We start from the raw sequence: 72089 nt of genomic DNA, 5'->3' as shown, positions 1-72089 counted from the left end.
TTAGTTTAAATTGGAAGTATTATTAAGGAAAGTTGAAATTTTATGAAAGTGATTAAATTGAAGATTCAAAAATGTGTCTACATTTGGGAATATTGATTATGACTTTAATGTTAACTTTTTTGATCTGATACCATTTCCAAAAATTTAACCTACAGAAATACTAAAACATATGTGCAGTTATAGGTTAAAAGAATATGATGAAATTATTTGCAGTAGGACAAAATTTAAAACAATTCAAATGGTTTTAAAAGAGGATTAAATAACTATATTCAATGATGAGTAAGTAGTAGGTTAAAAAATGAATTATTTTGAATAATAAGAAAAATAAAGATTCTAAGATACGTATTCAGTGAAGAAAGTTTCAGGATCACATGTTTGCTATTATTTCATTTTTGCAAAACAAACAAACAAGAATAAAACCAAAAGCTACACACGCACGTGTGCGTGCACACACACACACAGTGCAAGACACTTGTGAATTGAAGGGGGTAATGTTAATATTCACACAGGAACCATCAGCATGATATAGGAGTGTCAAGAAAACCAGGATCTATAATCACCTTAATTTAATGGACTTTATATTCTGTATTATACCTTACTATCTATAAGAATAAAATTAAATTTTCCATACTTAAAGTATCTATAAAAAAATTAAGTAAATTGTAATCTTGGATCTCAAGTCCAGCTCCTCTAGTTCTCTCAGAACTATCTCCCTTCATTTCAAAGTTCATGGATTGATTTTTGGTTTTCCTAAAATGTACCGCTGTATTTTAAATTTACACATCACCAGGGCATTCTTTTTTCTTGTTCTCTTATTATTAGAACATACATTTAACCCCTTCTGACAATCTAGTCATTGTAAACCTCCCAGCTTTATCAACTGTCATCTTCCAAGTACTCACAGTGCAGATTTCTGGTATTATAATGGCCTTAAATTTTTTCCTTTGGATTTTTTTGAAAATAAATTACGGTGTCTATTTACATGGATAAAGAGTGACCACTGTCTTTGGCTGGTTCCTGTTGATAATGAGGTCAAGGCAGGGGCCTTCACTGAATTCCCACATGTGCTTGGTTGCAAGCCACACTCAGGTGACAGACAGTCTTGCAGTTGGTGCTGCTGGTCACATGAAGACTGGGAAAGAAAGTGTATCAGATAAAAATAAACTTATTTCTCTTGCAAAAAATAACAACTCGAGGCACATGCATTATGAATATTGGGTCAGAAGCATTATCTTCATATTCAAAGACTAGCATATAAATATTAAGAACAGAAATGTAAAGAACATAAACAGCTTGATGATAGAATTGGTACACGTTTATTATTAGAAATTCTATTTGAAATCCAGAGAAGAGTAACTGAACAGAGAAAAACACAGATATTAGATGACAAAGAATATGAGAAAATTTCAACTTTTTTTTCCAATTGAATTTAACAATGTTTTACTCCATAGTTGACTGATTGATTTGCCTCTGCCGGGATGTAAATTCTCAGAGATATTCTTTCTGCCATTGTGCCAATCTGTGACACAGCTAGCCTAGGATTTATATGCTGTGCTTGTCAATATCCTTCAGAAATGCCCAGCAGAACACAGGCACATGTATTCTCCTTCAGCAAACACTCATGGAATGTGAAATCAGACTTCTACTGGTACTGACTCATCTGGAGGGCTTGTTATGAGGCCTCATTCAGTATGAGGCAAAGGTTGTGAAGTTTGCATTTAAGTTTTTAAAAAGCTATGTATAAAAAGTGGCCACCATGATGATTAAACACATTATATTGTACCCTTATAAAATTTGAACAAAAACCACAAACTTCAATGACAATAAGTAATTGGTCTTACTCCGTCTGCTCATTCTGAAAAAACTGAGTCTTGTCCTATGCAACAGGGCTGGAACAGTTGCAACATGCATCAGTTGGAACATGTTTATAAGCTAATGGATAGCATTGGTTTACATTTCATATAAGACAGAGTAAATTAAGGACACATTTCTAGTATCTTCAGATATTCAAACAAGTAAATATTTCATATATCTCAGTTTGCTCCATTGTCAAACACATTTTCATTTTGATAAAAATGTCTCAAAAATGCCTTAATAATGTGTGCTTTGGTGAGGGAAATTTGGAAATAATGAACGTGAGCTAATCCTCTCTTTGTGACTGAAGGGTCCTCATGTGAAATCATCACCTTTGGAGCTGTGCTTTTATAATGTGATGCTCACTGGATTTTTGAGATATAATGCCTGTCCCTAAACTGAATTTCCCCAAACTGCTTTATAGTTGTTGATTTCACTACCAGTGTCCTCTCCTTCACTCTTATTTTGCATTTCAGCGTACCAAATTTACAACGTTTTTGTTGGTTTTGTTACCAACAGAAACATCAGGTGAATTAAAAGATACCGAGATAAGTACTCATCAAACTAAAAAGGAAATGCAATTAGATGTTATTTTTGCCAGAGGGTGGGTGGGCAAATTTACCATAATGCATTGCATTAGTTGTCAGTATGGAGCATGCTTCAGAGTCATCTGGAGGGCTTGTTAAAATGCAGGTTGTTGGGTTCCACCCCAGAGCTTCTGATTCAGCAGATCTTGGGTGAGGCCTGAGAATGTGCATTTCTAGCAGTTTTCCAGTGGATGCTGCCCATCTGAGGACTACACATTGAGAGCTACTTGCTGTAGAGAAAACTGGAATGGGGACAGTTTAAAGAATCAGTAAGAGTTTAAGGTTTCAGTAAATGTTTGGAAGTCTGCAAGTAGAAAAAGGGGAATGTTAATTTTCTCTTCACATATTGGGCATTACATGTATGGAACTCTAACACAAAGAGGGAGAGCTGTGGGAAAAAATCAAGGGATTTGTCTGAAATGATAGATTTACATGTTAGTTCACAAAATGATTTTGGGAAGATATTTTAAATAATTCCAGCACTACAAACTGATACCACATCGGGCAACCTCGCTCTCCAAAATCCTCTCATGTTGCTTTTGCACTAGGCTGGCCTGGATGGAGCATTGGTTGGACCCCATGTGGCATTCCTAATGTCTCTATATTCTAACGCATTGGTTGCCAATAAAGTGCTTTGCCAACAGATTTTGTTCTGAGATAGCGCACAGCGCTGAAGAGAAAATAACTTTGCAAATCCAGTGATTTCATGGGCCACTTGGCTTTCTGGATTTTCTATTACCAAGTTTATCTTTTGTTCATTTAATGCATTGCAAACAACATTGAATTAGTTTGTTGGACAATTAGGTAAGATATTAAACTAACGATATACATATAAATATGTCAAGTCATTATTTTAAGAGTACATCTGTAAGTCATAGTTGGAGAAGGCTTTTTCTTGTGAACCCTGTAAAGGCTTTTCCCCACAACTCTAATAGTTCAACAGGTACCAACTTTTATAAATAATGCTTCTTTTTCAGAGGTGTTCACAAGTGAGAAAAAGAATTTTCTATAATGGATGTTTAAAAAAATCAGTTCCAAGGAAATTAATTCTTGTACACCTCCCAAAATAAACATCAGGAAATTAAATTGGTGTTGGTTTGTTAGTAGAATGAACATCCCCAAAGAAATCCAAGATTGCAAATGTTTTAGCTCAGACCTAGTTTCTAGTCTCTGAAAGACCCTTCCTTCCTGAGCTATGACCACCTACAGCCCTCCTGCAGCTTCACCATTGCCTTGACTTTCAGCACGAATCCTGCAATGATGCTAAGGAGATTTACATGACTACGTGTCTGCCAGCTGTGATTTCATCATTTTTCTTTGTCTCTGAGCTTATGCAGAGACAATACCCTGGGTCTGGTAAGTGGATCTCAGTCTGTTCCTTAGTCTCCTCTCCCGGCACCCAAGTCTGATTTCTGAGCTTCAGCTTGATCCTTTTTTGTTACCTGTCATCGTCCTCAGGAAGGGATTCCCCAGTCCTGGATCCTGGACCATTGTCTTGGACCCTCCTCTGAAATGACAAATATTCCCAATTCCAATTTGCTATCTTTCTTGTAAGGATAAATTGTCTTGTACTGCATCCATCTGTTTGGACAGGTCAACACTTCATTTGCAACCCTTCGTGGATATCTACTTACCTGCACTACAACCTGCTATCACTCGATCTTGTTGGACACACTACTGTAGTCTTGCTTTACATCTGTGATGGAATCCAGCCATCCAGATCCTATTCAGTAATAGAGCATTTTCTCAAATCCCAGCCCTTTCTCATCTGAGCTACATGACAATAAGTAATTGCTCTTACTTGGTCTGTTCATTCTGAAAAAACTGAGTCCTTACTGAGTGGAGTTTCATAAGGACTGAGTTCTTATGGAACCATATTATGCATGGGAGTGATGGACATGAACAAGGTACAATTTCTCTCTTGAAGAAACTCATTCTTTTTTTTTTTTTTTTTTTTTTTTTTTTGAGACAGAGTTTCACTCTCTCACCCAGGCTGGAGTGTAGTGACATAATCTTGGCTCACGGCAACCTCTGTCTCCTGGGCTCAAGCGATTCTGCTGCCTCAGCCTCCTGAGTAGCTGGGATTACAAAATTAGCCTGCCACCATGCCAGACTAAGTGTTTTTTTTAACTTTTAGTAGAGAGAGGGTTTTGCCTTATTGGCCAGGCGGGTCTCCAACTCCTCGAGTGATCCGCCCACCTCAGCCTCCCAAAGTGCTGGGAGTACAGGCATGAGCCACCGCACCTGGCTCATTTTTGAAACAGAGCAAACAAGCAAACAATTGAAATGCAGGTTGAGTGTTCCTTATCCAAAATTCTCGGGACAAGATGCGTTTTGGATTTTTAAAAAATTTTTCAACATTTGCATTAAACTTACTGGTTGACACCCCAAATTCAAAAATCTGAAATCTAAAAAGCTTTAATGAGCATTTCCTTTTGAGTATGACCTTTGAACATTGTGTCAGCATTCAAAAAATGTGAATTTCAGATTTTTGGATTAGGAATGCTCAACCTATACAATACTTTAACCATACATTCTGAGAACCTTTCTCAAAAGTGTATAGTAGAAGAGGTCAGACAACCGTCCTTCCATAAACAGTCATTCTATCATTTGCTCAAACCCCACTGTGTTTCAGGCATTTTGTTAATATATCGGGAATGGACCCAGAGGGCCTTTCTGAGAATTGTGAGTTAGACCCAGGTACTCACCCAGGGCCAGATCATCCATGAACTTTTGCCTTCAAATACCAATGATAATTTGTCTTGTGGTCCTAAGATGTTAATCAGAGCTGCTTATAATAGACAGCCTCTGAAACTGTCTTCTCTCCCCAGTAGCCCCAGGTGGTCTACCCTGGATCCTGATGACATTAGGTTGGGGGGTTGTAAGTGCAGTCACTTTGTTGCCAGGTCCACTTTCTTTCCAGAACCTCTGAATCAAATGTCAGCCTGTTTTCATTGTTCCCTACCTGATTAGCTGGAGCTGGATATACCGAAGGAATGAAAGTTTTCTGAGCTGACTGCACTGATAAACCTAGAAGGAGACCATAGTGATAAATGCTTCATAATTTTCAGAAGTCAGCATTAACTGTTGAGTAGCAGAGTGGACTTAAATTTGTGTTTTCAGTGGAAATGATCACCGTGATGTCCTTACTGCCTCCTAACTCATGAAAGGAACAACTGGCTGGCCCCTGGAACTCCTTGCATGACTGGTGATTGCCCATGGACTTCTAAAACACTCTTTACTCTGAGATGTGAATGTTGCCCACGGCCTTCAGCTGGTGGATGATATCTGGGCCTGAGATGACAGTATCAGGTATTTCTGAAGACATCCTGGGGAAATGTGGGAATTGCCATGGTGCCTCTGAGCTTACCTCTAGAATAGACACTTTGATAAGTGCTTTTGCTTCTTTCTCTGAATTCTAAATCAGCCCTAGAATGCTGGCTGATAATTCTGAAACAAGCCCTACCCAGTCGATTTTCCTGAAGTTTCATGAGGATTCTGAAGAGTGGTGACAGGTGTTGGACTAAAATAAGGGAGGAAGGCCGAGGTGAGAAGAGCACTCAGAGACAGTGGGTAGACAGACATCATCCAGAGACTTGCAGAAAATAGGACCAAAGCCATGGCCCCCGACAGGAGTGGCAATCCTAAGTGCAGTTTTAGTTGCCCTTTTGAGATAATGAAAGTACAAAATCAGTCACTTAATCTCTTTTAACATCAGTTTATTAATCTGCAAAACATTGACATGCTACCTCACAGCATTCTTCACATATAATAAGAAACAGCGTGTTAAAATACTAAACAAAGTTTAAGAAGTGATGCAAATATACTGTTAGGGTAGATTGTAGATTATAGTTCTATCACTTATCTCTTATTTTCTGAGAAGCTCTTATGAACTTTGATTTAATTATTTCTTTTTCCTCTTTATTTATGAGCATACATGTCTTATTCAAGATTTAAAATATCACTTGGAAATTAACAAGGGGTTTCACAAATATAGTCGTATTCCTTATTTGTTCACAATATTTTGTCCCAAAATGTTGCTTTTAAAGAAATAAAAGAACTACTTCTAAAATTGTGGTAGATTCAAGGCCGACTATAAACAAATGCTCACTAGCCAACAGAAGAAATCTATCCTGCAATATAAGTGACTTTCCCAGTGTACCATGATAGTTCCTTAAAGCTGTTATGAATTATTCCATAAACCTGTATTTAGAGACTTTTTTTTGAATATCTTTTTAATGACTTAAACACCAGCACGGAGACTCGCGACGTAAACAGCCTCATTTCTCTGCTCTGTGCTTTGGACAGGGACGCCATTTCCCTCCTTGGCTGAGATAAAACCTGTCTTGTAAATTAATAAATAATTTCCTAACACGGCAAAAAAAAAGAAAAAAAAAATCCAAACGAGACCTAGTTTCCATCCAGGGGCGGGATGTTTCTGGACACCCCCGGTTGCTGCTCCTCCTAAGGGCCTGGCTGTGGCTACTGCAGGGAGGATATAGTGAGAATGGCTTCCCTTCTGCTGTTTGCTGCTGTCTACACCGGCCAAGAACCTGCTCCCATCTGCCCAGGCTGATGGAGTCTCACTCTTGAGAAAAATCTTGCTGGGGCAGGTTCTCTGGCAGCCCCAGCACCTTACCCTGAGTCATGGGAACTTGAGACTTTGTCCAAACCTTGGCTGGAAGGCTGGTCTTGGCACTCAACATCTTAGCTAGTGGATTTATCACATTAAGACTGTACCTGGGCCTTTTTCATGATGACTTGGGTCCCAATCCTCGGAGCAGCTGAAAAAAGAGCTAGCGCCACCTGTGGATGCACCCACAATGAAATCAGAGGCCACGTGAGGTTTGCAAGGTGGAGTGGCCTGTAGTTTTAACTCGGGCACTATGGCAATGCAGACCCAAACCAATTGTGCCAGTTCTTGCTGGGTGGCAAAGTGTTGTCAGGCTTTGTGGTCACTCCTGATTTCTGTTTGGAAGCACAGTTCTCTTTCTAATGAGAATGGAAAATTGGAAAGGCCTGTAAAATTGGAAAGCCTGTAAAAGCCCGTAGAGTGGAGATGTATAAAAATGTACAGTCACCCATGTTTTAGGGGTCGAAACCATGGACTTTTATCTCGCTCACCAACTTCCTCACACATACAGCTCACTCCCTGTGGCCTCAGCCATCTCAGGCACTACAAAATCGTCACTGCTTGAAATTCACTTACGGAGTCCAACAAACAACTTTCTTTAAAAAAAAAAAAAAAGGCAGTAAAATCTCAGAATTCCTGTGCAATACTTGCAACCTGCCCACTTATTAAATAAACAGAACACCAAACTAACCAAAAGCTATGCAAGTGGCAGGCTTCCCTGAGCAGAGCCCTGCCAGTCTGCCAGGGACTATGGTGGCACAGGAGCAGGTCGTGATCATGCTGGAAGAAATGAGAGGTGGTTTCATTCCCTGACTTTCAAACTCTCATCTCAGGAGCCCCCAGTCCTAACACTGTATTGAGCAGCTGGAGTTACCTGGCCATGTAAAAGGACAAGGGAAGGCAGACCGTCCTCAACTTCTTCCTGTGTTTCTAGCAGGGAAGGAACACAATGGCTTCAGTCCCTCCGCCTCTAGGTAACAAGGCAAAGGCCTCCGTAACCCAGGCAGACAGGATGTGGGGAAGGTCTTGTGTCTTTTCCTAACTCAGAATTTCTGAGTCAGTGGGCTCCCGGAGAAGGACTGTCCTCTTAGCATGTGACCCTGAAGGCTTCTAGCACCAAAGGCTCGCTAACACCTCAGACCCTGTCGTCAGGTAAAGGTGATGGGAGGCAGAACCCTTCTCCTGATTGTTGCCTGAAGGAGGCAAAACGAGCATCTGCTATACCCCAGCCTGATTTCCCCCGTCTCAGCAGGAGAGGGGAGAGCTGAGGGTGCAGATGTTCTGGGCAGGTCAGTGCAGTTCCATGAATGCCTCCTGATCTTCCGGGATGAAGCCCTTGTAAGGGATCTTGTTCTTATCCAGGGCCTGGGCTGCAAGGCACTGCAGGGTCACATAGTTGAAGGGCTGCATGGTACCCCCGGCCAGCAGCTTCTCTTCCAGCAGCTCCTCTTCCAGCAGCTCGTAGGCCGTCTTCTTGAAGGCGTTGGTGGCGTCCATGTGGGACCCTGCTTCAATCAGGGCATTCACGATGGCCGGGCAGTTGTTCTGGGCTGCTATGTGTAGCGGGTGTTGTTGTCAAAATCCCTGCTGTCCCGGTCGGCCCCGCAGTCGAACAGCACTTTGACCACGTGCAACGAGGGGAATCTGCCCACGGGGTAGCGGCCCACGTTTGTGGTGTCCTTGTCCACAGCCATGTGCAGAGGCGTGAAGCCGTTCTTGCCCCTGGGTGCGCACTTGAGCAGGCGGTAAATGGTCTGGTGCTTCAGGTGCTCCTGGCTGTGGGTGCACTCCACTTTCTCCAGCAGGTAGAGCAGGTGGAGGATGATGGCCAGCGCCTTGTTGAACTGGGCCGAGTCTGTAGGCTCCCTGAGGAGCTGCAGGGCCCCTTCCACTTCCCAGACCCCTTTGGTGAAGACCCCCATGAGGTCTGCAAAGCCGATCTGGGTGCCCAGGCTGCCTTTGGCAGCCCGGTCCTGCAGCACGTAGGAGAAGAGTTCGGCGAAGCAGAGGAAGCTGCTGGCGGTCATGGGGCTCAGAGGCTCCAGGTTGCTCTGTTGCATGTCCAGGGCGTACTTCCACAAGCGGATGTAGCACTCGATATTCCCCGAGTCGGCGTACACGGTGCCCCTGTAACGGATACAATAGGAAGTGTCGGGGTGCGAGGGACTGAGGATGCGCTCCCGGATCAACAAGGCCTGCATACGCATCTCATCGGGGTGGGTGATCAGCGCCTCCAGCTCCTCGGTGGTGTTGACCTCCCTGGAATAGTCATAGGCCAGGACCAGCTGTGGGGGCTCCAGTTTGGGCAGGTACTCACCCCCCTGGTGACGCAGCTCCATGGCCCGCCTCCAGTGTTTAAGGGCCCCAAGCAGATCTCGTTTCTTATCCACATACTTAGATCCCAGCAATTCCAAGGCTTCCACGGCAGCTTCCCGGCTGGTGGGACAGCAGCTTTGGTAAGATTCCCCGTTCAGTACCTCAGGGGAGAAGATGCAGCACGGAGCCCCCTGAGGCTGCGCACACCCCTGGCTGGTGGAGGAGCCTTCTTGGGGCAGCCCAAGCTGAACCTCTACCCCTGTGACCTGCTCCTGGCCGGGCTGCTCCTGGATGAGGTACTCCACGATGTTGGTGTGGCCCGTCACGCTGGCCGGGAGCAACGGGGTCATGCCGTAGCTATCACGTTCCATGCTGGCCTTGCACCCCAGCAGCAGCTGCAGGATCTCCAGGCTGCTGGTCTCGGCACAGTTGTGCAGGGCCGTGTTGCCCTTGGCGCTGCGCCAGTTCACCTGGGCGCCTTGCTCCAGCAGGTAGCGGGCGATCTCACGGTGGCCCTTGCAGCACGAGATCATGAGGCACGTGTGGCCGTGCCGGTTGGCCACCTCCAGGTTGGCCTGGTGCTCGCCGACCAGGTAGCGCACCACCTCCAGGAGGCCCTCGAAGCAGGCGGCGCGGAGGGGCGTGGAGTTGGTGCGCGTGGTGCGGTTCACCGAGGCCCCGCGGCGCAGCAGGCTCCGCACCACGTCCAGGTGGCCGGCGCCCACAGCGGCGGCGCACCCTCCATGGTCTCGCCATCGAAGTGCACCGAGCCACCGGCCTCCACGCTCGCGCCGCACGGGTCCACCAGGTACTCCACCACGTCCAGGTGGCCGTAGCAGGCGGCGATGAGCAGCGGCGTCCCCCCGCCGGCCACCTAGCCAGTCAGCTCGTCCAGTTCCTCCCGGCTCCGGCCGCTGAGCAGCTTCTGGAGCAGCTGCAGCTTGCCGTCACGGGCGGCGTTGTACACGGCGGTGCGGAGGTCTTTGGTTCGGGCCTCCGCCAGGCCATGAGCCGGCCGCAGGGGGACGGGGAGACAGAGGATCAGAGCCCAGACAGGCGGGAGCCAACCTTCACCGTCTCCCTCGCCGCCATCTTAGGGTGTCCTAGAGACTTTTAAATATGCAGATTATTGACCTGAGAAACCATTTCGTCTCCAAAGGAACATTTGCAGGCTGTCATGCAAATCTGCACTTGAGCAACTTTCACATTATGATCTTAGTGAATTCTTGACCAGATGGACTTGAACAGCTGCCACCCATGCTTGGGAAGTCACTTTACTTGAGAAAAGAAAATAGCTCATTTGTTTGCAATTCTTTCCTGAAAGTACATAAGGGCAATTTTCTACATTGTGAACTAGTATCAGAGCAACATTTTCCCTGAAAGACCATAGTTCATTATACTATTTAGGAACAAACAAACAAAAATATATACAAACAGTTTTTGGGGAGTTTTATAATTTGTGCCCAGAAGGGACAAGTTTCTTTTCAGATTAAGTTTTAAAAAATGTTCCTTTATTCGAGCTGACATGGAGGTTGTAACTGAGAAAAACCTCCCTCTGAAATTAGAATGCCTTACATTTGTATAACATTTTATACTTTTCAAAGTGCTTTCAGGCACATTATTTCATCTGATCTTCAAAACAGCTCAGTGAGGCAGGTAAAGTGGGTGTTTTTATTCCTTACTGTTTAGATAAGGAAATAGGTTCAGACTACAGATATTATCTGAGTATCTACTAACTTCATTGTATTGTGCTAGGTGTCATAGAGGATAAAATAACATGTATTCCTAAAAGAAGAATCTTGGTTTCAGATAAGACATAACAACACAAAGCTAAATAATACATAAATGTACAATATGGTCAAAAGATGACAAAAGACAATATATGGTCAAAGTATTAGAAGCACAAGCAAACTGTGTTCTCAGATTAAGGGAGACTTCTTAAAGAAGGTGCTACTCGAATATATATGCCTGGAAGGAGGTTTGGAATTTGTGGAATATTTACTCTTTGGCATCAAAATCACTTTCTCATATAACCTTAGAATATAAGAGATTTTGGCATTCATCTAGTTTGTTCTGATACTCGATGTTGGCACTCCCTATGGCCCCCTAAGCAAAGATGTTGGAATAGCTATGAGTCTTAACAATTCTATCTATATGCAGCTTCAATCTCCATTTCTATAATTCTACCCTTTGTTGACCAGAGTAAAACAAGACTAATCTATTTTCTCTTTCTGTGGAAAGCCTTTACTATGTCTGTAGTCAGCATGATAGCTTGATCTGCCTTTAGTCTTTTCTTCTTTTCATTAATCTTAAAGCTTCTGGAGATACAGTCATTATTTTACTGCTGAGCCCCTATTTTATTTATCCAAATTATCTATAACTTTGGCCATCCTAAATTGATACACTATTGTAGATATGCAGATTTGAATGAGGCTCTAAAAACTATTGTTATCTTTTTAATTCACTGCCAGCATGTCTGTTAATACTGCTAGTTGTGAACATTTCTCATTATAAAGTAACTTTTGTGTAAAAGTTGCATAATTAATATGCCTGGAATGAGTTATGAATGTCTTCCTAAAGAACAAAGGCCACCTTCATTGTGATGGCTTTTTTCTTTTTCTTTTGTATTTTTGTTAAGCATTCATGATCTGTGCATGCCTGCACAGATGATACTTGCTTAAGGAACTAACACCAAAGCTCTAATATAGTAATAATCTTTGGTATTTTGTTTCTCATCTTTATTACTGGGAAAGTAAAAATTAATCACTCATGTAAATTAACAGTCCAATACTGACCTCTGGTATGTAATGATGAAATTGCTTACTGGATGAACTAGTGGATGCTTGGGAAGAGTTTTATGTTTTAATATAAGAACATCTTTCTCCAAGCAAAGAAGCTTCCTAGGCTATAATTACAAATGTGGAAATTGGGAAACATAAAACTAACTAACTGAATGTAAAGAAAGTATCTATGGTAGTTTATAGTAGTGGGTAAGTAAAAAAGGAAAAGAGAGAACAACTGACACTAGAACTGCCCCATTCAAAAACTCTTTTTACAATTCGGCCATCTTTTAAGAAACTAAACACAGTGAGTTGAGAATGAATGATGTACCCTCTCTCACTTGACTATATTTGAATTGGACTTAAAAAAAAGAGGCTGTTTTGAATTTCTGTGAGTCATCTCCTCAGGTGGTAGATGTGTTTTCATTGCCTGCCACTCCCCAAAGTGCCTCTCCATTTACTTCAGACACAAGGTCCCAAAGTCATAATTTTCTAGTCTTATTTGCTCTTCTTTATGATCTTGTAATTTTCTAAAGCCATACCATATGCCTGCTTTATAATTCAAAGGCCTAATACTTGTTAGGCTGGTTCTTGATTCAGGTTTCTCATTCTCCTTCCTATTTTCAGTATGTGTCCTTCCCTCACACTCTATGCTCAAGCCAAATTATCTATCTAGCATTTCCCCCATTGGCACCTTCTGAGCAGAGGTACTGCAGAGTGCACAGATAGGGCTGGAATGAGTCAGTCACTTTGCAGACAGAGGTGTAAGCCATGCAGGTTTAGGCCTCTACTGCCACCAGCGACCCTATTGCTGGCCTAATCCCTCCTGTAGCTGTGCTCATAGAACCTTAGAAATTCATTACCTGTTGAGGGAGTATCGCTGGGCCAGTCGTCAATGAACCCCGATTCCAATTTAATCCTGGCGCTGCCCCTGACTTGTTATGAGACTTTCTGCAATTCAGTTCAACTCCTAGGCTATGAGATTTCTATTTTCTATTCTGTAACAAAGGGTGACTAGATTAGATGATTTCTGACATCCTTTGTAGTACTCCAATTCTACAACTCTATACATGTGGATTCAGGAGGCTAGCTCAAACCCTGGGTTCTTCACTTCTTGCAATGCTCTCTCAATTCCCTTCTTCTCCCATCCTCTAGTTTGTCCAGATGTTACTGTATTTGTGTACTTCCTATGTATACTAAACCATTATATGGACTACACTCTACTGTATCTATTTGTCTATCTTTTTTCCTTCATTCAACTGAGATATGGTCGGCTGTTACTAGGTATCAATGGAGTGAATGAGAAAAGACTGCATATCTTGTCTTTATCCTGCAGGTCTGTCTCTGCCACATATTTCTGAGGAGATCCCGGGCCTGGGAAACTTTGGAGTCAAAATTGACCTTTTATCCTGGTTCTATAAACCAGATCACATGCAAGAATGTTGCCTCTTAAAAATTCTCAAAAGTGATGAATAGCTATAGTCCATGCTAAAGGAAAATGGAGAACACCAGGTTGTTAGTGAGAGCTGAATCACTCTGAGTTATGGAGTAACAAGTTTTATTAGGCTGGTGCAAAAGTAATTTGTGGTTTTTGACATCAATTTTAATGGCTAAAAGTGCAATTACTTTTGCTCCAACCGATAGTTCCCAGAGTCAGGTAGACTAGGAAGTGGCATTCAGAAAGCAGAGACTGGGAAGGTGGAGAAGAGTTAGTGAAATGATTTGAGTTTGGAGACAATGGGGTGAAGGCCCAAGGAAAGTTCCACACTCTTGGGTTGGCCATAGGAAAGCATTAAAACTCAGAATTTAATTTGACTAAATTTGTTTGCCAATTCAACTCTCAATTTCTAATTTTCAGTAAACTTTTATATCCTCACAAATGCTTTACATGGGTAGATTTTTGTGGAAAACAATAAAGGCAATGAACATTCTATCTGGGTCAATGGTTCTTGATCTTCAGGATGCTTTAGAATCACTTGGGGGAACTTTTGAAATCTGGATGCTGATGTCAGACTCCTGAGTGATTACAACAGAATCTCTGCAGGTGGCACCCAGGAATTGGTATATCTTAAAAGATCCCAGGTGAATCCAATATGCAGCTTGCTTTGGAATGAGTTATTGTGAAACAATAGACTACAGTGATCAACGTGAACTAATCTGAGAGACTCCTCGGCAATCATGTCTCCTTTGTTCTTTAATCAGTTCTATTTCATCTTATTGGAAACAACTATTTTAATTTTGTAAGCCTCCACTTTTCTCAAAACTTCCAACTCCAATGCCATGTATACTCTCAACTAATGACTTGCCTTCTACCTTTCGGAGATAATTGGAGCTTAACATGAAAAATTTCTTCATTTCTTGTCACCAAATCTGTAAATGTGTTTTTTCTGAATTATGTTTCACTAGTGCCTTTCTATCAATATTTGACCATCCAAAGTCATCCATCTCTAGAAAGTAACAATACAGAAATATAGGCCGTGTGTTTGTTGGAAATAAAATAACACTAACAAAGACCTCTCTGAACCAACATAGAAAAGAGAACACAGTTTATTACTACATGAACATGGTCAGATTTCTATGCACGTAGGTACTACAAAAGTGACTAAAATGTCTAGGCAGACTTTCACATAATTTATTTAGCAAAGCAGAAGTAAGAATAACTTCTCATCTCCTCAAGAGACAAAGGGCTACATCCTAAGATAGTCCTCTTGTGAAAAACTCCCAAGTAAGTTTTGGAGGCATTTGTTTACAATTCCAAGGGTCAGAAAGTCCCCATTCTTCCACTGCAAAATCAAAAGCATAAACCTGTTATTTGGACCTATTAAGATTTCAAGGAAATACTCTAAGGAAGACAGGATGGAGAAATAGTGACCTCCAACCTCAAAAAAGTCATCATTTTACCCTTATGGTGTGCTTTGCTTGGTATATGCATATGTATTTCGTAGCTTTGTGAAGTGAGAGAATCTAGAAGAAATGACACCCTAGTAGAACACCTAGCCTCTAGACCTTTGTATCCAAACATTATTTCTCCATGAAAGAAACCCGTGCTCTTTGGGGAAATGATTAATTTTTAGAATAGGGAAAAATGGTTAATTCCTCCATCTACAGAGGAAGGCTGCCTCATTTGGATTGAAGCCACAACTGAGTAAGGGCTTCAATGCATGTAGGTGACCCACGTGGGGTGTCAGAATCAAAACAAGGTGAGGGAGCATCCAGACAGAAGTATTATCCATCACCTGGTGTCTAAACCCCTCAGGCTAGTGGGAAGAGAACACCCATGTAAGGCAGTGGCACAGAATGGGATAAAAAGGATTTGCATGTAGAAGAGTCAGGTCACTGTGGGATTTTCTGGTGTAAATAGACTGAAAGGGGCATCTGTATAGGAGGGCTCCAAGGTGCCAGGTACCAAAGCCAAAGAACAGGAGAAGGAGTCCACACAGAAGTGGTGGCAGAACCCAAGCAAGATGAAAAAGGCATCACCGCAGTGATACAGCAAGGTTGGAGTGTCAGAGCCTCACTGAGCAGAGTGGGGTGAGCACCCATGTGGGTTTAACCCAGGAAGGATGAGAAGAGTGTCTATGTGAAATGGATGATAATCTAGGGAGTAGATCAGAGCCCAGGGATGGCATCCAAGAATGATGGTGGCCAAGCACGAGGTGTTGGAGTCAGAGTAGAGTGAAGAAGGTAACTACACACGGGGGTAGCTTAATGTAGAGTGCCAGGGTCTTGAATGGGGTCTGAGGATTAGACAGTAACAGGGTGTTAGTGGGAATACAACCAATGCTGACAGTTGTGTTGTGAACATGTAGGAGAAACCTGTTTGTAAGGAATAAACCCCAAAATATTTGGTGGTAATTGGAAATCAGGTCAGTAACTTATTCTCTAATGGTTCAAGAAATTTCTTTTTGTATTTTACTTGAAAATTTTGTCTAAAGCTCAATATATAAATATATATACTTTTATGAACTGGCAAATAGCAAATTCATTCTTAGGTGTATTCTCAATAGAAATGTATACATACTGAAAAGCTTCCTGTTTGGATGTTTGAAAGAAACCACCACATTCCATAGAACATATTTACATGGGGCTTTTATTTAAAGGCAAAGGATATGGTGCAGCAAGTGAAAGAGAGTGCGGGCATGGACTGGGAGTCTGAAAGACATCCCATGTTGAAAGCTACCCAGGGCTCCAAGTATTCATAGACACAGAGTGTGCATTCTGTCTCCAGTGTCAACCACCAAGATTCTGTGCTAGGAATCATGCTTTCAGGAGGGCTTCGAGGAGAAATTCTCCACAAGCCTTTTATGTCTCCTTGTCCATGTAATCAAGCTAGGTTTGTCAAACCAATTAGGCCAGTTGTAACCCATCAGTGAAAAACTGACCCTGTAGGTTACCAGGAGGCATTTCCTGACTTTAAATCATACATGATAAATGTCATTGCAGTTATCTTCACCAAGAGTAAAAAATCCAGATATCCAGGTTAAAAGACAAAGCTTTTTCTGTTCAGCTATAAATCTGCACATATTTTTACTAAAAAAGAATATTTAAAGCATCGTATTCATAACAATAACAGAAGCCAACCCAAATATATCTATTAAGAGAAGAAATAGCAAATAAATTGTGATCTATTTCTACATGGAATACTATGGAACAATGAATAAATATGCATTATTGTTACATAAAATAACATAGATCAGTATGGCAAATAATGTACTGATAGTCCCTTTATATAAAGTTCAACACCCAGGCAAAACCAATCTCTTGTGTGAGAAATTAGGATATCAGTTGCCTTTGGGGTATTAAAAAAGAGGAATGGGCCAGGCACAGTAACTCATGCCTGTAATCCCAGCACTTTAGGAGGCTGAGGTGGGCAAACTGCTTGAGGCCAGGAGTTCAAGGCCAGCCTGGCCAACATGGCAAAACCCTGTCTCTACTAAAATTACAAAAATTAGCTGGGCATGGTGGTGAGTGCCTGTAATCCTAGCTACTTGGGAGGCTGAGGCATGAGAATTGCTTGAACCCAGGGTGTAGAGGTTGCAGTGAGCTGAGATCATGCAACTGCACTCCAGCCTGAGCAACAGAATGAGACTCTGTCTCAAATTAAAAAAAGAGTAAGGATTGATAGTGAATATAAAACGAGGTGAGAGTTGCTGGTTATGTTTTATTTCCTCTCTTAGCTGATAGTTAAATGGCTGTGTCAACAATGTAAAAATTCATCAAGCTTAAAATTTGTTCTTAGATGTGCATATGCAATATTTCAATAAAAGTGATTTTAAAATATTTTATATAGGGTTGCACACATACACACACACATGTGCACACACATACTCGACATTTGTAACTGCTTTTGGAGTCTTCTCAACAAACCCCTTTAACTTAACACTGAGTGGGTAGTGACATTACAGCATGTGTTTATTCTCTAACTTTTAAAGTTTTCTTCTATTATTTCTGTGAGTATTTGTTTTCATTTTTCATCTTTTATCTCTTGGTGACTCATTTAGATGGATATCACAACTTATGAATTCAAATTCCATTTCACTTAATGTTTCCCTCATATTTTTCATCTTTTTATATATTTTTAAATTTATTTTATGAAAATAGCTGAGGTTGATCCTCAAATTCAATTTGAAGGCAAAGGATGTTCATGCATAAAGTACTAGGCAGTTACTTTTAAAAATGAGACAGATTTCAGTCTTGTACATGTGCTATAATATAAAAAAAATCACATTATCTTTTTTTTATTTTTTATTTTTTGAGACAGAGTCTCGCTCTGTCACCAGGCTGGAGTGCAGCAGCACGATCTCAGCTCACTTCAACCTCTGCCTCCAGGGTTCAAGTGATTCCCCTGCCTCAGCCTCCCAAGTACCTGGGACTAAAGGCACATACCACCATGCCCAGCTAGTTTTTTGTATTTTAGTAGAGATGGGGTTTCACCATGTTGGCCATGGTGGTCTTGATCTCCTGACCTTGTGATCCACCTGCCTTGGCCTCCCAAAGTGCTAGGATTACAGGTGTGAGCCACTGCACCTGGCCCATACTTTTAAATTAAAAAATAGTACAATTTATGTAGTACAAGACCTTTAAAATATCTCTCCGTGTGTATGTGGTCTGTGTGTCTTAAAAATGAGTGCAGGCAAGTGTATTTCTAGAAACATACTTTATTAGTTGGGTGCATTGGGTTGCAGGTAACAGAAAACATTCTTATAGTGACTTAAGCAATAAAGTCATCCAATTTTTCTACATAGCAAGACCTCCGGAAATGGAGACTAACAGATTTCCTGCAGCAGCTCAACAATGTCAATCACCCAACTTCTTTCTGTTCTGCCACCACAGCACATTCCATTTTCATTCTATGTAATTCCTCATAGTTATAAGATCACACACAACTAACACAACTTAAATAATTATGTCTTTAAACAATAAAAACCAAAGAAAGAAAAAATTTCATATATTTGGCCATCATTTTCATTAGAGGTCAAAATCCTACTAATAAGCTCCCTCCTTTGGCATTCTTCCTAAATACATTGTATTACCTGGAAACAGGACAAATATTCATCTCTAAATCAATCACAAGCAAAGGAATTACATTAACATTTGTATTAGTTTGCTTTTGCTCCAATAATGCTTAAGAAACTTGACAAGAAGTTACTCACCGATAACAGCAAGCATTTACTCCTTGCTCATGAATTTTGCGAATTGGTTGCAGCAGTTCTACCTTAGACTACAGATGAGAGTCAGGTGTGCTCCAGGTGTCTCTCATTCCTGGACCCATGTTGAAGGACACAGACTACTTAGGGCATTTGATTTTTTAATGCTTTATATATATTGATTTTTATAATGCTTTATGAACAAGAGTTGAAGAGGAGAAGCTTCTTTAAAGTTCTGCTTAGTTACTTCTATTACTATTAACCTACCCAAATTCTATTGGGTAGAGCAGTCACATAGCCAAGCCCAAAGTCAGTGATACAGGGAAATATTCTCTTTCCTCATTAAAAAAAGGTAAGGATGGGGAGGGAACAAGAATCATCTTTTTTAATTATTTTTTTCTGAGACAGAGTCTCGCTCTGTCAATCCAGGCTGGAGTGCAGTGGCACAATCTTGGCTCACTGCATTCTTCGCCTTCTGGGTTCAAGTGATTCTCACACCTCAGGCTCCCAAGTAGCTGGGATTACAGGTGTGCACCAGCATACCCAGCTAATTTTTTGTATTTTTAGTAGAGAGGGGTTTTGCCATGTTGCCCAGGCCAGTATCGAACTCCTGAGCTCCGGCAATCTGCCCACCTCAGTTTCCTGAAGTGCTAGGATTACAGGCGTGAGACACTGCACCTGGCCAGAGAACAAAGAATTATGAATACACAATACAATCTACCACAATATTCATGGCCTAGACCAACCATGGCTCATCCTCTCAGATTGAGAGAGGAATCCATTGTCTGTGAACTTGTTGCAACAATACAAACATAAACAATCTATGGTCATTGTAAACAAGAAATAAGGAATTGTGGCTATTGAGTAGACAACAGTTCAATGTTGACTTCTCACTATTTAAACAAATTAGACTTTTTTTCTAATTGAGAAAACACACAAACTTGAAGAAACAACTCCAATATTGATGAAAATAGCAGTGATTTATTTATTAACTAAATATTTGAATTCAACAATTTAGAAAGAGAGTTTTTAATCTTCCACAAACAATTCTACCTTATTTTAAAAAGGCTGCAATTTATATATATGGGACATTCATGTCACAGTATATCAGACAACTCTCTGACACCTTGGGTGCCCAGTTTTCTTTCAGGCAGGACATCAATATTTATCCTCTTTTAATTCTGACCCATCCACTGGCACAGACTGGTCCCTTATGTTATTATCATGAGCTAGTGATACAGGAAGAGAAGCATTGCTGATCTGTGAAACTGGACAATACATTTAATCTGTCTTGGTATTTAAACCACAGTAGGCACCATGTTTAATTGGGTTTATGAAATGACATCTTGTTCAGGGCAAGGGTCAATATTGAAGAGGAGCTATATTTAATGCTAAATTAAGTGCCCAAGTTAAAGCTAAATTGTTACACACACAAGTCAGTAATTTCAGAACTATGACTTGCAAATAAATCACAAATTGACCTCTTTGAGCACACTGCAGGAAATACTTTGTGTGACATTATATGGCACTAATTGTAAAAGCCAAATCTGACTTCTTTCCAATTATATGTCCAAAAATCATAACTGAGAATTCTCTCTCTTTGGATTTTCTGACATTCTTTCCTTAGTATTAAGGTAATGAATGGCTTCAAAGCTAAAGTTATGGGAAATGCAAGAGCTTATCCAATAGTTAATATCTGAATCTTAGGGTTTATCAACTGTAGCATATCTAAAGACACAAAACCCACCTTTGCTGATTTCCTGGATGCTCTAGATGTGCAAATACAAACCTCACTGCACATGGAAGTGCCCTGTCAGGCACAATTTTCATAAAGGAAATTTAAATAGCTATTTTAATCTCTAGACCAGACTGTGCATTCCAAGAATCTAAGACTAATGAGCCACTTTCTCAGATAATCACTTCTAAATAAACAAGGTCTTTTGCACTGACCCAGGAATCTGCATTGTAGCTGAAAAATTAATTATACCAATATTATACTAGGCATATCTACAACAATACAAAAGAATGTTCTCTCCATCTCCAAAGTTAGGTGTTCATTCAGATGAAATGCAATTTATTCATCTGGAAAGTTCTAAATGTTTTCCTTTGCACCTCTAAATGAGCAGAAAGATATTTCCTTTTAAGAAGAAAAGAGAAAATCCATTATTTTTACTTTTTCTTTAATATATATATAAATCAATAAATTCCCAAACTAAATTTCTCCCCTACTAATTTAATTTGGAATAAAATTAGAACCAATCGTTATGAGCAAAATGTTTTCAATTAAGACATAATTAATTAAATGTGCAAATGCAGAATACATTTAGATGGGCTATCAGATGACTGATTATACTGGAAATCTAATTTTACACTTAAATTGCCAGCCACACACTTCATCTTGAGCTGTTGATCCATAGCAAGTTACCATAAGTTAAACCTTACCTCTGGAGGAAGCAGCCTCAGTGGACAAATTTTTTCCTGCAGTAATTCTATGACCATGCCATAGTATCTGTCTTTAGAGGGTAGTCAGAGGTATCTTGCATGAAGGAGCTTCATTCTTGCCATCCTTCTTGTTTTTCAAACAGCATTTTTTTTTAAATTTTAAATAAGTAATGCATGTCTTGGCAAGTTGTGAAAGAAAGGCCTCTTTTACTCTTTTCTACTTACTAACCCTTTTCTACTCACTCTTTAAAAGGAAGTTGATAATCAAAGTATTAATGTGTGAAAAGGTACTGAGCTTTGAACAATTTTTGAATTACTTAATATTGCATTTTAAACTGTCTAAATTATAGATACAAATGTCTGAATCTATACTTGCTGTTGGTGTTTATGGGTTAAGTATATCCTCAAACTAACCAGGATAATGAATTTTATTGCCTCAGAGATAGAAAGGATGATTTAGCAAGGTTTGTAATTGATATGCATCCATGTTGCTCTAAAAAATGAAGAGATTCCTATCACATAGTTTAAAAAATGTATAGGTCCAAAAATTGGCTACAGCCAATAATTCTTCTCTAAATCTGATGTTATTTAAGTTTCCTGAATATTTGAAAAATTTGTAAGATTTTTTCAAGGATTCTAAAAAGTGGGTGATTGAGGAGGAAAGCAAAAGTTGTCAGCGAGAAGCATTTGTTGAATGTCTACTATGTGCCAAGCAGTGCAGTTGGTATTCTCATGTGTCATGTCTTTGTGTATCAATTACTAATCCATAGGTTGATGCAAAAGTCATTGCAGTTTTAACCATCATTTTCAAGGGCAAAAATTGCAATTACTTTTGCACCAAATGCATATCATTTCTCAGTCCCAAGCCAATGCTTCTATTTTTTGCAATGTTTAGTTAGACATCTATAACGGCCTTCCATGAGGCAGCCTACTGTCTCCCAGAGCATGATAAGGAAGTTCCTTGGGTTAGATATCTTTCTAGCCTGAAATATAACAATTTGCATTTCAGCCCATTGAATTAGACATTTTTCTCTTCAGATAATTTCTTTGGAAATGCAAATGTTCCTCAAAGTGTAGCTACCTACTGGGTCACTGAAGCTTTAATATTAGCAGGTTTGCTGGTTTGCTGTCTTCAAGAATAGTGGATATTTTGCCACAAAGGGAGAATAGGAAGCCAGAGTGGACAGAGGGGAACAAAAACAGGGATAGATACAAGGGAAGGAGATAGACGATATTAGCATTTACTACCCCATCATTATATGTACCTTGATTTGTTCCTGGAGTTGCTGAAGGATGGCTCAGTTTCCCCTTTCTTGTGTAATTCTTTGATTCAGTTGTAGTCTGACTTTTGAAAGCTGACTGTAGAAAGAGGAATATTTAGAAAAATAGGCAAAGTGATGTTATGGTTTAAAATCATCAAGTGGGAAATCCAAAACCATGGTTCTCAACCTTAGCTACTCATGGAAACCACCTGGGAAATTTTTAAAAATACCGATGGATGGGTTCCATGCCCATAGATTTTAAAAAAATTCTTCCAAAGGATTCTGACATCCTAATCAGGGTTGAAAGCTACTGCTCCAAAGAGCTTGACATAATCAAATGAACATTTATCAGGTGTTCACAAGGTTTAGGAAGGCCCAGCACAAAGCAAAACCATAGAGACGTTGAGTACTCTTTTGCTTCAGCTTTCAGCATCCAATTCCAACTCCATGCTTTTCCTTACTTCCAACTTCCATCTTTGCCCCGAGCAACCTGTGCAGGAAACCATCAGTTTCCCTGCTCCACTGGACATCTAAAGACTATGGTGGTGATAGAAAATGAGAGTCATCAAAAAGGTCCAAGTTTAGTGAAGATGTGCAAAGGGAAGCAGCCCTTCCCGAAGAATTCAGTGAATGAGCCAAGATTCTCCAGAAACTGCTCAGCTTTGCAGTGATAATTTTCTGTGAAGACATAGAGTGAAATGGGAATAAGAGGTAGAAAGTTGAAAAAGAATTTTCTCAGAATCTACATGTAACCTTACAGAAGGCAAACAGAAGGGTTAGTGAGATACTTGGAATCACGCAGCTGAGGTGAGATAATGTAGGAAAATCAAGCATGAGATAGGAAATCAGGATATTGTGTTTCTTTGTGAAGACTCGGTTCCCTCTAATTGCTCATAAACCTAAAATCCCTACTTCATTCTTTGTAACATTTTTCCTCATTTCTTTCTGGAATTTTTGGATTCCATGCTTTTTAAGATGGCTTGAGAGAAAGACTTATCAGAGTCAACCTAACAGGCATTTATTAAAATACTACCAAGGGTGAGACCCCGAGTAAATGATTGTCAAATTTGAATATGTGGTTAGAAACACCTGAAGGACTGCTGGGCCCCACACCCAGAGTTTCTGATTCATTGAGTTTGAGCTGGGACTTGAGAATTTACATTTCTAGCAAATTCCCAGATGATATTGATATTGCTGTCTGGAGGCCACACTTTGAAGACCACTGCCTCTAGGAATGGGAAAAGAAATTAGATATCAGCAATCTGTCCTTAATGAGGCTTAAGGCTTTGTATTAGGGATGTACTTTGTCATGGAACATGTCATAGAAATGACAAACTGAGAACACTGGCAACATATTTTTAAAGTAAAATATAGTACAATACACGCCAGAAGTTCTAAGAAGGATAAATAATTAAGTAGTGGTGAGGCAGAAGAGGCTAATTAGAGATGACAAAGAATAATACAAAAACCATGGGCCACAGAGCCAGGGGTGGCCTGGAGCTGAGCTGAGCTTATTAGGGGACAACTGCATAGGTGGACCTAAGGGCAAAACTGAAGGTTTTAAATGCTATGAAGTGTAGGGCCATGCTGCTGGTGCTAATTAAGCACTGAGAACTACCTTTTATACAAGGCTGAGATCTGTACATGAGAGCTGAAACAGCCTCTTGCTTCTTGATCATGAACATCTTCAGTTAGATCAAGAAAGGGTCTAGTGAGGGTAGGTGGGTTACTCAAAATCCCTACTGTTTAATTAGTTTTAGTTAGTTGAGACTGATTGTGATGAAACACAACATTTAACTTTGCTATCTCCTAGGCAAGTGCTGCCAGAAATAAAAAGTCTCCTTTTTACATAAAAGAGAACATGGAAAGGCTGTCCAGAGTTCAGTCTCAAAGGCAACACTGGGCAGGGACTGACAAAGGGTTGAGGAGTGTCCATTAACCTGGGTATTGGTGATGGAAAGCATATCCTGAAATTGGAGATAGCAAGACTCTTGGTGAACTGTTGAGTAGACTGGGTTGAATTCAGTGAAGGATCTAAAGGAAAAATAAAAATATTAATGCTTCTATGTAGTATTAAAAGTTGCGACCATAAGATAGCAAGTATAATCACACACCAAAAAATGACTTTTCTGACCCAAGTGAGTGGTGGGCTTCAATGTAGTCACCCAGAAAACATTAAATATTTGTCATATGTTCAAGATACATTTTGAAACATCTAAGGAAATAGAAATTATCACTTTGTTACATGTGCATGTAGGTGCACACACAGAGTATTACTCAGTGAATTTTTTCAACTTTATTCTATATAATTATATATTTTTTCCAGCCTTATTCTGCCTGACTATCCAGATTTTACATTGTTTAGATCTGGCTGTTTCCAAATTGCACAAACTGTCTTGAACTGAAATGGACAGAAGGCAGGCAAATACTGGTAGAAGAGGGCAGGATCTTTGGCAAGGGCTCCACCCACAAGCCTGGACCCTCAGCCCAAAGTGAGAACTATCCCTGTTTTCCCACCTGATTGTTGCCTTTTGGCCCACCCCACACCACCCCATATCCTGTGCCCATAAGAACCCCAAGCCCCAGACTCAGTGGACACACACACAGAAGAGAGAAGTGTCTGGATATTGAGATGAGAAGAAGCAGCTGGAGGTCAGGGACTATGGTCAGAGAGGAGTTCAGCTGGAGATACCCGGGCTCCAGGGGAAGATTATCTTCCCACTCCATCCCCTTTGCAGCTCCCTTTCCCACTAAGGCCCACTTTTACCACTCAATAAAGTCCTCCACATTCACCACTTTCAATTTGTTCAGGTGACCTGATTCTTCCTGGACGCTGGATCAGAACTCAGGTACCAAGACAGCAAAGTGTAAAAGGTTGTCACCCTGACCTTCCACTGAGCTGGTTAACACTTAGCCATCCACAGACAGCAAATGTTAAAGGAGCACTGATTGTAACACATGCCCTCTGGGGCTCTGGGGGTCACAGACAGCCCCTCCCAGACTGCAGAGCTAAAAGACCATTGTAACACACTTTGACACTGCTGCAGAACCCACACAAAGCTTGCTCCCGCCGGAGAGGAGCCACAGGCCAGTCCCACATTCATTTGCTCTGGTTCCCACACCCATCCACTCATGTGCTTCCTTCCATAAGGGATTCAGCATGGTAAACAAGTAAACAAGTCACTCATGTCACAAGTCCTGCAAAGGGGTCAAGGGAACACTCCTGTTTCAGAACCATTGAAGAAATTCAAAGAATCTGTGATAAGCTTCTTACCAGTGCCCTGGGATCTTGTGATTTCTCAGGATAGAAATCAAGAGAGATCACCAGAGGCAGCAATGAAGAGAGTTTATTACCTCTCAGGGAGCCAGCCATGAGAGAGCAAAAAGGAGTGGGCTGTTCCCCAAAGATACTGTGTGGTTCGGTTAGGTATAGGGTCTTTCCATAGGGAAGGATTCCCTCAGGGAATGTATAGGGGGAGTTTTGCTAGCACCTGCACAATGGCTCAACATGTTTCTTCATACATTGCATGTAGCATTAGAATTTTAAATCTCCACCCCTGGGCATGAACTTTAGTGTTAAAATGAGGAAAAGATAACTTTAGGTTGGAGTTTAAGTCTGACTCCACATATGGGACTCTGGGAAAGCCCCCTGAAATAGAAATTTGCAATTAATAGCTTCCTTGGTCTTTTATTGCTGATTGGCTGAGAGTTAGACAAGCTAGAGCTTGAGTTGAGGGGCTTTTATCCTTTTCCTTCAGACAATCTTAAGATAGGGAACCAACCAGTCGGCCTGTCTCAGGCTCTAAGGATAATTCTGAGAGGTCAGCAAGAAACCTAATATTATAAACAACAGTGCCATCAGCAGTTATTTAAATATATAAATATAAATTTTAAAGGCCCTATTAAAGTCATTCTGAGCCTGTACATTTAAACCATTCTAAATGTTTATGGGTATTTAGATACGAGAAGAAATTAGACCCAAATTATGCATCAATATCCAATACGTGTGCACTGTGTATTCAAGATCAATATAATCTCCCACAGACTGTTCTGCTGAGTTAGCTAATATACAAAGACTTAGTTTGTTTTCTATATGTTAGAACATGAAAGAAAAGATATGTAGCTCACTGCCATTCCAAAATCCCAACAAATTATGGAACTGCCTCCATTGTGAAGCTGGCTAGTTTTCTTTTTTCTTTTTTTTTTTTTTAACAGAGTTTCACTCTTGTCGCCCAGGCTGGAGTACAGTCGAGCAATCTCGGCTCACTGCAACCTCTGCCTTCTGGGTTCAAGCGAGTCTCCTGCCTCAGCCTCCCAAGTAGCTGGGATTACAGGCATCTACCACCACACCTGGCTAATTTTTTTGTATTTTTAATAGAGATGGGGTTTCACCATGTTGGGCAAGCTGGTCTCGAACTCCTGACCTCAGGTGATCTGCCCACCTTGGTGCTAGTTGTTTTTTAAAAGCCATCTTTCTCATGAAATGTAACACTGATGATTGCCTTACACATAGATAACATTAGGCCTCACAGAGTAATCTCAGTGCTAACTACATGTCTTACCCTTCCTAAAATTTTACATTTTCTCTGTGGTTAAAGTCATCTTACAAAAAGACCCACATTTTACAAAGATTTAATTGTCTTGGATTTCAAATTACAACTAGTTTGATAGCCAAAAGGTTAAAAACAAATTGATTTTATGAAAAATTCTTATAGTATTAAATTCGACATGGATTACCATTAATAATAGAATCCTCTGCTGGCTGTGAGACATGCAAAGTTGCAAAGCCCAGATCCACAGATTAGAAAGGATTTTGACATGTATAATTGTCTTAGTCAGTTTGGGCTGCTATAACAAGATATCATAGACTGAGGGATTTAAACAACAGAGATTGATTTCTGGAGTTCTGGAGCCTAAGATAGTCCAGGGTCAGGGTGTCAGCAGACTGTGACTGGTGAAGACCCCCTTCCTGGTTTGCAGATGCTGTCTTCTTGTATCCTTAGATGGCGGAGAGAGAGATCATCTTTTCTTATAAAGGCAGGAATCACACCTATGAGGGCTCCACACTCATGACCTAATCACCTCCCCAAGGCCCCACCTCCAAATATCATCAACTTGGGGGTTAGGCTTCAATATATGAATTTTGGGGGGACACAGATATTCATTCACAGTAATAGCACTGTTGACAGCACACACAGATACCCCACATTCTTGTGCTCTTTCTGTAAGCCTCTTCCAGCTGCTTTGTGCTTTGCTTCCGAAGGCCTGCAACTGAGACTTTTTTTTTTTTTTGAGACTGAGTCTTCCTCTGTAACCCAGGCTGGAATGCAGTGGCGTGATCTCAGCTTACTGCAACCTCTGCCTCCTGGGTTCAAGCAATCCTCCTGCTTCAGCCTCCTGAGTAGCTGGGATTACAGGCACCTGCCACCAAACCTGGCTAATTTTTGTATTTTTAGTAGAGATGAGGTTTCACTATATTGGCCAGGCTGGTCTCGAACTCCTGACCGCTTGATCCGCCTGCCTCAGCCTTCCAAAGTGCTGGGATAACAGGCATGAGCCACCACACCCGGCCGCAACTGGGACTGTCTTTAAGGATCTCTGCATGGAGCTGGGAGAGGGGAGCTTTAACCCTCTGTGCAGTTCTTAGGCAATGACAGACTGGTCCAAGTGTCTGACAATCTGACTCCCTGGCCTCAAGTTGGATGAGGCTGAAGCTGGACTTTGACAAAATCACACACTTTCTTGGGTTCTCTCTCTTCCATATCCTTCTTTCCCTTCTCCTTCCCTGTCTTTCTTTGAGATCAACTTCTTAATAAATTACTCCCACATGACTCCTCATCTCAGGGGCTGCTTGAGGAGAAAATGACATCAGACAATATATGCACAAAGAGCTTTACAAATTTATAAAATTTTTTTAATTAATTTTTTTTTTTGTAGAAATGGGATCTCACTATATTTCCTAGGCTGGTCTCAAACTCTTGGGCTCAAGCAGTTCTCCTACCTCTGCCTCCCAAAGTGCTGGGATTATAAGTATGAGCCATCGCACCCTGCCAAAATAAGATAACTTTTGTAACCAAAATATAGGCAGAGCCCTTCATGGCACAGACTCTGCACAGATTTCATCTGAAACCAACAGCAATCCAGTATTCTTTAGTTACCCCTCAGAAATATTTAATTAAGGTTGGGGAGAAATGGCTGTTATGAGACAAGGAACATATGTTGATGCAAGTAGATTTATTACAATGATCCCATTTCTACTCACATGTTACTGAGGCTCAAAGAAGTGAGTACTGCACATTGAGTATATGACATGGGACCAGCCCAACAGGTGAAAGAAGTTGGAAATCTGTTTTATGTCTGAATTTGGAATGCAATAGCAGAAATCTGTTTTATGTGTAAATTTGGAATGCACTGACATAAAGTATATCCTTTAAAGGTTTTATGCCTATGGTTACAAATCTTGTGGAGTGAGGACTTTAACATATCCCTCTTTTCTCTCAGACAGAACTGTAAGGTCTAATAAACATATTGGATTTAAGTTCTAATGAAGATATAAGCCATAAAATTAATCTCGTTAGGCTTCTCTGCTTACATTTGTACACCTGCTTCCAATCTTCAAGCAAGAGAGCTCTGCCCTCTAGAAAGAAGATGTGGCCCATTCTGCAGGCCCAGAGGATTCAGGGACAGCTGCAGTTTCACATTTATCGATGACATCTATTCACATTTTCTGATTCCAAGTCTTAAGAAGCCATTTCTTCCTTACCAAGGTCCTGGCTATTGCATGGGATTTCTGAGAATGTAAACTGGGTGTCCCTGAAGGTCCACTGTTTTGTTTTTGTTTTGTTTTGTTTTGTTTTGAGATGGAGTCTTGCTCTTGTTGCCCAGGCTGGAGTGCAATGGCGTGATCTCAGCTCTCTGCAACCTCTGCCTCCCGAGTTCAAGTGATTCTCCTGCCTCAGCCTCCTGAGTAACTGGGATTACAGGCACATGCCACCATGCCTGGCTAATTTTGTATTTTTAGTAGAGATGGGGTTTCTCCATGTTGCTCAGGCTGGTCTTGAACTCCCGACCTCAGGTGATCCATCTGCCTCGGCCTCCCAAAGTGCCGGGATTACAGGCATGAGCCACCAAAGGTCCACTGTTCTTATAGTTGGTCCTGGCCTGGTCTTCAGCATGGTCTCCCTTGGCTATAGAAAAAGGGGGTTTGTTTAAGAGCTGCCAAGGGACTTTCTGACTTTCTCACTTTGCCTTATGCTGACCAACTGGAGTCTATTTATCATGGAACCCATCCACGGCCTTTGTAATGACCATTTACCTTGTACCATCAAAAGCCAAAGAAAATTGCACAATCTAGCATACCTGTTCTGTCAGAATCCCTTCTGTATTAGTTTCCTAGGGCTTCTATAACAAAATACAATAAATTGGGTGGCATAGAACATGAGGAATTTATTGTCTCACAGTTCTGGAGACTAGAAGTCCAAAATCAAGGTGTTGGCAAGGTGGTTCTGAGAACTGTAGGGAAGAATCTGTTTCATGACCTCCCTGTTGGCCTGAAATTGTTCTTGTGGATGCCCTGTGTTTTCACACCATCTTTCCTCTAAGCATGTATGTCTCCATGTTCAAATTTCACTTTTTTTGTGAGATCAACAGTGATATTGAATTAGGGCCCACCCTAATGATCTCATTCTAGTTGGATTATCTGCAAATATCTTATTTCCCACTAATATCACATTCCCAGGTACTGGGGGTGAAATTCAACATCTTTTGAGGTTACATAATTCAACCCATAACATCATCTTAATTCGCTCCAGGTAAAAGTTTTAGCAACTGCAATGCTCTAGTGTGTCAGGGCCCCTCTGGGCTCCACATACCCCCTGTGATGGGGTATTTATTGCCACTTAGCTGGTGACTTAACTCTAGAATCCCATCCTCAGAATCTGCCTCCAAAAATCATCCTTGCACTCCTAACCAAATACCTAAGGCTGGACCTCCAGAAGCCAAGTCTGAGACACAGATCATGAACAAGGTATTTATTAAGGGCCAGGAGAAGAATGCAAGAGAAAAGGAAATGAAGAACAGAGAAAGGCACAATTTTAGCCAACTCCCTGGCCTTAGCCAGATCTTTGGGGAGCTCTAGACCATAAATTATGTCAGAATTTGCCCCATTTTGAGGAAAGTGAGTCAGGCTTTCAGAATCTTGCACAGTCATTGGCTATAGGCTTCCCTAGAACTACACTACCAGGCATTCCAGGATCTCTCTGGGAGGGATGGACTGGCCCATGGTCCGCCTCTGAAGAAGGTCACAGGGGCAGGCCATTTGGAACAAAGCACAGAGAAGCTATAGGATGCATTCACATGGCTGGTAAAGTGGATAAGAAGGGGTCCGGGGAGAGCATGGAGAAAGTTTACCACCCAAAGCAATACACTTTTGCCTACTTGTGCTGACATTTACTGAGCTTCAACACAGGAATGTTCTAGATAAAATAATATTACTCTGCAACATTGAGGGAAGACCAAGAATGCCTTGAGATAGGACTCAGCATGTCCTGGAAGCAGGGTGCCATTGTGTGGGAGGGAGGTGCCCAGCAGAGGTAATTCTTGGATCCATGGCACCTGCAGTGGACAACTGGCCAGGAGGAGCCACAGGAACCAGTCCCATGGGCTCAACAAGGCCACAGAGCAGCACAGGAGGCCCTGAGTAAGACCCTGTTTGTGACAGTCCCCTGAAACTTTAAAAGACAAAGCAAGGGAAGAAAGCGGCGGTGAAGATGGATTAAAGGCCTCACAGTAACAGGTCTGTAGGTAGAGCCAGAGAAATCAACGCTTATTGTTTTTAATGTGTCCCGCTTTTTCTCCTTCCTTTTAATGCTAGATGGGTGCGGCAATCCTTTGTTAAGACAGAAATTATTTTACTTTTTTTCCACAGTGGTACAGAAAAATGTACAGGGCTCATTAGAAATATTTAGTGGATAGAAAGTAGTTTGAAGAAATCGATGAGGTTGAAAATAATAATAAAAGAAGTCAGAAAGGGGCAGAGAAAGATAGAAATTTACAGGTTTCAAAGCAGGGATACATGAGGAAAAAGGTTACACAAGTTCTCTCTTTGAAGCACAGAAGGTGTGCAGGAAGGGAATAACACCCATCCAAATGCTCGTGCTCAAGAGATTCAGGTTTCTCTTAAAGTGAAGTCCTGGGAGTGCAGACTGAATATATTTGAGGAAACCTAGGTTCAGACAGGTTAAGTGATTTTTCTCAGTTACACAGCTGTGGATTGCACAGCTTAAAAAATATTATAAAAATTCTTATGAGGATTATAACTGAGAAGTAGGTGTCTTTTTTGCTCACAGAATATTCTATGGCAAATCCTAGACTCAGATTCTTATAGCCATAGCCCCAGGCTGTGCCAAACATCCACACACACCCACTTTCCCATTCTCTCCAGCAGACCTCATAAGTTATCTTAATATGTAGTCTATGGTCTATTTAGGCAACACCTGCACACAATCATCATTTATCAAATTGCCTAGGAAAACCAACATCGACTTTGCTATATCTTGGCAAATGTCTCTCCTATATTTAGCCTTTTAGCCACAGTGTGATGATTGGAATGTGTCTTACAGAAAAGAAGCTTTCTCTGAGAGCCACGCAGGGGTGAGGCGGCAAGCCTCTGATGGAGATAACTTCCTGACTTGTGTTTGGGATTTCTCCAAGCTGCTGAAATAGTACTTGAAGTGTTTCATGGACACACGGAGATTTAACACCTGCAAAGTTAAGCCTGACGCCCTAAGGTGGAATGCTGAAATGGCAGAGAGCAGAGCAAGTGTAGGTGAGGATTGCGTTTCACCTTCCTAGTGCCCTCATAGGGTGCTGTTGGATTTATGTCTCACTGAGTGAGGCGCCCTCTCCTGGCCGACGATCCCACTGGCTCAGTCACAGCAGGAAAGCGAGAGCTGCAGGTTGCAGAAAGACAGGGCTCCACTCTCAAGGGAAACTGCTGACAATGCCAAAAGTCAGAATCCTTTCACTGTCTCTTTACATCCCAGCTGTCAGACAAGCTAACTTTAAATTTTAACTTAAACAAGATTGTGTTTTTTATAGAATATTTCAACACAGAGGGCAAATTTCATTCTAATGTGACAAAAGCAGCGTTGGAAAAAGAGTTGGAAATGTGTGCTTTTGAATGTGACCTGAGATATAGCTTCCAAAGCTGACCATTGCTCTCCTGGCCCAGAGCCTGACCCCATCTCATGACAGGAGAAGCTGAATCTCATGCTCTGTAAGAACCTGGCTTACTCCCTCATTAAATATGAGTCCCTGTTCTCAGAAGTGGATCACTGTAGTTTGAAGGATCAACATTGATCAAACATATCCATTTCTGCCAGTTTTACCCCTCTCTATGCTGTTACTAAACAAGAGAAGTTATTCTACAATTTATGTAAGTTATAAAATAGTAATTAAATATTTTGGAATATGTGAAAAAGTAAACTACCACAATCTCCCTACCTACCTACAGTATTATCATCTTAATGTATTTCCTTTTTTCTCCTTTTATATGCACATTTACACTAAATGTTTATGTGTACATATATATTTTAGCCTATAATACTATTTTATTTTGATTTAACATGTATTTTATTTACTATGTAATATATGACATATAAATATATATTTTATATTGTCACCTTATATTTATAGCTTTCTTCTGTAATGTTGATTAATTATTATCAGGAGTAAATTATATTTAGAGAATATGCTGCAGCAATAAAAAACTTAATAACAAGGAATCTGGACTAAAGTAGAACAGGGTAAGCCCACATCCAATTAAGAAAGCTCTTTGGACACATATATATTCCACCAACAAAGCTACTAAAATGTAACTTACATTCTTAAGCTTTCCATAGTCTGTGTACCCATGTTGCCAAAGATACAGTACAGTAAGAAAGAAGAGAATTTTATACCTGAAAGATTTTTGTCTGTGCTGGCTTGTAGGGAATATTCTTAAAGACTAGCTTCAACTCTGTCTGTTGTTGTTCCCAATGAATTATCCAAGTATCTAAGAGTTTAGGGTTCATGCTGCCTTCAGCCATTGAGGCCATTCACCTGGTGAGGTATGTTTGCCCCAACAAAACATGGAACCCCTGGAGAATATATACGTGTCTGCAGTCATGTTCCATTATGGTTTTGCTTTCAGTTAGCCAATCATATATATAATTCATAGTAAGGGTATCAAGGTCTGTTTTTGTTCCACCAGCAAGCCCATGGCAGTTTGGGAACCAAAGGCATTCAGAGTATCTGAAATCACTCCAAGTCCCAGGATGGGTTGGACCTACCTGAGAGCTCTACAGGGCAAAGGCAAGCTGTTCTATGTCTATTTTCTCCTTAAGCCATTTCATACACACACCTTTGATGAGAGCACCTAAGTGTCATAAAATGCTGACTTTGGACCCAAAGACAGATTACCTTGAAAGAAATGGGCTGGGATTTCCAATTAGCAGCAGAAATTCCAGGAATTTCCAGATTACTTGGCACCCATATTATCAGCTACATATAGGGAGTCTGGACTTGAAAATTCAGGAGCATGGGGGTGCATGGTAGTGAATTCCTGTAATTTTATATTGCCTTGGCATTCATTTTGAATATAAGTTGGACTTTCTCATACAAGAAACATGGTTTAGTCACCCTTGGCACAATTTCCAGTTCTCTATTTCATCCCAGTTCCTTAATATGGTCAATCCAGATATCTCCCTTATACAATTGTCTGCTGTTGACCACCTTCCCTAAGGGACAGTTAGGTACCACCTATTGGCTTACCCCACTGACTCCTCCATCCCCCATAGACTGTACAGATATGCTGCAGCGACAACCTCTCAGTAACAGCGTGGCCACATAGGACTTGGAACAGCTTGCTTTAAACTCGCAAATTAGAACTCCCATGGAAACCCACCTAATAATACCCTGGACTCCAATAAAAGCTTTAGCACACAGGTCCCTCATTCTCTCTTTTGCTCTGCACTTTGTGGTTCTGGTAGAGCATGTATGTCTGGAATGGCTCCGCTTTCCCATCAGCTCTGCAAGGAGTGCTGCCCTTTTCTCTAATCTGTAAGTAATAAACTCCTCCTATTATTGTGTGGTTTTTGTTGCATCGCCTCCTCTGCATCTCACCTGACTGACACACCTGGACCTAGCTTCTTTCCAAGGGAAAGCTCTCCTAGACAATGGATATCTTGGTAGAAATAAACTGGACATAGGTCAGACAAGAGCCACGAGGGTGCCTGCTGGTATAAGCATGTTTCCTGTGAGTGGGACACCTGGTCATGGGTTGGACGCTTAGGCACTAGGCAACACTTAGGCATTAGGCCATCCACTAGGATAAAGAAGTCACTGTAGACATCCATGACCCAAATACTGGAGCCCTTTCAGTGCAGGGTTAGAATTCATAGCCATTTTCCAGAGAGAAACCTCAAGACCAAATTAGAAAAACAAAATTCCAGTACTCACCAACAGCCTCCTGCTTTTAGAGAAGGGGGTGCTTGAAACTTCTGATTAGCCTCTCACTCTCTGTCATTTCCCGTCTCCCCAGAAGGTAAAATAGCTCACCCCTGCTAGGGAAGGGTAGAAGTGGGGAGAAGCTAGGCAGATGGTTGGCAAGGATTATTTCTCGTATTTCATCCTAATTTGCATTAATGCTCAACTTTGCATCACTCTGTGTATATAATTTTTTAGTAAAAAAAATTCCTCTTCTTTTCAATTTTGAGCCTGAAATTGTGAACAATTTGATTGCTATTTGTTAGTCACATTAAGATTCTCTTAAAATATACTCACACATTGTTATGTATCTAGCAGGCATATACTAATGTATGTTCTTGTAAAAATATGCCTATGGGTATTTAATGCCAGAGACAATTACTGTATTTCGTTTCAAGTTCAGTCCACAGCATGGGACCTCTTCTGAAAGTGCATGTACAAAAATGATCATGTCTAGTACAGCTCAAAGTATTGTCTTCCATTCTCATTCCTGGAGAATATTACATTTTTCCCCCTCCAGAATTTTGTAATTACTGTAGGGGAAAGAAAAATTAAAAGATGCTAAATTTACCAAGTGTAGATCTTTCAAAACTTCACAGGTAAAAGTGCCTCAGAAACATTTTTCAAAATGGTTTTGTCAATACTTTAATCAAAGAATTAGCTAAAGACTTGCTGTTTGAATATGAAATTATGTTATTCTCACAAAATCTTTCCCTCTGTGATTAAAAATTGTAATCCTCATGTTCTTGTTTTATTACCTGCTATATATAAAATATATTTAGGGCAGGGCACAGTGGATCATGCCTGTAATCCCAGCACTTTGGGAGACCTAGGCAGGAGGATTATTTGAGCCCAGGAATGGGCTCAAATGCCCAGCCTGGGCAGCATGCAGATACCCCAACTCTCTCTATATGTGTGTGAATAAACTAATGTGAATTTTCTTTCCCTACCTGTACTGGAACAAGTTTAAAAGTCCTACACACATAGGGGAAACATTAAGAAATGTAAGTCATTATCATGATCATGGTCATCTTCATCAAACACTCATTTGGCTGGTGGGAAACAGATTCAAATTCATTTCTGTTTGACATCTGAATTCAAGACATTCACATCTTGAAAGTTTAATCCTTATCCTTTACTGCCTCATGTATTCTATGTAACCAAGAGAGATGATGGGCCTGTATTTATTTGCACCTTTTCTTTGGTTCTACATGGGCAACTATTTGTCTTCTACATAAAACTTTATTTATCCTGAGCCAGTCTGGATAGGCTTGTGTTCCTGAATATTGAGAGTTCTCTGAGTAAATGCTCTCTCTAGATAATTTTATCCTATATCATAGGTTTTAATCTTACCCAAATGCTGGTTATTTCTAAACTAACACATCCAGCCTTGACCTCCCCTCTGTGTCCAGATTCAGATACCTGACTGCCAAATTAACACCTCCTCTGGGATATCTGAGAAGCATTCTGCATTTAACCACTCAAAACAGAAACTTTGATTCCTCCCTGCCCCAAATATGATGCTCCCCCTCACTTCCAGTCTTAGTGGAAATATCATCTCTAACTATCCAGTGGCTCTGGCCCTCAATTTAAAAATCAGCCTGGATTCCCTATGTTTTACACACTCCACATCCATTCCATTGGCAAAGCCTGTCAACTTTACCTTCACAACACATCCTAAATCGAGTTCTCACCTTTTTTGTAGATACTACCCGAGGCTATGTTTCCGTTACCTCTCTTCTAAATTACAGCAGTCACTTCTGACTGTTCCCTCTATTTCCATTACTTTTTTTTTTTTTCCAACCCAATCCAAGCTATTTTCCAAACAGGAGCCAGAATGATTCTTTCAAAAACATAGATCAGATCACATCATTTCCTGCTCAAATTCTACAATAGATTTTCATCACATGAAACAAATCCATAAGTCTTCACCATTATCTCCCAGGCCACAGGGAATCTAGGCCCTGCTTATCTTTTGTATCTGTTACTTACTACTTTTCCCTCTGCCACTCTATATCACTTTGGCACTATTTTTCTTGCTGTTTATTAAACCTCCCAGCTCTTGCAGCCTTAAGGCTTCTGATTGGCTATTCCCTCTTGCATCAGATATTGGTGTGGTTCTTTCATCATTTCTTTCACTTCTGAGCCTTCTCTCCAACAATACTCTCTACACACACACATTGTATCATTCTATATTCAACCACACTTTATTTTTTCCATATAGCCCTTATCACAACCTAACACTATATTATGCATTTGCTTCTTAACTTGCTTACTGTTTTTTCATTAGACTGGACACTCCACAGGGGCAGAGATTTCACCAATTTTGCTCATCCTTGTATTAAAAACATTTTTTAAAGTGCCTGGCACACAGTAGGTTCTAAAAATAAGTGTTGAATTTTACCATTATGCTTTTAATATTTTTTCCAAAATAGGTTTTTATGCTTTGTATTCTTAGATTATGCTGAACACCATCGTCTTTAAGATTTGCAGCATTTGTTAGAAATGCTGGTTGTGTTGCTCTGTTAGAAAGTACAGATCTAAGACCGGGCATGGTGGCTCATGCCTGTAATCCCAGCACTTTGGGAAGCTGAGGCGGGCAGGTCATGAGGTCAGGAATTTGAGACCAGCCTGGCCAGCATGGTGAAACCCCATCTCTACTAAAAATACAAAAAATTAGCTGGGCATGGTGGCACATGCATGTAATCCCAGCTACTCGAGAGGCTGAGGCAGGAGAATTGCTTGACCCCAGGAGGCGGAGGTTGCAGTGAGCTGAGATCACGCCATCGCACTCCAGGCTTGGTGACAGACAGAGACTCTGTCTCAAAAAAAAAAAAAAAAAAAGTACAGATATAAGAAGAGTATGATAAAAGTGTGGGAGGCATCTGTTGAATATGGCTTTAGTTCTCATTTTGAACATAATGTAACAGTCACAGTACATTAATGGCTTCCCTACTTTTTTTTAAAGCATTACTTATTACATTACTCATATTTTTCTTTCATATCTCTTACATCTTATTCCATGAAATAAGTGCATTTTTTTCTGCCCTTTTTTCCTGTTGAATGTTCATTCACACTTCAAAATGCAGGTAAAATGTTAGCTTCATCAGCACTCACAGTTATAACTTTTCTCTTGTCTTCCAATATATAGGTAATTATATACAATCTTACTAGAAAATTTATTATGTTATTGCAATCTGATTATTAAACTAGATTTAGTGAGATGAAAGCAGAAAAAAATAGCTACTCACTTTGTCCACTAAATTTCTTATTTTTATTATTAGACTTTAAGTTCTAGGGTACATTTGCACAAAGTGCAGGTTTGTTAAATAGGTATACATGTGACACGTTGGTTTGTTGCACCCATCAACTCATCATTTACATTAGGTATTTCTCCTAATGCTATCCCTCCCCCAGCTGCCCACCCCCCAATAGGCCCCGGTGTGTGATGTTCCCCTTCCTGTGTCCATGTGTTCTCATTGTTCAATTCCCACCTATGAGTGAGAACATGCAGTGTTTGGTTTTCTGTCCTTGTGATAGTTTGCTGAGAATGATGGTTTCCAGCTTCATCCATGTCCCTACAAAGAACATGAACTCATCCTTTTTTATGACTACATAGTATTCCATGGTGTATATGTGCCACATTTTCTTAACCCAGTCTATCACTGATGGACATTTGGGTTGGTTCCAAGTCTTTGCTATTGTGAAGAGTGCCGCAATAAACATACATGTGTATGTGTCTTTACAGTAGCATGATTTATAATCCTTTGGGTATATACCCGGTAACGGGATTGCTGGGTCAAATGGTATTTCTAGTTCTGGATCCTTGAGGAATCACCACACTGTCTTCCCCAATGGTTAAACTCATTTACACTCCCACCAACAGTGTAAAAGCTTTCCTATTTCTCCACATCCTCTCCAGCATCTGTTGTTTCCTAACTTTTTAATGGTTGCCATTCTAACTGGCATGAGATGGTATCTCATTGTGGTTTTGATTTGCATTTCTCTGATGACCAGTAATGATGAGCATTTTTTCATGTGTCTGTTGGCTGCATAAATGTCTCTTTTGAGAACTATCTGTTCATACCCTTTGCCCACTTTTTGATGGGGTTGTTTGTTTTTTTCTTGTAAATTTGTTTGAGTTCTTTGTAGATTCCGGATATTAGCCCTTTGTCAGATAGGCAGATTGCAAAATTTTCACCCAGTATGTAGGTTGCCTGTTCACTCTGATGATATTTCTTTTGCTGTGCAGAAGCTCTTTAGTTTAATTAGATCCCATTTGTCTATTTTAGCTTTTGTTGCCATTGCTTTTGGTGTTTTAGGCATGAAGTCTTTGCCCTTGCCTATGTCCTGAATGGTATTGTCTAGGTTTTCTTCTAGGGTTTTTATGGTTTTTAGGTCTAACATTTAAGTTTTTAATCCATCTTGAGTTAATTTTTGTATAAGGTGTAAGAAAGGGACCCAGTTTCAGCTTTCTATATATGGCTAGCCAGTTTTCCTAACACCATTTATTAAATAGGGAATCTTTTCCCTGTTGCTTGTTTTTGTCAGGTTTGCCATGATCAGATGGTTGTAGATGTGTGGTGTTACTTCTGAGGCCTCTTTTCTGTTCCATTGGTCTATATACCTGTTTTGGTACCAGTACCATGCTGTTTTGGTTACGGTAGCCTTGCAGTATTGTTTGAAGTCAGGTAGCGTGAGGCCTCCAGCTTTGCTCTGTTTGCTTAGGATTGTCTTGGCTAGGTGGGCTCTTTTTTGGTTCCATATGAACTTTAAAGTAGTTTTTCCAATGCTGTGAAAAAAGTCATTGGTAGCTTGATGGGGATGGCATTGAATCTGTAAATTACCTTGGGCAGTATGGCCATTTTCATGATATTGATTCTTCCTATCCATGAGCATGGAATGTTCTTCCATTTGTTTTTGTCCTCTTTTATTTCATTGAGCAGTGGTTTGTAGTTCTCCTTGAAGAGGTCCTTCACATCCCTTGTAAGTTGGATTCCTAGGTATTTTATTCTCTTTGTAACAATTGTGAATGGGAGTTCACTCATGATTTGGCTGTTTGTCTGTTACTGGTTTATAGTATCGGGGGAACCAGCCCCCAATATTTCAATGTAGGTTCTATTTTCCCTAAGTGTCGGCTGGCCTGAGAAATAAAGAAAAAGAGTACAAAGACAGGAATTTTACAGCTGGGCCTCTGGGGGTGACATAACATAACAATAGGTCCGTGATGTCCCCCTGAGCCACAAAACCGGCAGGTTTTTATTAAGGACTTTAAAAGGGGAGGGCATGTATGAACAGGGAGTATGTCACGAAGATCACATGCTTTAAAGGGCAATAAAGATCACAAGGCAATGGGCAAAATTAGAGTTACTGATGAGGGTCTATGTTCAGCTGTGCACATATTGTCTTGATAAACATCTTAAACAACAGAAAACAGGGTTTGAGAGCAGAGAACTGGTCTGACCTCAGACTTACCAGGGCGGGATCTTTTCACCACCCTAATAAGCCTGAGGGTACTGCAGGAGACCAGGGCGTATTTCAGTCCTTATCTCAACCGCATAAGACAGACACTCCCAGAGCGGCTGTTTATAGACCTCCCCCCAGGAATCCATTCCTTCCCCAGGGTATCAATTATTAATATTCTTTGCTGGGAAAAGAATTCAGCGATATCTCTCCTACTTGCACATCTGTTTATAGGCTCTCTGCAAGAAAAAAAATATGGCTCTATTCTGCCTGACCCCGTAGGCAGTCAGACCTTTGGTTGTCTTCCCTTGTTCCCTAAAATCGCTGTTATTCTGTTCGTTTTCAAGGTGCACTGATTTCATATTGTTCAAACACCCATGTTTTACAATCAGATTTCATATTGTTCAAACACACATATTCTACAATCAATTTGTACAATAGTGGTCCTGAGGTGATGTACATTTTCAGCTTAGGAAGATAACAGAATTAAGAGATTAAAGTAAAGACAGGCATAAGAAATTCAAAGAATACTATTTGGGAACTGATAAATGTCCCTGAAATCATCACAATTTATGTTCAGAGATTGCAGTATAGACAGGTGTTAGAAATTATAAACGTATTAATTTTGGGAACTGATAAATGTCCATGAAATCTTCACAATTTATGTTCCTCTGCTGCGGCTCCAGCCGGTCCCTCTGTTTGGGGTCCCTGACTTCCGGCAACATTATAGGAATGCTTATGATTTTTGCACATTGATTTTGTATCCTGAGACTTTGCTGAAGTTGCTTATCAGCTTAAGGAGATTTTCGGCTGAGATGATGGGGTTTTCTAAATATACAATCATGTCATCTGCAAATAGGGACAACTGGACTTCCTAATTTCCTAATTGAATACCCTTTATTTCTTTCTCTTGCCTGATTGCCCTGGCCAGAACTTCCAACACTATGTTGAACAGGAGTGGTGAGAGAGGGCATCCTTGTCTTGTGGTGGTTTTCAAAGGGAATGCTTCCAGCTTTTGCCCATTCGATATGGTGTTGGCTGTGGGTTTGTTTTAAATATCTCTTATTATATTGAGATACGTTCCATCAATACCTAGTTTATTGAGAGTTTTTAGCATGAAGGGCTGTTGAATTTTGTCAAAGGCCTTTTCTGCATCTATTGAGATAATCATGTGGTTTTTGTCATTGGTTCTGTTTAAGTGATGGATTACATTTATTAATTTGTGTATGTTGAACCAGCCTTGCATCTCAGGGATGAAGCCCACTTGATCATGGTGGATAAGCTTTTTGATGTGCTGCTGGATTTGGTTTGCCAGGATTTTATTGAGGATTTTTGCATTGATGTTCATCAGGGATATTGGTCTAAATTTCTCTTTTTTTGTTGTGTCTCTGCCAGGCTTTGGTATCAGGATGATGTTGGCCTCATAAAATGAGTTAGGGAGGATTCCCTCTTTTTCTATTGATTGGAATAGTTTCAGAAGGCATGGTACCAGCTCCTCTTTGTACCTCTGGTAGAATTCAGCTGTGAATCCATCTGGTCTTGGACTTTTTTTGGTTGGTATGCTATTAATTATTGCCTCAATTTCAGAACCTGTTATTGGTGTATTCAGAGATTCAACTTCTTCCTAGTTCTGTCTTGGGAGGGTGTGTATGTCCAGGAATTTATCCATTTCTTCTAGATTTTCTAGTTTATTTGCATAGAGGTGTTTATAGTATTCTCTGATGGCAGTTTATATTTCTGTGAGATTGGTGGTGATATCCCCTTTATCATTCTTATTGAGCATATTTGATTCTTCTCCCTTTTCTTCTTTATTAGTCTTGCCAGCAGTCTATCTATTGTTGATCTTTTCAGAAAACCACCTCCTGGACTCATTCATTTTTGGAACGGTTTTTTGTGTCTCCATCTCCTTCAGTTCTGCTCTGATCTTAGGTATTTCTTGCCTTCTGCTAGCTTTTGAATTTTTTACTCTGGCTTCTCCAGTTCTTTTAATTTTGATGTTAGGCTGTTGATTTTAGATCTTTCCTGCTTTCTCTTGTGGGCATTTAGTACTATAAATTTCCCTCTACACACTGCTTTACATGTGTCCCAGAGATTATGGTATGTTGTTTCAAAGAACATATTTATTTCTGCCTTCATTTCATTTTTTATCCAGTAGTCACTCAGGAACAGGTTCTTCAGTTACCATGTCATTGTGCAGTTTTGAGTGAGTTTCTTAATCCTGAGTTCTAATTTGATGGCACTGTGGTCTGACAGACAGTTTGTTGTGATTTCTGTACTTTTACATTTGCTGAGGAATGTTTCACCTCCAATTATGTGGTCAATTTTAGAATAACTGTGATGTGGTGCTGAGAAGAATATATATTCTATTGAGTTGGGGTGGAGAATTCTGTAGATATCTATTTAGGTCCATGTGGTGCAGAGCTGAGTTCACGTCCTGGATATCCTTGCTAAACTTCTGTCTCATTGATCTACTATTGAGATTGGGGTGTTGAAGTCTCCCATTATTATTGCATCGGAGTCTAAGTCTCTTTGTAGGTCTCTAAGGACTTGCTTTATGAATCTGGGTGCTCCTGTATTAGGTGCATATATATTTAGAATAGTTAGCTCTTCTTGTTCAATTGATCCCTTTACCATTATGTAATGACCTTCTTTGTCTCTTTTGATCTTTGTTGGTTTAAAGCCTGTTTTATCAGAGATGAGGATGGCAACCCCTGCTTTTTTTGCTTTCCATTTGCTTGGTAGATCTTCCTCCATCCCTTTATTTTGAGCCTATGTGTGTCTCTGCATGTGAGATGGGCCTCCTGAATACAGCACACTGATGGTTTTGACTGTTTATCCAATTTGCCAGTCTGTGTCTTTTAATTGGGGCATTTTGCCCATTTACATTTAATAGTGTTATGTGTGAATTTGATGCTGTCATTATTATGTTTGCTGGTTACTTTGCCCCTTAGTTGATGTAATTTCTTCATAGTGTAGATGGCCTTTGCAATTTGGCATGTTTTTGCAGTGGCTGGTACCGATTGTTCATTTCCATGTTTATTGCTTCCTTCAGGACCTCTTGTAAGGCAGGCCTGATGGTGACAAAATCTCTCAGCATTTGCTTGTATGTAGAGGATTTTATTTCTCCTTCACTTATGATGCATAGTTTGGCTGGATATGAAATTCTGGGTTGGAAATTCTTTTCTTTAAGAATGTTGGATATTGGCCCCCACTCTTCTGGCCTGTAGGGTTTCTGCTGAGAGATCCGCTGTTAGTCTGATGGTTTTTTTCTCTTTGTGGGTAACCCGACCTTTCTCTCTGGCTGCCCTTAACATTTTTTCCTTCATTTCAACCTTGGTGAATCTGACAATTATGTGTCTTGGAGTTGCTCTTCTCATGGAGTATCTTTGTTGTATTCTCTGTATTTCCTGAATTTGGATGTTGGCCTGCCTTGCCAGGTTGGGGAAATTCTCCTGGATAATATCATGAAGAATATTTTCTAACTTGGTTCCATTCTCCCTGTCACTTTCAGGTACACCAATCAAATGTAGATTTGGTCTATTCACATAGTCCCATATTTTTTGGAGGCTTTGTTCATTTCTTTTTACTCTTTTTTCTCTAATCTTGTCTTCTCACTTTATTTCATTAATTTGATCTTCAATCACTGATATCCTTTCTTCCACTTGATTGAATCAGCTATTGATGCTTGTGCATGCGTCACGAAGTTCTCATGCTGTGGTTTTCATCTCCATCAGGTCATTTAAGGTCTTCTTTACACTATTTATTCTAGTTAGCCATTCATCTAACCTGTTTTCAAGAGTTTTAGCTTCCTTCCTGTGGGTTAGAACATGCTCCTTTAGCTCAGAGAAGTTTGTTATTACCGACCTTCTGAAGCCTACTTCTGTCAATTCATCAAAGTCATTCTCTGTCCAGTTTTGTTCTGTTGCTGGTGAGGAGCTGCGATCCTTTGGATGAGAAGAAGTGCTTAGGTTTTTAGAATTTTCATCTTTTCTGCTCTGGTTTCTCCCCATCTTTGTGATTTTATCTACCTTTGGTCTTTGATGTTGGTGACCTACAGATGGGGTTTTGATGTGGATGTCCTTTTTGTTGATATTGATGCTATTCCTTTCTGTTTGTTAGTTTTCCTTCTAACAGGCCTCTCAGCTGCATGTCTGTTGGAGTTTGCTGGAGGTCCACTCCAGACCGTGTTTGCCTGGGCATCACCAGCAGAGGCTGCAGAACAGCAAGTATTGCTGCCTGATCCTTCCTCTGGAAGCTTCATCGCAGAGGGGCACCCACCTGTATGAGGTATCTGTCGGCCCCTACTGGGAGATGTCTCCCAGTCAGGCTATACGGGGATCAGGGGCCCCCTTAAGGAGGCAGTCTGTCCATTCTCAGAGTTCCAACACCATGCTGGAAGAACCACTTCTCTCTTCAGAGCTGTCAGACAGGGATGTTTAAGTCTGCAAAAGTTGTCTGCTGCCTTTTGTTCAGCTATGCCCTGTCCAAAGAGGTGGAGCCTACAGAGGCAGTAGGCATTGTTGAGCTGTGGTGGGCTCCACCCAGTTTGAGCTTTCCGGCTGCTTTCTTTACCTACTGAAGCCTCAGCAATAGCAGACCCCCCTCCCTCCACCCGGCTGCAGCCTCTCAGGTCAATCTCAGATTGCTGTGCTAGCAGTGAGCAAGGCTCCATGGGTGTGGGATCCACTGAGCCAGACATGGGAGGGAATCTCCTGGTCTGCTGGTTGCTAAGACCATGGGAAAAGCACAGTATTTGGGCAGCAGTGTACCATTTTTCTAAGTACAGTCTGTCACAGCTTCCCTTGGATAGGTAAAGGAAATCTCCTGACCCCTTGCATTTCCCGGATGAGGTGACACACTGCCTTGCTTCAACTCACCCTCTGTGGGCTGCACCCACTGTCCAACCAGTGCCAATGATGATGAACCAGGTACCTCATTTGGAAATGCAGAAATCACCTGTTTTCTGTGTTGGTCTCACTGGGAGCTGCAGATCGGAGCTGTTCCTATTCGGCCATCTTCTGTCCACTAACCTTCAAATTCCCACACCCGGAGGTTAGTTTCAGAAGATCATAGAATTTGTCATTGTGTTCAGGTACTGAGTATCTCATCTTTAAATAATAAAAAAGCATTGTCTGACACTGTTTTAAAACTATATTTAGAAATACCAAGAATTTAATAGCCAAGATAACTTTGAAAAAGAACAAAGGTTGAGGATTTACATGATTAAACATCAAAACTTGGTATAAAGCTAAAGTAAATCAAATAGTAAGGTATTAGAACAAGCATGGACACCTAGAATAATAAAACAGAAAACAGATCAGAAACAGACCTTTCTATATACAGTCACCTGATTTTTGACAAAAGCACTACTACAATTTAGTGTGAGGAATGGCCTTTTCAATAAAAGGTGTTGGATCAACTGGATATCTATGAGGAAAAATTTATTTTGACCCCTCCTCAAACACTATACAAAAGTGAGTTTGTGATTTGAAAAAATCACATCAACTAGATCTGAGACCCTGCTGAGAAATGTAAAATAATGTAACCTCTTAAAAAAGAATGTAGGACATTATTTTTATAATGTTGGGATAGGCAATGATTTTCCAAATTGTACATAACTATAACCATAATTGATAAATTAAACTTTCATAAAATTAACAATTTAAGTTCATCAAAAGACACCATTTAGAGAGTGAAAAGCCAAGCCACACACTGGGGAAAATTGCTAAAAATACAAAAATTAGCCGGGTGTGGTGGCACACACCTGTAATCCCAGCTACTTGGGAGGCTGAGGGGAGAATCGATTGAACGCGGGCAGCAGTGGTTGCAGTAGCCGAGATTGCACCATTGCACTCCAGCCTGGGAAACAAGAGTGACACTTCATCTCAAAACAACAAGAACAAAAAAGTCTTAGCACTTATTACATAGTCATTGCTTCCATTTGTGTATATTGACATATACACAAATGAAATACATATTACATTTATAGTAATATGTATTTCAATACATATTACTATATATGTAATTTTATATATAAATTAAAATTTATATATAATAAATAAAATTTTATTTATTATATATTTAATAAATATATGTAATTATATATATTTGTATATATACAAATATATAATATTAATACATTTATTATATTACATATAATAAATGTATTATTGCTGCTATCTATAAACACACATTGTGTTGCTATTACTCCTGTAATCCCAGATGGGCAGGGATTTACTGTGAGAAAGTTGAACCTCAACTGGAAAAGTATATGGTTTTGGGGTTTTGTTTGTTTGGGTTGTGGAAAAATAGATGTCAGAAAACAAAGTGGATATCAAGATACTAGAACAGTAAGAATTTAGGTCTGGGTCTGGAAACGACATTCGAACATCAATATGTAATAGTAGTTCATGTCCAAAACTCACAAGTGAGATTATCAAACTCCAGGGGAGTCTATTAATGTGGCCATAAAATCTACCCCATAATTTTGACATAATTTTTCCAGCCCAAAATACAACTGATATCATCTTATGAGTCCGGAAGTGCCATACATCAAGCAAAATTTCTACCGGAGAAATAACACTGTAATCGTTTGGGGAGCAGTCTGACCAGTGTTCCCTGAGTTACGCCGACCGCCCCCAACCATCCTTCTCACCTAATTATTACCAGGTCAGGAAGATGTCCTGCTGCACGCTCAGGCGGTCACTCCTCCTTTCCACAAGGCCCATGTCCGCACCGTTCGCCCCGGGGCTCCCATAGCCCCCGACCTCCAGTCTCCGGCAACGATGGACCCTCACAGACACGGCAGAGAGCGAAGGGCGCACACTCACCTCCCTGGAGTCAGTGGGAATAACCCCGGGCGCTCTGAGGGTACGTCCCACACCCGTAGCCGCATGGGCCCATCCCCGCCAGGTCCGGGCAGGCAGCCCGAGCCCGGGACCCCGCCTCCCCCGCACCTAGAGTCCGGGCCGAGCTTGGCAGCTGAGGTCCCGTTCCCACTCCCACTCCCAGCGCCTCCCCCTGGCGGCGGCGGCCGCCTGGGAGGCCCCTCCCCGGGCGCTGCCTCCTCAGAGGGTGACTGCCGCCGGGCCGGACAGAGGCCGGCCCCTCTTCCAGCATATCCTCACCCCAGGAGGAGACGGGGGACGGGGATGGGGTTCTAACCAGGCAGCAGGACACAGCAAGGCCAGCCACGGCACAGCCTCCTCCTCCACCATCTCATCAGGCTCCCTGCCAGGGCCGGCGCAGGGCAGCGCCTGAGCTACTAGGGAGTCTGGTCCGGCTGCTGCTCCGGCGCCACCGCCGCCTTCTCACAGCCACAACAACACTGCAGCAGCGACCACACAGAGCGCGCTCCCGACGCCGAGCCGGGCGACGAGCGGGGACGCGCTCGCACGCTCGGGAGCTGAACCCGGTGTCCGGGGAAGGGGGCGGGTCTCCGCGGGTTGGACGGGGGCGGGGCCTGGACAGGCGGTCACGCCCCAGGAGATGGGAGGGGCTGCAGCCCAGACGAATACCTGCGGCTGGGGAGAGGCTCGCGAAAAAGCCCAGCGGAGGCAGAAGGGCTAGGCAGATGGGAATTGGGCGCAGGAAAAGCGATGACAAAAAAAAAAAATCTGGAAGAAAACCAAAGGTGGTCCTACAAATTTTTAGGAGGCGTCTTTCCCTGGGCAAGACATGGCTCACTCTACTTACCAGAAAAATAGAACAACAGTGGTATCTTTCACCTGCAATTGTGGTCAGGACTAAACCAGTTTAATATAGTGCAAGTAAATGTAGTGTTTTAGAAGATGTATTCAGGATACAATTTCTTTTTTTCTTTTTCTTTTTCTTTTTTTCTTTTGAGACAGAGTCTGGCTCTGTCTCCCAGGCTGGAATGCAGTGACATCTCAGCTCACTGCAAACTCCGCCTCCTGGGCTCAAGCGATCCTCCCACCTCAGCCTCCTGAGTAGCTGGGACTACAGGCGCAGAACATCATGCCCGGCTAATTTTTGTATTTTTTGTAGACATGGAGTTTCTGCCATTTTGTCCAGGCTGGTCTCGAACTCCTGGGCTCAAGCAATCCACCCACCTCGGCCTCCCAAAGCACTGGGATTACAGGCATGAAGCACCGCACTCGATCCAGAATACAATTTCAAACGGATTCAACTTCAGCTCCTAATCAAAAGCCTAGCGGGAAGAAGTGAATTTTCAAACAAAATAAAGCCCTCCCCCCAAAATTGTAACCTACCCACACTAGCCTGCGGAATTCCACAAACCAGGATTGCATTACCGTAGGCCCTAACAGATTCACCTCCTCTGAGTTGCCTTTTAACATTCTACCGTTGATTTTTCTGGAAACTGGGAGAACTAGTCAAATGAAATCTATTCCTGCATCTGTTGTAAAGTTTTTCCACAGCACTTTCTGAAATTTATTTTCAATGTTTATTGTGTTTTCACTCCACTTAGAATGTAAAAGCTACTTGAAGATGAGGATCTTGTTTGTCTTGTTCATCACTATTTCCCCAGCACCTGAAACTGTGCAGGCTAAGTAGTAGGCAGTCGGATTTCTTGATAGCTGGCTGGGCGCAGTAGCTCACGGCTGTAATCCCAGCACTTTCAGAGGCTGAGGCGGGTGGATCACCTGAGGTCAGGTGTTTGAGACCAGCCTGGCCAATATGGTGAAAACCCGGATCTACTAAAAATGCAAAAATTAGCCGGGCATGATGGCAGGCGCCTGTAATCCCAGCTAATTGGGAGGCTGAGACAGGAGAATAGCTTGAACCCGGGAGGCGGAGGTTGCCATGAGCCAAGATTGCGTCACTGCACTCCAGCCTGGGCGCAGAGCGAGACTCTGTCTCAAAAAAATAAATAAAATAAAATAACAGCTAACACTTATGCATACAACTCATCTAATTGAATCTTCACAACTTTAATAGGTAGACGCCGTTATCTCCATGTTACAGATGAAGAAAGTGAAGCACAGAATAAATTGCACGTATTAAAATTCAAACCCAAACCCAGCAGACAAACAAAACAAAACAAAACAAAAAAACCCACTGTGCTCTCACCCACCAGGCTGTACTGCCCAGTGCATGACACAGTAGCCTGAAATAAAATCTCAAGTAAGAAATTACTTTAGGCTGGGTGCAGTGTCTCATGCCTGAAATCCCAGCACTTTAGGAGGCCAAGGCAGGTGGATTGCTTGAACTCAGGAGTTCCAGACCAGCCTACGCAACATGGCAAAATCCCACCTCTACAAAAAATACCAAAAAACTGGCCAGGCATGGTGGTGCGTGCCTGTAGTCCCAGCTATTTGAGAGGCTGAGGTGGGAGGATGGCTTGAGCCTGGGAGGCAGACGTTGTAGTGAGCCCTGATTGTGCCACCGCACTCCAACTGGGTGTCAGAGCGAGAAAAAAGAAAGAACAAAAGAAATTACTTTAGAGGTAAATTCTTGGAAAGCCCTTGCTTTACTACCAGGAAAACCAGCGCGCTTCCTGCTTTTTGATAACTCTTATGCAGCTGATTGTGTCTCTCTTTTCACTCTGGCTTCCAGAAAGCCCAGGGCTAAATGACCAGGGCTCAGCAATGACCTCTGCTTGGCCCTTAAGGTCCATTCCTGCCTCAACTTTGCACCTTTATTTATATGTGGCTGTCCTGATTTTCTCTTTCTGTTGTATGACTGTAGGCTTTATGGAATGGGAGAAGAAATAGTAAATACATAAAATTGATGAATGACTTAAAGTCTTTTATTTTATTTTTTGAGATGGAGTTTTGCTTTTGTTGCCCAGGCTGGAGTGTAATGGCGGGAACTTGGCTCACTGCAACCTCCACCTCCTGGGTTCAAGCGACTCTCCTGCCTCAGCCTCCTGAGTAGCTGGGATTACAGGCATGAGCCACAACACCAGGTTAATTTTTTGTATTTTTAGTAGAGACAGCGTTTCTCCATGTTGATCAGGCTAGTCTCCAACTCCTGACCACATGTGATCCGCCTGTCTCGGCTTCCCAAAGTGCTGGGATTACAGCTGTGAGCCACCATTCCTGGCTCATTTTTATTTTTATATTTTATTTTATTTTATTTTCACACAAGGCCTCACTCTGTTGCCCAGGCTGGAGTGCAGTGGCTCACAGCCACCAGGTGAGTTGGGCCCACAAGTCACACTTGCTAAGAGGCAGAGTCCAGAGCAGGACATGGGTAGATGCCAAAGGCAGCACTCCCTACTCCACACATGGGTTTCTGTCAAGTAAATCACCAGCCAGGTGAGGTGCATACAGCATCTCGGGAGATGGGACACCGTATTGTCCCCTCCTTCAGCCAGGAGGCCCCACACTGAGCGCCACTGCCTCCACTGTCCGATGCTACAGGAGAGACATTTCCTGCTGGTTAAGGAAGTAGAAACTGCAGATCACTTTTCATCTTATTGGAAATCACTCTTTGACACTTTTGCCTCATCTTCACTCAGTACACATTGACTCTACCAGCAATAGTGTAAAAATAAACACAGCTTAAGGAAATAGGAACCCTTTATTCCTGGCACTTAAAAGCTTGACTTTCTCCAGTAAGTCAATTACCAGTGTCCATGGCAGGAACAGCTCTGATGCCAGGGTTGACAGCACACTGGAAAACAGGAGGGTGTTTGCATTTCTGGGGCCTCAAGTAATGAGAAGTTCTTCCAAGTACAACTGACAGGGGTATTGTTGCCCTATTTTAGAATTATTACTCTGAAGATCAGGGAATTTCAGGCGGTTGAACTCATGCCACAGCACCTGTGCTTTTCTGGTAGGGGAGGGATGGAGTCCAGCTCAGGAGTCCCCCGTCATGGGGGAAAGCACTGTGATGGGATGTCTGTGGGGGAATTAGAACCCTATAGCAGATGGGATAGGGTGGGGAGTCTACATATTTTTATTTGGATGCTTTGATGGAGTAAAGTTCCAAACCAAGCAAGTATCAGGCAGAGGGCAGTCCAGGCTGTGGTGCTGTGCTGTGAGGCTGGGAGTCCAGGCAGGTCCTGTGTTCACTGGTCACTTCCACAGCCTGAAGCCCCTCGAAAGGACATCTGCACAGAGGCCTGCTAGTGACTTCAGGATGCTGATGATGCCCTCAAGGTGAGAGCCAGAGAAAATCCCGTCAACTCTGCCAACCAAGGGCATCAATGGCCACATGTGTGGTTTTCTCCGGCAAAGAACAAGCCAGTTTGCAAACCATGCTTTTGAAGCTAGAAAAAATGTCTGTATTCCTTCAGTGTCTCCTGAAGGCTGGGTCCCCTGAGAGTTGATTCAAATACTGTATTCTCGTATAAAATATGGTAACATTTAGACCTGAAAAATGGCCTGGGGGATAATCTTATCAAACCTCTGATGTGGTTATTTTGTAACTGAGTATATTGAAGGCTGGGGAACAAAGCCATCTGGTGCCAGCATCCTAGCTGCTCTCTCTCCTCCAGGGGCTTGCCTTGGTTTGGGGCCTTTCCAGCAAAATTAGGCTGGAGAAATGAGATTTTAGTTAAACAAGGCCCACTGTTGCTTTAAAACAAAATGTCAAAGTTTTAAAAAATGTATTAACTAGTTCTTTTGGCCAAGAAATCAATAGATGCACTTCCTTTCCACTGTGCAGGCTCTGAGCTGACAGAGGAGTAAGAGCTTGAACCATCTACATGGTCTGAGTGACCACATCCTTCACTCAGAGCCCTGTTCTACAGCAGATAATTCTGAGTCACCCCAGCTAATGGCCGTGCACAGCATCCTGATGCTCTGATTAGGCTGAAGGGCATGTGGCGTGGTGGCTAGGCTGTCTCAGAGAGCACCTCAGGCTGGGTGGACCAGGCTGACCCAGAAAAGGGCAATGGGCCTTTGACAGGGACTAGCTGGCTACTATCTGCCTCTTCTGCAGTTTGGGACACTTAGGGTGATGGGTGAAAGTGTTTTTCCACATATAGTGGCCCGAAAGGAAAGGAAACTCATGCCAGTGTTCAGAAAGTGTGTGGGTTTCTCAGGTAACATTACTGCAGCCACTGATCTCTAATCCAAAGAGCTCTGAATGCTTGCTATAGATTTGTAATTTTAATACTGAAGCCCCGAATATTCTGATTTCCTCATTAAGACCGACCTAACATGAGCTATGTAGTCAGCTAAGGTATCAACGGAAGGAAATTGCCAGTGTTTCCCTCTTATTTTCCTCTGAGGTCATCTGAAAACAACTGCAGTGAGGACAGAGTTCGTGTGGCCCTGATGGCTGTGTGTTCCCAGGTCCAAGCATGCACTAAATATTTAATTCATTTGAATATAAATAAGTTAATAAATATGAATACATTAATAAATTAATTGGCATATTTTTAGTCCTGTTGCAGTTTCAAACTCACCAATTTATCCAACTTCTTTGCACTGAGTTCTTATTCAAGTGAAGTATTCCAGTCTTGTGACTAGTACTTCTGACATAGTAATAGTAACAACTAATATTTATTTAGAACTTTAGTTTACCAAGCACTCTACATTTTATTTTATAATTTATTATTTATTTATTTATTTTTTTTTAGTAGAGACAGGGTTTCACCATGTTAGCCAAGACGGTCTCGATCTCCTGATCTCGTGATCCGTGCTCCTCGGCCTCCCAAAGTGCTGGGATTACAGGCGTGAGCCATCGCACCCGGCCTACATTTTATTTTTACATTTTGTCTTTACAAACCCCCACGGGGCAGGCATTCTCCTTACACACAGTGTTAATTGGTGACACAGAGGCTCAGGGGTTTAAATGGTTTCACTGCAAGCAATGTAGTCTAGTAGGATGTTGCTTTCCTATTTTTCCTAATACTACCATGTTTAGATGCGGGCGGCTGAGTGAGAGTATATGATTTCCTGTGTATGTATAGATGTAACCCACACTCACAGGCGGAAAGTTCTGCAGGCTGAGGAGTGAAGCCCTTTGCTGAACAACCACCAACAACATTCTAGGACCCCCACACCCTTGGTTCTGCAGGCTACACCCCTCCCATCTGCTTAGAATCAGAAAGAAAACTCTGCCTCTGCGGTTACTTTTCCCTTTCACAATAAACCGTGGTTCTCTTCAACGTTCTCCTGGGGACTTGGGTCACTGTTCCCCCATGCAAATGTTAGCCAGGCCGAGAATTATTTTTTCCCCTACCCCTGCAGATTGATCATGGCACGCAGCTGCCCCATACTGTATTTTGGTCACCCCCATCAGCATCCCATCTGCTGCTTGTGCCTCTGGCCAGCTTCTTGCATGGTCCTGACACGGTGCTGTCACTCTCACATTATTTGCACACATTGTTTACCTATAGCTGGACACATTGTTCATAGGAGCCCAGCTGGTAAAGTAAAAATATTCCAAGACTGTGCTGATAAGCTACTTCTTCCCTGCATCCTGGGCTGGTGAGAAGCTAAAGAGGAATGAATGCTCTGCCTGTGAAGAGGCCGCACTGCAGAGAGGAGGAGGCAGAGATGCAGTTGTCACAGCCCCAACACCCTGCCTGGACCTGGTTTTGTAGATCCAGGGAAGAGTTTTGCACAAATTCTCACTGGGAGCATTGTCAGGGCTGCAGCACATCACTCTTTTTTGACCTGAGTCATTTTAACATTAGCTCTAATGCCAAAAAAGATGAAATTGAAGTTGCCAACATCTGGTGGAAGGCAAAAACCAGCGAATTTCTAGCCAGGGAGAGTTCCTCTGCAGGGCCCCTGCTCCTGGTGGCCTGGAGTTGGGGAGGCCTCTGGAGCAAGTCAGGGGATGGGATTCTGGGTTTTCTTCCATTTTATTATTTTCCTATTTTGACATCTTTGAAAAATGGCTCAGCCTCATGGTGTATGGGTCTTCTGATTGCTTTTGTCTTGATTTTATTCTGACTTAGGGGCAATGGCCACTGTGGGCTCCTCATCCAGGATAAAGAGGGCCCCTCCATGGCCTGGGTCCATCCATGCTGTTCACGGTGGCCGCATGGATCATCATACAAAGGATGATCTCAGTGATGAGCTTGAGCCTACACAAAATTAAATTATATGGGTTTATAAGATGCTTGCCTCAGGATCAGTGACATCAGGCCTGTCCCTGCTGCTAGCAAGGCCAACTTTATAATGTGCTATCATGGTGGTAAAAGCATTACCCACTTGATGGAGATCCCAAAGACCAGCTCTACTCAAGACAGATTTAAGCTAAGTTGCCTGGGAGTCCCTGGTGCTTTTTCAAGGTTCTACTGAAGACAATGCCATCATCCAGGTATCTCTGAATGCCTACGTAGCTCTTGCCTCAGGAGCTCTGAGACCCCATGTTATCTATTTTTGAATTGGCCAAGGCCCCTAGCCAGGAAAGGGATGCTCTTCCCATCCTTGTCAGCCCTCGTGTCTTGTATTCCACCCCACAGCCTCCTAGCAAGCATCTCAGTGTCTGCAGGTGAGCATGGCTGAGTTCAGTCTTGCTTACTGCAACTATAGACATGAGGCCTGTGGAACTAAGAATCCTCTCATTTGCTGACTGGCATTTTGTTTAAGTCCCAGATCACTAATCTCTGGCAAGACAATCCTCTTTGTGTTTCCTGGTGATGGACTTGAGTGATTTCAATGTAAACAGTGGCTCCACCTGGGAGGGTATCCCCTTCCCACGGGGAGGGGGTGCATAGCCCCTGCGAGGTTTTTGCTGTCGTCTCATCCTCCCACTGGGCTTTTCCCCTGCAGATGGCCTGGTGCCCACACTGCCTGCAAATGGCCACTCTTGCTTGTCCCAACCCCACCTCCACTGCAGCTTCCCAGAGCCCTAGAAGGGCCGGGCCCTGGCTGAGCACTATTCCTAGGCTCTGGATGGTGGGTGTGGAACTATGTACTTGTCAAGGTCATTTCCTCTTCTATTTTCATCATATTAAGTAAATCCCTTTCTCATCATAAAATGCCCTGGAGAGAACAGATGCATGGCTGTGGAGTCTTGTTCTGGGATATGTCAGGTATGGGCTCAGGTGTGTGGAGGCTACAGGGGGTGGACAGGAGTGGTCTTTCTCTCACTGTGAATCGCATGTTTTGTGCCAGCCCAAGGGTTCTGTGGAGGAGAATCAGCTGTTCACCTGGCTGAGTCTAACCCTGGGATGGCGACAGCCGAAACCCCAGCTCCATTCCATGACCTTCCCTAGGCTGCTGCATGGGTTCCCTGGCACTGTCACTGGGCTAATGCATTCTATCTCCTCCTGGGATGAGGCCAGCCTTTAGTCATAGTTTCTGCCCATTCCACATCATTCTGCCTCCCACCCTTGGCTTTTTCAAAAATCTGATCCAAGCGTGTGCAAGGGGGCTAGAAACATGCTGTCCACAGGGAACTAAAATACACTAAGTTGAGAAACCAGCAGCACATGCTTTGGAGCTCTCACACCTTCTGGGAACTGAAAAGCAAACTCTCAGAGATGCCTGGAAACCTTGGGAGCACACGAGGTCTCTGCATATATTTCAGTTGCAGATGAGTTTCTAGTCAAAGTAAAAAACACACGAAGGGCATTCACGTTTCCAGGAACAGAAGCATCCTGTTTGGTTTTTCAGAGGTGAAGGGAGCAGTCTGAAGGGGCCGTGGCATAGGTGTGTCTACAATCAAATCTCACATCCAAGGCCCTGGGGGAGGTTCAGGTGTGCCCCAGGGGGTGCGCCCCATCCAGCACTCCACTGACAGGGGCCTTGTCTTTATTAAATTCTAGGCCTTTTCCTGGGCACTAGTTACAAAAGGGGGGTTCAATGAACCCTAGGTTCTGTGGCTGCCACCCATCTCAGGGTCACACAGGTAATGATCACCACCCCCTCCACCTTCTGCTGAGGGTCCTGGTGACCCCCTGGTGGTGTAACCCAGGCCCTCACCCCTAAGGGGCCCTCAGCCTTGCCCACCACAGAGTCCTTGGTCTAGGGCTCCCGCACTTGTCCACATGCCATCAAATGCTGTGTACCAGGAGGTACTTGCGTGGAGCCCTTTCTTCCCCAGGCAGTGCAGCCCTGCTCCTGCTGACACCATGGTCCAGGTGGTACCCATTTTTCTGCCCGCAGGTCCCATGGAGGAGCAGCCTGAAGACAAAGCAGCACCCAGAGCTTGTTTTTTTTCAGAGAACCTGGCCCTGCCCTGGCTAGAAGCCCCACAGCTGTGGAAACCAGGACCTCCTGCTTTTCAGAGCCTAGATGTGCAGGATATAGATGCACCTCAGAGGTCCTGGGTATGATGTGGAAGGTTGGGGGACACTGGGCTTCCTACTGCTGTGCTCCAATTGCCACATCTTCTACCTGGTGGGACAAGGCTGCTAGCAAAGGTGACAGATTCTTGCAGACACTGTGTCCTCCCACATCCTGACCTGGCACCTGAGCCACACTGCTGGGTCTGAAGCTCCCAGGAGCATGTGTGTGCTGTGACCAGTGGACCTATGGCATGTGCCCTCTTCCTCCCTCTGTGGCGTGAAATCAGTTCCTCTGATGGTGTCATGTGAGGTCTTGTCCTGATGGGTAGAACTTTCTATAAACCATCCCATGGCCCCAGGGAAAGGCAAACTCATCCCTTCAGGTTTAGCTGTTTCTGTTAAATGCAACCCTGTCCTTCCCAGGGCAGCAGGTCCCAGTGCAGTTGTCCCAGCCTGGCAGGAACTCTCCTTGAGGATTGTGTGGAGGGCGCAGCCTGGGCCTGACTCATGACCCTGGCAAAGGGCAGGTGAGCCCTGGGGCTGACCACCTGCACTTTCTATTTGGTGGTGGGAGACGTGGGGCAATATTTCTTGCCTTTCCTTTAGAGAGCATCTCCCAGCCTGCCCAGACCAGTAGACCCCTAGAAATTGTGACTTGTAGGCAGGGCCTGGCTCTCCGTGGTGCTTTTCTCTCCCCTCCAAGCACCTGTGACTCTCAGGCGTCCAGCCCTACTGGCTTCCCCCATCTGAGCCCCTGATGCAGGGTGAGGACTGTATTGTGGCAGACAGCATGCCGGTTTACACAGTTCTGGGAGAAAACTATAGGTATACATTATTTTATGTCCCAAGTAAATGAATCCCATTTATCGATACTTTGTTTGGCACAGAGGGAAGAAATGCATTGGTGAGATCCATGGGCCAGAGCTCAGGCCTGTGCTCAGGCTCTGGCAAGCGGCTGTGCAGCTCTGGAGCTGTTGTGGAGTAGGGAGGTGCTGTGTCTTTGCTCCCGGGTTAAAGGCTTTATTTGTTTCTTTGTTCTGTTTGTTTTCTTTGACCCCTGTTCAGCAATACTGAAAATCAAGCATTCCTAAGAAGTGGAGACACGGCTTTGGAGCAGGGGTGGGCCATTGGGTGGAAATGGAAAATAGGTTGATAGTGGGAATTTCGTTTTCTGGAGCACACGTGCAGCCTCTTGATGGCCTCGTCACAAGTTCACCTGATGACCTGAGTGGCCACTGTCCTTCTCCTGAGCAGGTTGCATGCTTGCCACGCACATGATCAGTGCATGCTCACATTCTTCAAAGTGAACGAACTAAGAAGGATTTGTCAGCAGATTGTAAGCCTGAAGCTGCCAGTGTTTGGTCCACAGTAAACCACATGTGGAGAGCCTAAAAAAATGCCCTCAAATCCGGCAAGAAAATGACAATAATAAATTAAATTATTACCATAATATACATTTCTTTAGTTACAATTAGATGTATTACATATATAACTAACAATTTTGCAGAAGTTTCTCATCTACCAGTATTTATTTATTTTTTTATAAGTTTCTAAGGAACCCTAATGATGGGGAGTGTCTTTTTTAAAATTAAATTTTGTAAATAACTCCCAGAACCATACTGGTAAGAAACAAAACAAAACTAAAAGAACTAGAAACGTGAACAGACATTGGATTTCTGCTGGAAAAAAGGTTGCAAAGCAGGCCTGCCTGCTGCACTTCCCCAGAGCTAATCCGTGAGCTGAAAGAGCTTTCTGGTGAAGCCTCGCACTCTCTGTAACAGGGCGTGGGGGGCACCAAGACATGCGGGCTCCAGACTTGACCATCTTTACCTACTCATGGGATTTCAATCTTGTCTTTTAAATTCTTTGAGCTGCAGCTTTCACATATGTAAAGTGAAAGTATTTTTAAAATTTTAATTTGTGTTATGGCCTTGTATAAAGATAAAATAGTACATTTGAAAGCATTTTAGCTGAAGTCAAACGTTCACGTGTGTGCATGCAATGGCTTCTTAATTATTTTAGGGCTTAACCTGGTTTTACTAGTACTGTTACTAGCACTGCTACTTCTCCATGTCTCTGAAGACTATGAAATACTTAGAACTGAAGCAACAAGAAGCACCTGTCAAAGGGTTCTATGGCCGATGACAGATTTGACACAACTGGATATAATAATATGTTAGGTGGTACCCAGAGATGCTGTTCAAAGTCGAAAGTGTCCATAGAATTCTGAACCTGCTGAAGCAGCCTTCAGAACTGAAGTTGAGAAAAGTACATTTTCAGTTAAAGAAAGTCTGTGAGACTGTGTTACCATCACACCCAAACCACGATAAATGCAAAAGAAACTTGTTCAGGATGAAGAAAAATAATAATTGGAAATTCTAGTTCACAGAAAAGATGAAAATGTGCCAAAAATAGTAAATATGTGGAGGAGAAATTACTGTTTTGATGACATCCTCCAGGAATTACAACACATACAGAAGAAAAATCTATGACAACATGGCACAAAAGATGAGAGGATGGTAAGGTAAGGTTTTTATATTTTATATACAGTGTTATGATATTTAATATACATTAAGTATTTATATTTTAATTTCTGAACAACTCACCAAAAATAAATAAATGAAACAAAGTCATAGTTAAAAAAAAAAACAGGGTACAAAATCCATACTAAAAAAAAAAGAAAACCCCATAAAACAAACAAACAAACCAAAACTGCAATAATCCAGAAGAAGATCAGGAAGGTGGAACAGAGACTGTCAAAGTAGGTAAAAAGGAAACCTCAATATCCACTTTTAAAAAGAAATACACTTATGAGATAAAGATATAAATAGATTCGAACTGAAAAGATGGACAAATATACACTATGCAATCTTTGTTATCAAAAACTGCAGCCAGTGTATTAATGGCAGATAAGACACACTGCAAGAAAGACAAGCATCACCAGGGATAAAGAAGGATGTTTTATACCAATAAGCCCATTTGCTTAGAAAACCTAATAAGCATAAGCATGCACCTAAGAAAAACAGCAAAATACATGAAGCAAAAGTTATTGAATTAAAAGGATAAATGCATAAATCCACAATTTGACAATTCTAATTATTATATCTCAGAAATCAATAGAAAAAATAACTACAACAATAAGACTACAGATATTAATAGGAGAGATTATAACCAGAGCACCAGGAGAAAAACAGCAATATCCAATATGCTTACAACTATTGGTTGACAACTCAAAAGTTCCCAAAAGAATTTTTGACACTAAATAAAGGTAAATAGCCGGGAAAGCCTGCAAGCCAGCATAGGAAGGAAGTGGAAAATGAAATGTTGATTGAAAATAAATCTGGAAGTCCGGGCGTGGTGGCTCATGCCTGTAATCCCAGCACTTTGGGAGGCCAAGGTGGGTGGATCACCTGAGGTCGGGAGTTCGAGACCATCCTGACCAACATGGAGAAACTCTGTCTGTACTAAAAATACAAAATTAGCCGGGTATAGTGGTCCATTCCTGTAATCCCAGTTACTCGGAGGCTGTGGCAGAAGAATCGCTTGAACCCGAGAGGCGGAGGTTGTGGTGAGCCGAGATCTCCCCATTGCACTCCAGCCTGGGCAATAAGAGCAAAACTCTGTCCCCCCCAAAAAAGAGAAAAGAAAAGAAATCTGAAAAAAGGAAAAGAGAATTGAGGATAAAGCTTTGCAAATACAAAATCCAAAATCAAATGATAGAAATAAGTTCAAATATATCACTTTTTCCTACCAAACATAGAGGGATTAACCTCATATATTAAAATACAAAATTATCAATAACAAAGCAGCACTTTCAAATTAAAGAAATAAAAAAATAAAAATTTTATAAAAATTTTAAGTAAATATTCACAGAAAGCAAGCTGCTATCACAAAATTAATTTTAGTTCAAATAAAATTTAAGGAAGAAATAATAAACAACAGGATAGACACTGCACATGGATGGACAATAGAACGGAGTAGGTGAAGCAACGTCAAGTCCAATGCTGGCCTCGCCTCCAGGACATACAAAGAAACTAACAGGATAGAGCAGGTCTAGAGAGGGACGCTGGAACCCATATTTCTGAATTTAAACGGGAAATAGACAAAGATGTTACGTGTTTATAAAAGGTTTTAAAATCACAACAAATGCTGAATATACGTCACTTTCTAGTATATGTAATACTTACCAAATGGGACACATATTAGGTTGCAAAAGAAGTTACAAAAAACTGGAGCTAGCGACCAAAGGACTAAGATAACTCAGAACAAAAAACACGCCCCATATATTTTAGGAAAAAACGGCACAGTGATTTCATGGTAAATCACTATAAACATGAAGGGATTCACCCAGAGTTCAAGACGACAACATGTGTCAGCCTGACTTTCTGAATGACTGCACAGGAAAGGCTGCCATCCAAGGAAGCACAGAAAAGGACACCCCTTAGGTCCTGGATGGAGGAGGATGTTCCCCAAGTCCTGCTTGGAGAAGGTGGCTCTGGGGACCGCATGGGGAAGGATGCCCCTTTTCCAGCCTCCCCATCCATACTTCTCCTGACCTGTTAATGTGGAACAAAGAGATTTGGAGGAAGAAACATGGGACTAAACTTTACTGTTTTCCTTTTAATCAACATTTTATAAATTCTAATTTTTATTTGATAAAAATAAGTGAAATCTATGACATAAACTCAGTGTAACAACCGATTAGACCTATTTTTCCAATCTGAGTCCTGGCTACCGGCTCTATTAGTCATTCTACTTTTCTGTATTTGTAAAGCTTCTCAAAATTAAAGATAAAAGAGTTTATTGCTAGTAACATGTATAAATAGACATTGAATAAAATGTGACTCTTTAAAAATTAGTTTATTCTATGGGCTTCTTTTGAAAGGTTATGATGTACTAAAATTACTAGCGGATCTTTATTACAAGCTCACTGGTAAAAATAGACAACGTGGAAATATTCTAATTTGTTAGAAATTGGTGTTGAATGAGTATTAATCAAAACTTTAAAACCAAAGTACATGGACATAAGAATAAATTATTCGACTTAATTATCCACTGACTTTAAATTCTAGTTGCTAAATTTACTTTTTGCCCATTTCACCTCCTTCAAATCTCCAAGTAACTCTTCATTTTTCTCTCCTGTCAATATTTTATTCTCCCTTTTTTTTCTATTTCCTGATTTTTTGAACAACTCCAAGGGAGTTGTGTTTTGCTTGTGTTGAATGACATCATTACACCAACCCGTTAGGCAACTAGACCCTCATCAAGGTGAGCAATAGGAGACTTCAGACCACAGAGCCTCTCCTGATTTTTGACTCAGGCTACCTGGCAACCGTGTTTAAATTATGAGTTGTTTAATTTTTTAGATCCCCTATAGATAAAGAAGGATTTTAATAATCATCAATTTAAAATGCACTGGGACACTTTACGACTGACATTTCTTGCAGTTTCTGTGCTGCGGCCTCATGAGTAACTGTCTGTAAGAAACATCCTGTTCCTCATTCTGCCTTTGCCCCTTGGACTCCAAAGGGAAAAGCCAGAAATTCTGTGGATATAAAACATGGAAACATTCATTCTTTAAAGAAAAAGGCAGTAAAGCAGAGACGAGAACAGGGAAAGGATGTTATTGAATACATGCAAATGGATAAAATATGAATGATCATGTTCTCATGTTCAACTCAAGTTTTAAAAGTGGATGTATGAGCAGTGCCAGCATTTAGTCAGACCATGGTGGGCCTGTGGGCTAGAACAAGAGGCCACATTCAAGGTCAGATGGCACTCACGACGCGGGGCCTCTGCTCCTTTATGACTCCCCTTCCTCAGTGACCCAGAGCACCCTCCTATCACAACCTGTAGGGAAGTGTTAGGGCACTTTGAATCACAGCGGAGTGTGTGTCTACATGCTCTCCTCACATGCCACAAATCTGCATCGCTTTACAATATTTCAATAGATTATGAGTAAGGAAGATCGCTGCAGAACCAGCAAAAGCTGCTCTCACAGACGATGCGCTAAATTGGGTTTTACAAAGTATTGTGAGAGATCTCGGGAGATAGGGAGCAACCTGCTCATAGATTTTGCCAAAATCAACATTTAAACACCTCCGTTAGGCAGAAGAGCAGTGCTACTGGAATTAGTTAGCAGCTCTTTCCTGCTGGACATCTCTCAGCCTCCAGACCCTACAGAGAAGAGGCCATGACCTAAAAGCAGTTTAAAATCTTGAAAAATAGAAGCTAAGGATTAAGTGAATATCGAAATTTGGAAAAGGAGAGAAGACTTTATTTCTTGTAGAGGGTTACAGCCTGCAAGGTGGCCACCCCACAGGCTGGGAAGAACAGCCTCCTGCCGAGACCAGCGATGGGCACTTCCAGGAGGAGGGGTTGGGGCAGGAGCTTTGGGGTGAAAGGGTTGGCTAAAGATACACATTCATCAGGTGACAGGCATAACAACATAAAACCAGCTGTAGGTAACACAGAATGATTCTGATATTGATGTTCAATTCCACACACTAACAGACGTGAGAACCTCATTCACTGCATGTGGAGAAGGCACTGTATCTGCTCTGTGCTGGTCCAGATGACTTATATTTATCATTGCCTGGGTCTGCATTTTCTCTTCTCTAGATTTTGCTTATCCTGCAAAGCTTGTGCTGGAACATCATTTCTAGGATTGAGTTTAAGCTGAGCCTCAGAGGCTTTATTGCAGCTATGGTGGATATGGCTTGGTTCCCTGCAGTACTCTCTGGAAAGTACCTTCCTCCATTTGAAATCCCTGAAGTGGTACCTCCTACAGCCTGCACAGCTCTGGCCTCTGTCATGGGTCTCATGGCCTCTGCTGCTAAAACTAGAGAGGAGGTTCATCCCCTGCCTCTTTATAGAGAAGAGCCACTTGCTGACTGAGCTGAAAAGGGACTCCCCACAGAGCAGGCTCACCAGTGTCCCGACAGCTGGGCAGATCATGGGAACGGGGAATTCTGAGCAGACCCTCTTCAGAAATTGAGTCTCAAGGGGCCTTGGGGAACTTGGTCAGCAGATGGCAAGACTTCATCTGTCAGTGGGTGGGTCAGCTTAGTGGGACTCCTGTCTTTGAAACTGAGACTCAAATCTCTACTCTATACCAAGACAGAGATGGGGGCCAGGAAACAAGACACACAACCATTTTCCATCATCGAGGGGCAAGGCAGGGCTTGGCATGAGGCAGAACCGGGCTCCATCAATGCCACATGTCAGGAGGAACCCCTTTTCTGTTTCAATCCCTCCTGCTCATTTGTGGGAGGCATTAGAGAGGCCTGACATAGTTTTTTTTCTCCACGGCCTGAGGACGTGATAGGATTTCATTCCCGCCCCACCTTGTGGTTGGATGGAATCATGCACCCAGTTCTGGTCAAGACCAAGAAACTGAGGTATCAGTTTTCTTTGTGTGGGACCAGGAAAATGGCTCTAATTTGGCTTTGTGTTTGTGCATGTGTGTGAGAACGGACAGGTAAATGTGTGTAATGGAGAGTGTGTGGGTGAGTGTGTACATGTGTGAGAGTGTGTATGTGAGTTATTGTGTGAATGTTTGTGAAGAAATAATGGTGTTTGAACTTGGGAGTATGAGTGTGTATGTGGAATATAACTGCGTGTGGATGTGTAAATATGAGTGTGTAGGTGTGTTAATGTGTGTAAGTGTGTGAATAAGCCATGTAAGTGTGGTGTGTGAGCTTGGGCCTATGAGTGTGTGTGAGTGTGTGTGTCTGTGTGAGCATGACAGAGTGTGTGAGTTTGGGGTGGGCGCAGGCCACATCCAGCCCCTCCTGGGGTACTAGATCTTTCCAACCTAAGAACCTCAAGTTGTTCTTCCTCACTCCACCCTGAGCTTCCCAGCCAACTGCCTCTCATCCAAACTCCCACAGGGAAACAGAGTCCCTGGGACCAGGGGCTCTGAGCATGGCACAGTGCCAAGTCTCCTCCCTTGCCACATCCTGAGAACCTGGGTGTAGCACAAAACAGTCAAATATGTTCCTCTTCTGTCATCACTAACCAGAGCTCCACAACTTCCCAGATCGCCCTGTTAGCTCTTCACCATAATTAGCTATTTTCTGATGTCATACTAACATTCCTTAATTATTCCCTCAGAAACAAAGCAAATCCGTGGGATGCAGAGGGTACGCAGATGACTTCTGCTCGGGAGAGAAGCCCAAACACACGTCCTAGGCAGAGCCCAGAGACCTGGAGTGTGGCCGCCAGTGGGCTGAGGGACAAGCAGATAGGCCTCAGTGGTGGCTGCCAGGTCCCTGGACACCGGTAGCCACTGGCCTTGCCTCTCCTCTGCCTCAGAAGCACCGGAGGCTTTGGGGATCTGGTGGTCCTCCGGCCCTAAACATGCACCTGGCGTGACAAAGGGAAGTTTGCCATCTGCATCCTCCTCAAGCTGCCTGTGCACCCCAGTAGAACCCACCCTCTCTGTGCTCCCTTCTGCACCCCATGTCCTGGGGTCCTTCTTTGTGCTACACCCGATGACAGGAACCAGTGTCCCGACTGTGACTTGCTTCCCCCCTCAGGGACACACAAGCACTTTAATATCGAGGCTACTTTTCACCCCTTCTGCCTCCTGCAGGGACGCTCGATGCAGAGGCAGGAGGACAGAGGGGCTGGTCTCAGGTGTGGCTTCTCTCACACCTGGCGCAGGTGGCCACTCCCCTTCACCCCCCCACCCCACCTCAGCTCCCGGGTGTGAATGAGAAAGGGGAACCAAGAGATCATCGTTACATGGGACACACCACAAACCCCAAAAAGACCCATTTGGTGAAAAGAAGTAAAACAACCACAAGGCTATTTTGGCCTGAGGTGGTCTCACGGCTGAAGCAGCCGCTGGTCTCCTGTCTGGGCTACTCAAATAGTAACCCGGTGCGTCCTCCATGTGCATTTTCCTTCGGGTTGAGCAAAAACACTTTGTCATCCTCCCACTCCTCAATAGAGCAGAAGGGAACGAAAGGCAACTACAGGGCCTTACAGAGCTGCTCCGGGGGCCGCGGGAAACTTATCAGCATCCTGGAAAAGACAAAACCGGTGGGTTGCGTGTGGCCTCTGACACCTGCCACCCTGACTGCAGGGTGTGGCCACCCCCACCTTTCACCTTCCCATCATTAGCGCCTGGACAAAGCGCTCGAAAGCCCAGGCCCGTGGGTCAGCTCCAGCTGCTCCGCCTGACAGGGCTCAGGGAGGCGGGCCAGCCCCACAGCCAAGTCACAGCTACAGGGCCTGGTCGCACCTGAGCAGCGCGGCCTCGGCTGCTGCTGGCGCTGCAGGCTCCGCGCCTGACCCTCCAGCCTGAGCAGCGGGCACTTGGCCGGGAAGCACCTCTCCAGCTTGCGGCTCAGCACCACGTTCACGCGCAGCGCCTGTGGCCGCTCGGCCCCGGCTCCACGCAGCGCTTGCAGACCGTGAGCCCGCAGGGCAGTGTCACCGGCTTGTGCAGCAGCCGCGGGCAGCCGAGCAGGTCGCGGGGCGCGCCGGGCTCCAGGGCCGGCCCTCCCTAGCCTGGCGCCTCAAGCTCGCCGCCCGGCTTCCCCGTGAACAGTGGCCGTTCGCGCAGGCCGGGGCACACCAGGCCGCCCGCCAGCTCTGCCAGCTCTCCCAGCTCCTCCGGCCGCAGCGCCTCGAGCCGCAGGGCGACACAGAACGCGCCCAGGGCCACCGGGAGGCGACCGGCGCGGGCCAGCGCGTTCCCCAGCCTCAGGCACTGACCGCGGTCGGGCTGCGCCAGCCGGGCCAGCGTCGAGCGGAAGAGCCCGGCTGCTTTCTGGTACTCGCTCTGGCGGAAGGCCTCGTCGCCCACCTCCAAGCGCTGGGCGATCGGCTCCCCGCAGTCGCAGCCCGGACACTGGGGCGGCGGCGGGACCGGCTCAGTGCTGATTCCCGCGGGGCTGCGACCCTGCGGGCCTGGAGCGAAGGCGTGGAGCAGGGGCAATGCGCTGCTGCTGGGAACTGGCCGGCGGGAGCGCGGCCACAGCCTTCGCCTGCAGAACGAAAAAAGCGCTTTTAAAAATCCTTTTAACATCCGCAGAACGATTTTTAAAACCATTTTTAACATCTCTGAAGAATTACATTGGAAATTTGTTAGAGATTGTATTGGACCTATAGATTGATTTGAGTATGATGGTCATTTTAACAGTATTAATACTTCTAATTCATAAAAATGGGATAACTTTCCCTTTATTTGTATCTTTTTCAATTGATTTTTATCAATGTTTTATAGTTTTCATTTTAGACATATTTATTTGGCTTAGTTTATTCCCAGGCATTTTTTTATAGCTATTTTAAATGGGATTGGTTTCTTGATTCCTTTTTCAGATGGTATGCTGTTGGGTATAGAAATGCGACTGATTTTTCTATGCTGATTTTGTATTCTAAAACTTTACTGTATTCATTTACTATTTCTGTTTTTTCAGTAGAGTATTTAGGGTTTTTTATACATAAGATCATGTCATCTGCAAACAGGGACAATTTGACTTTATTTTTGTTTTTCAATTTGGATGTCTTTTCTTTTGCTGGCCTAATTGCTCTGGCTAGGACTTCCAGTACTATGTTGAAGAGAAGTTTTTAAAGTGAACATCCTTGTCTTGTTCTAGACGTTAGAGACACAGTTTTCAATTTTTCCTTATTCAGTATCATGTTGGCTGTGGGTTATCATTTTTTTTTGGAGCCTTTATTTTTTGGAGCTATGTTCTTTTTATAACTAATTTGTTAAGAGATCTTATGTTTACAAAAAACATTGAATTTTGTCAAATACTTTTTCTGTATCTATTTAAATGACTATTTTTAATCTTCCCTTATCAAATGTGGTGTATCACATTTATTGATTGACATATCATAAGCCCTCCTTGCCTCCCTGGAACAAATACAACCTGATTATGGTGAATCATCTTTTTAATGCACTTCCAAATTATGATTGCTAGCATTGCTGGTTTTGAATTGTTGCATTCATGTTCATCAGTGATATTGGCCTGTAGTTTAGTTTTTTACTGTTCTTGTCTCGTTTTGGAATAAGGTAATTGTGTCTTCATAGAATGAGTTTGGAAGAGTTTCCTCCTTTTCACTTTTTTTGTAATAATTTGTAAATAATTACTATAAGTTCCTCTTTAAATGTTTTGAAGAATTCAGCAGTGTAAGCATCGGATCCTGAACTTTTCTTTTCTTTTCTTTTCTTTTCTTTTCTTTTCTTTCTTTCTTTCTTTCTTACTTTCTTTCTTTCTTTCTTCTTTCTCTTTCTTTCTTTCTTTCTCTTTCTTTCTTTTGTTCTTTCTTTCTTTTTCTTCTTCTTATTAAATATTTTTGGTTTAGAGACAGGGTCTTCCTCTGTCACTCAGGCTGGAGTGCAGTGGTGCAATCATAGCTCACTGCAGCCTCAAATTCCTGGACTTCAGTGATCCTCCTGCCTCAGCCTCCCAAGTTGTTAGGACTGCAAGTGCACACCACTACACCTGGCTAATTTTTATTTTTATTTTTGTAAAGACTGGGTCTCACTATGTTCCCCAGGCTAATCTGGAACTTCTGGCTTCAAGTAATCCTCTTGCCGTGGCCTCCAAAGTGTGAGTTTACATGTGTGAGATACTGTGCCAGGCCCTCCAGATTTTCTTGTATTGAGAGACAATGCTTCAATCTCATTATTTGTTATTGGTCTGTTTGCATTTTGTGTTTCTTCATTCTTCAATTTTGATAGGTTATATGTGTTCAGAAACTTATTTATTTCTTCTAGGTTTTCTAATTTATTGGCATATAATTGTAGTACTTTCTCATGATTCTTTGTATTTCTGTAGTAACCATTTCAATGTCTTTTTTCATCTGATTTTATTTATGTGAATCTTCTCTTTTTCTTAATCTGACTAAATACATATCAATTGTGTTTATCTTTTCAAAAAATAACTTTTCATTTCATTGATCTTTCATATTTTTGTCTCCATTTTGTTTATTTGTGCTCTGTTCTTTATTATTTGTATTCTTTTTTACCAATTTGGGGCTTAGTTTGTTCACGTTTCTATGATTCCTTGAAATACATTCTTAAGTTATTAATGAGAGTTTTCTTTTTTTCATATAGAAATGTATTTCTGCAAACTTCCCTCTGAGGCCTTTTTTTGCTGTATTTCTTAAGTTTTTATATGTTCTGATTTCATTTTCATTTGTCTTAAGAAATTTTAAAATGAAACAAAATTTATTTTTTAACCCATTGTTTAAGGACACATTGTTTAATTTTTATGTATTTGCACAATTTCTGAAGTTCTTGTTGTTTATTTCTAGTTTTATTCTATATTGTCAGAAAAGACGTGATATAATTTTGATTTTTTTTGAATTTGCTAAGGCTCATTTTGTGCCTAATATATGATCCATCATGGAAAATGTTCCATGTGCAGTAGAAAAGACTGTGAATTATGCAATTGTTGGATAAAATGTTCTGTAAATGACTGCTAAGTTATTTGGTCTAGAGTTCATTTTAAATATGATGTTTCTTTGTTGATCTTCTGTCTTGATAATCTGTTTATTGCTGAAAGTGGAATGTTAAGATTTCTTACTATTATTTTATTGCTTGCTGTTTCTCCTGTTAGATCTATTAATGTTTGTTTTATATATTTAGGGGCTTCAATATAGAGGGCATATATATTTACAATTATATTATCTTGTGATATTGACCCCTTTATCATTATATAATGGCCATATTTGTCTGTTTTTATAGGATTTTGCTTGAAGTATATGTTATCTGATATAAATATATCTATATCGGCTTTCTTTTGGTTTCCATATTTATGAAATATATTTTTCCATCTGATCACTTTCCATCTGATCACTTTCATATTTTTCCATCTGATCACTTTCAATTTATGTGTGTACTCACAGATGAAGTGAATTTCCTGTAGAAAGTTTATAGTTAAGTCAGTGTAGCCATTATATGTCTTAAATGGGATAATCCATTTACATACATGATAATTATTCATAGGCAAGGACTTGGTCCTGCCATATTATTACTTGTTTTCATGTTTTTTTTTTAAATTTATACTTTGATTGATTGATTGATTTCACTATCTTCCTTTGTGATTAAGTGATTTACTCTATCAGTGTGTTTCGGTTTCTTTTTTTTTTTTAATTTTTAAAGTATCTATTAAAAGTTTTTGCTTTGTGGTTACCACAAGGCATGCAAAGAACATTTTATGGTTACAGTAAGTTATTTTAAAGAGATAGCAACTTAATTTTGATTCAAAAAAAGGGGAAAAGAAACCACTCTACTCTTTAACTTCATCACTCCCTCACATTTTGCATTTTTGATGTCTTAATTTACATCTTTGTATATTTCTATTCCTTAACAAATTATTGTAATTATTATTTTATTTGTATTGTATTTTAACCTTCCTACTAAGGATATATAAGTGGTTTACATCCAATTATTACCGTATTAGAGCATTCCAAATTTGTCTGAATCCTCACTTCTATCTGTGGGTTTATACCTTCAGATTTTTTGTGTTACATATTGCTGCCATTTCCTTTCAGTTCGAAGAACAATATTTAGCATTTCTTGTAAGGCTTGTTTGATTACAATGAATTTCTTTGCTTTTTGTATGTCTGAGAATGTTTCAATCTCTCCTTTATTTCTAAATGATAGCTATGCTGGATACTTTATTCATGGTTGACAGTTTTTTTAATTCAGCACTTGAATCTATTATCCTACTCTCTCCTGGCCTGTAGTGCTTCTGCTGAGAAGTCTGCTGCCAGGCATAATGGAATTCTCTTATGTGTTGTTTTCTTTTTCTTAGTCCTTTCAGGGTCTTCTCTTTGTCTTTGACCTTTGAGAGTTTAATTATAATATGTCTTTGGTTGTCTTATTCAGATTAAATATGATTGGGCACTTTGACCATCCTAAACATTTTAATCTTTCTCCAGGTTTAAAAAGTTTTCTGTTATTTCTTTGAATAAACTATCTCTTTTTCATTCTTAGTTCCACTTTAACACCAATGATATGTAGATTTCCTCTTTTGTTGGTGTCCCACAAATCTCATAAACTTTCTTTGTTTCTTTTAATTCTTTTTTTTCATTCTACTCTGACCATGTATTTTCAAAGAGCCTGTGTTTGAGCGCAATGTTTCTTTCTTCTGCTTGATCAGTTCTTCTGTTGATGCCTTCCGTTGGATTTTCAATGTGTTCATTGAACTTTCCTGCTCCAGGATTTACATGTGATTTTTCCCATTATTTTGATTTCTTTGTTGAATTTCTCTGGTAAATTTCTGAATTGTGTCTCTGCTTCTCAGTGTTCAGGCTCTTCTTAAGACAGCCATTTTGAATTATTTGCCTGCCAGATCGTTCATCTGTATGTCTTTAAGTTCAGTTGCTGACACCTTGTTTTGTGCATTTGGAGAGGGAACTTTTCCTAAGCTATCATTATTATATGTAGATATACATCTCTGTCTACACATTGATGAATTAGATGTTTATTTGAGCCTTCTCAGTCTGGGTTTGCTTGTGACTACTTTTAAGTGGGCCTATTAAGAAATTTTGAGTGGACTTATCATCGTATTCCAGTTTAACGTTAGAGAGAGCCCAAATCCCATGTTAGACATAAGTCTTCCAATGGCTCCACTGATGCAACATTTGCTGGCTGGGCCCATGGGTGATCCACAGGGAGCCCCTGGCTATGGGGGAGAACAAGTCAGGCCGTCAAGCCTGTAGAGTCTGTGTGTTATGTTTCACATGATGGCTGTTGCTGGCCCCACCTCCTCTTATGTCATTAACATGCCTCAGGTGGTTCATCCCTTTTGGCACTCATGGTGCCACTTGTGGGCTGATACAGGAGTGAGGCTACTGTGAAAGAACTCAATATAGTGGAAAAAACAAATATCAAACTCCTGCTCACTTTCTTCAGTGTAAAAACTATAAGCCCTGTGGGAGTTTCTGCAGATGGTACCATAACGGCCTGAGGGAAGAGTATCACAGTCACAGAGTATTGGTTCTCTCACTGCATAAGCCATGGTTTTACCCATCTTCACAGGCTAAAGGTGCTTCATAACCTTGTTCATGTATTGAGGTTCTGTTGGCTCTTGTAATGGTAATTTCACATGTGGACTGTTGTTCATATTGATGTTTCTATAGGGGTACGATAGCTGGAGAGGTCTGCACCACTGTCTTGCTCTGCCTCAATCATTTTTTTTTCTAACAAGAATTTGTCTTCTCCTAGATTTTCTTTTTCTCTTAACTGACCTAGGTTTAGCCTTGTAATCCTTCTCCCTCCTCTGCTTCTAATGTCATTGTTTCTTTGTATGCGTATCATATCTATATGCTACATGACCTTCAGCTGGTTATGTATAATATATAAGACTTAATATCCTATAAAATAGAGGTAATAATAGCATCTACTTGATAGGAAAGTTAAGAATATTAAGTGACACCATTGATGTTAAATGGAGGTAACTTTCTGAAATGTATTAATAAGACATTA

General features: G+C 41.9%; 1 protein-coding gene and 1 long non-coding RNA gene across 3 annotated transcripts; both read right to left on the bottom strand.

The window, feature by feature from the left end:
• Positions 1-8345: 8345 nt before the first annotated feature.
• Positions 8346-12943, bottom strand: LOC112205629 (protein fem-1 homolog A-like). The gene is given in 4 exon segments (XM_054675062.1): positions 8346-8642; positions 8645-10111; positions 10114-10482; positions 12865-12943. Coding segments are annotated over 4 exon segments (2193 nt in total). The 3' UTR covers positions 8346-8364.
• Positions 12944-18320: 5377 nt separating this feature from the next.
• Positions 18321-47925, bottom strand: LOC134809231 (uncharacterized). 2 transcript variants are annotated; one of them, XR_010154426.1, is made up of 5 exons: positions 47674-47925; positions 47165-47343; positions 46274-46368; positions 24462-24555; positions 18321-23199 (listed from the first exon to the last, which is right to left on the bottom strand). It is a non-coding gene; the product is annotated as an uncharacterized LOC134809231 (long non-coding RNA). The 2 variants fall into 2 exon arrangements; XR_010154427.1 differs by lacking the exon at positions 46274-46368.
• Between the last annotated feature and the right edge of the window lie 24164 nt (positions 47926-72089).

Source organism: Pan troglodytes, chromosome 22, assembly GCF_028858775.2.
Source record: "Pan troglodytes isolate AG18354 chromosome 22, NHGRI_mPanTro3-v2.0_pri, whole genome shotgun sequence".
NCBI classification, from domain to species: Eukaryota; Metazoa; Chordata; class Mammalia; order Primates; family Hominidae; genus Pan; species Pan troglodytes.
Note: the sequence above shows the minus strand (reverse complement) of the source record. Positions and strands in the feature narration are given on the sequence as shown.